This window comes from Antennarius striatus, chromosome 11, assembly GCF_040054535.1.
Source record: "Antennarius striatus isolate MH-2024 chromosome 11, ASM4005453v1, whole genome shotgun sequence".
In the NCBI taxonomy this organism is placed as follows: Eukaryota; Metazoa; Chordata; class Actinopteri; order Lophiiformes; family Antennariidae; genus Antennarius; species Antennarius striatus.
The window spans coordinates 6,721,989-6,794,077 of record NC_090786.1 but is presented as its reverse complement, the minus strand read 5'-3'; the positions used below and the strand labels follow the sequence as shown (position 1 = coordinate 6,794,077).

At 40.5% G+C, this 72,089-nt stretch overlaps 3 protein-coding genes across 4 annotated transcripts; 1 reads left to right on the top strand and 2 right to left on the bottom strand.

Moving 5' to 3' along the window:
• Nucleotides 1–23,024: 23,024 nt before the first annotated feature.
• Nucleotides 23,025–61,437, bottom strand: srbd1 (S1 RNA binding domain 1). Of its 2 annotated transcripts, XM_068327414.1 has the most exons (21): nt 61,246–61,437; nt 61,050–61,108; nt 60,583–60,964; nt 57,740–57,976; nt 57,200–57,366; nt 56,853–56,970; nt 56,328–56,466; nt 55,923–56,019; nt 55,570–55,744; nt 50,737–50,840; nt 50,089–50,196; nt 49,797–49,954; nt 49,609–49,699; nt 49,307–49,414; nt 40,521–40,612; nt 38,084–38,166; nt 30,901–31,007; nt 29,914–30,075; nt 29,303–29,452; nt 25,608–25,792; nt 23,025–23,954 (listed from the first exon to the last, which is right to left on the bottom strand). In XM_068327414.1, exons 2-21 carry the CDS (start codon nt 61,106–61,108, stop codon nt 23,662–23,664), a joined length of 3,015 nt encoding a protein of 1,004 aa, XP_068183515.1. In that variant the 5' UTR covers nt 61,246–61,437; the 3' UTR covers nt 23,025–23,661. The 2 variants fall into 2 exon arrangements, with proteins under 2 accessions (XP_068183515.1, XP_068183516.1); XM_068327415.1 differs by lacking the exon at nt 50,089–50,196 and having other exon boundaries at nt 61,050–61,437.
• Nucleotides 61,438–62,160: 723 nt separating this feature from the next.
• On the top strand, nt 62,161–64,994 carry cd74b (CD74 molecule, major histocompatibility complex, class II invariant chain b). The gene is made up of 7 exons (XM_068327023.1): nt 62,161–62,270; nt 62,522–62,596; nt 63,192–63,358; nt 63,601–63,671; nt 63,971–64,001; nt 64,119–64,322; nt 64,637–64,994. The coding sequence occupies exons 2-7, from the start codon at nt 62,523–62,525 to the stop codon at nt 64,639–64,641; spliced, it is 552 nt and encodes a 183-aa protein (XP_068183124.1). The 5' UTR covers nt 62,161–62,270; nt 62,522; the 3' UTR covers nt 64,642–64,994.
• Nucleotides 64,995–65,134: 140 nt separating this feature from the next.
• On the bottom strand, nt 65,135–67,774 carry LOC137603497 (SLC35A4 upstream open reading frame protein-like). Its single transcript, XM_068327025.1, has 3 exons — nt 67,732–67,774; nt 67,129–67,227; nt 65,135–67,035 (listed from the first exon to the last, which is right to left on the bottom strand). Exons 1-3 carry the CDS (start codon nt 67,744–67,746, stop codon nt 66,838–66,840), a joined length of 312 nt encoding a protein of 103 aa, XP_068183126.1. The 5' UTR covers nt 67,747–67,774; the 3' UTR covers nt 65,135–66,837.
• Nucleotides 67,775–72,089: the final 4,315 nt, after the last annotated feature.

The following is a 72,089-nucleotide window of genomic DNA, read 5'->3' as shown; positions in this document are numbered from 1 at the left end:
CATCACCTATCACTTTGTAGACTGCTTTTCTAGAGCTTCAAGTGTGGCGTCACAAGCCATCACAAACTCGTTTTTATTTAGCTTTATTTACTTGTCAGAAGTCATTGTAATTGAGAGGGTGACAATGGCGAAAAAACATTGATACACAACTAATGTGAAATTGTACTTCATTGGTAATTGGAATATTTTATGTTGCTGCTGTTCTTCACTATAACTATTGCCTCCTTGGCTGCCATTTTCATAAGCTTGAACAGTTTTTTAATATCCTCCGTCCTTCCTGTGCACAGACGTGCAAAGACAAGATGACATCGTTGAGGAGAGAAGTTGCTCAATACTCAACAATAGAGGTTCTCATAGTGTACTACAGTTTCACAAACACTGGTTTAAGAAATACTCTTTACTGTATTTCTTAAACCACTGGAGTCTCCCCCTGCTGGCAATCCCACAAAATGCAATTTTAAGCACTTAACGTTGGCTCCTTCCACAGTTCAAATCCTCTACAGGCTTCATAAAATATTTTTAAAATACATTTATTAATACTTGCTAAGACCTGCAGATACACTCTGATATGTAAAACCTCTTCAAACATATGCAGACTGTACATGTCACCTTTGGGGAGAATGCAAGAGCTGTGCTTGAGTAAAACAGTGATGGCATTCAGAAAGAAAAAACTGGGCAACATCGGTATCTGATATCATAATTAGGTGGTTCACATCTTGGCTTCTTCCAGTCCTGCTAATTGAGGAAAAACCTTAGCATACTGCCACTACTGTGTTAAGTGCATGGAAATGTGTTTTTGCAGGATATCTGTGTGCATATGCATTTGCCTGTGTGTGTGTGTGTGTGTGTGTGTGTGTGTGTGTGTGTGTGTGGTGATCAGATTGGTAATTTCTTTAAGGTGCTGCAGAGGCAACCCCCTCATTAGGTTCTCTCTCCTCACCACTAATGTTCAGATATTAGGATCCTCTCCCTCTCTCTTTCATAATTGTCAGACACTATCATGTTACTCCATTCATTGTTAATGTTAGGTGTGTTTGTGTGTTTAAACATATCCCTGCTCTGTTGACTTAGCCTAGTTCACATAAATGGCTACACACACACACACACACACACACACACACACACATACACACACGCAGACAGACAGCCTTCATTATGGTCTTCATGTCAGGAATTCAAGACATAATGGGTTTTTTTGTGCATTATGACTCACATTTATTGACAGAACTAATGGAATAATGTTAATGTCGACAAAGGTTTGCTTGTTTTAGTTTTTAATGTGTGTTTTACATGCCCCTCAAGCGTCTGCTGATCGCCATGAGCTTATTTGCATTAGTGTGTGTGACGACCGTCTTGGACTCCGATATATGATGTGCGTTCATGCGTGTCTATGTTTATCGATATAGCTAATGGATTTTCTGCTGGCCCAAAGTTTGTTTGTTCAGTAACCCAATACATCAGTCAGAATAGAAGCATGGCTCACGACTGACAAAATTTTCAGTGACCTGACACCAATGTCAGGTAGCAGGAGAGACAGGCAGATGGGGCTTCGGGGGGCTTGGAGGGGTGGGGTGGGATTAGAGGAACTGTGATAATCGATCAACCATCGAGATAGTACATTTTAACCTGAGAAAACTGGCAAAGAAAGGCGTAGTTGTTTGAATGATTGAAAGAAGGCAAAGGTTGAAACTGCATGAACAGATTGGTGAAAGAAACATCAGTGTCAGTTTATGTGCCGAGAGGATGAAGTCTTCCATGTCAACTGTTCTAAGTTTGACCAAATCATGGCTGCTGAAATGCATCACAGAGACAAACAGCTACGATGTGAGATCGCACAGAGCTTTATGGATGGGTATGTTGCATGTTGCATTGCAATATTATCCTGCCCTACAGCTGCAGAAAGACAAACCCCCTAAAGAGTTCTAAATAACTGCAAAATATTTCAGAGCCTGCACATCAGCATGGTCTCCTCTTGTTTAACCAAGACTGGGGCTGTCGCATGCAGTTTACATTGACACCAATGGCAGATGATGATCCACACGTGAGGAGGAGCACTGCCTACACACTCACACCGTGGCTGTTTGCATCTGACATCACACTGAGGCAGTGAAGCTCGGATGCTGGGGTGAGGTTGCAGGGGTCCAATACTGATGAACTGAATTACATATTTTCTGTGGAGTAGTCTGGCTCAGCTACACTGGAATTTCAGGTTGCCCCCACCTGCAGATCATGGATTTTATTAACTTTAATTGAAAATGTTTAACAAAAGGCTCTGTCTTGAAATGCTGAAGAATTCAAATTAATTCAGCTCCTCCATGGCCTAAATGTCTAAAGTTCCCAGGCCTGGTGGTGTTGTATGGTCTGACATGACTAGCTTCAACATTTCACACTTCTGTTCCCCCCACCCCCCCTCTTTCCTTCTATCTGTTTTTCCCTTTGTTTCAACCCTTCCTCCCTTCTCCAGCACTACTTCCAACTGTTCCCCAGCATTGTTTAGAGAAAAAAAAACACGAGGATGGATCGTCTTACCTTTTCAGGAAAGCGGAATAAAAAACAGTCAGAACCTAAAACTACCGGAAAACACAAGGGAGGGAAGGAAGAAGTGACACAAGGAGGGTGACGGGTGCATGAGAGGGCTGGAGGGTTTTGATTTAGGAGGTTGGGGAAGGAACGACACCAACACAGTCTCTCTGACATAGATCTCAATCCCCTGAAAATAAAAAAAAACCCTTCCAAAATGTACTTCAGAGGGCATGTAGACACTGGAAAATAAGAGTTCAATACAGTACAACTCAAACAAGAGACAATCTCTAGAGCTGTGGCAGAGATAGAGAGAGGTTTGAGAGAACAACAAAAACCCTTGCAGCAGCTGGAGTCATGGTTTTAATCGCAGTAGCTGCTACTGCATATCATGAAGGATTTCACAGATTCCATTCCTCCTATTAATTACCAACGCAGTGCATCATTGTCAGAGACTCCGGCTAAAAGATCTCAGTGAATTTTGACATGCTTTTGGAAGAGATGTCACTTGTCTTGCTCTGGCAGAAGATATTTTTGCGGAGTCTTCTAGTCAGAGGCACATACCAAGAGTCAATGTCATCAGTTTGATTGTGGCTGGGAACATTTTTTGAATGCCACCCCATCACATCCTCCCCACCTTCACTGTCAACTTTTAAACAAGAGTACTCTGAAGATGACCTATCTCGTGAGCACCCGCAAGAATGTAGTAAACAGAGGAAGACATGGTCTTCATTCCTCGAGTCTGGATTAGTGTCTGTTAATATGTGCCAGACTTACCTTAATAATCACTTTTCTGCAAGAATAACACATAACAAAATATCAAAAGACTCATCAACATATTATTATTGACATGTGTTTAAAGTGTGGTGAAGCTCGATTCATCACTAAGACATTTTATTACATCTATATTTTTTATTACATTATCATAATTTTTTTTTAAATGAAAGAGTTCAAAAGTTAAAATTTCATTTCTATAGCCAAAATACAATGGACACACTTCAAATAGTTCAGAAATTATCAATAGCATGACATTATAAATAGTAATACTGCATTATACCTCAGTGATTTCCACTGGTAGCTTTACACTATTCTCATTCTGCAGCCATTTCACCCTAAAGGCCGTGGATTCATGTAAGACACTGGATGATGTTTTTTGGTGACGAGAGAATGAGCGTTCAAGCTCCGTCTCACCCTGCCCGTGAGCCATGATCAGCTTTATCGAGGGACTTTACAGAAAATTGAGACGTCTCACACACACACACACACACACAGGGTCGATGTTATCACTGTGATCAGGTATGCACGAGAAACTCACTTGCCCTCTAGATAAGGAGGTACAAGTTTCCAGCTTTCTTCTGCAGTTATATCGTGTTACTAATATTCTGCCCTGGGCATGCACGCCTACACACAGACACACACACAAGCGCACACACTCACACAACACATTCATGCATGCACTCTCACTACAAGTACGCACAGGGGGCTACAGGAACATTAACTTCCACCTCTCCATCACCTTTCAAGTCACGCATTGTCCTTTTCACATGGGTTGTTCACATACAGCTGCCCAGTTTAAGCACATATAAGGGTGTCAGAGAGAGTAATGTCAGAAAGTGAATACAGTAATGCACAGAATAGTTTCAATTGTGATAAATGCAACAGATGACAGTATGCAGTGATGTTTGATTAACTTTACACATCATTGGTGTGTGTTAGATGTATACTGTATTAATATTATGTTACTACTATGAAACAACTACAGCAAACTGCTGTTCAAATGTATTTGATACACACAGACACACAGAATTGACAGGCTTCCTTTCCCACACATCTTCCTCAAGGCGTCATTTGCCCTTTTGACTCCAATAAATCAAAACTATAAATATATGACTGATTTATAGGCAACGCATAGGAGTGACAGGATGAGTAGCTTTGCAAACAGAAGCTAAATTGTTGGCAGATGTCTCTTATTATATATCAACTGCTGTCTTTGAACGTTTGAGTCTCCTTGTCTCAGAGTTATGTTGATTCATAGGACAATGAGAGAGCAGGTGAGCTTCATTTGGTTTGCAAATGTCAGACTGAAAGAGGCGTGTCTCATCCTTACAGCTGTGACTGGGGATTCAAAGGTCATGGCAGGGCCATGTGACAGTCTGTGAAACCTTATATTTCCTTGTTTCTCGTGACACATGTGGATGGTTGACTGTTACCTCCATTGTAGCCGACAACTATGTGTCTGTCCGCTTGGCTTTTGCCCAGGAAGTCAAATAAAGAAGAACATGAATGACCCCATTGTTCCATTATCTACTTCTTCAGTCATTCTCTAGCATTTCACAGTGTTTCCTGGTTCAACTTCAAGAGACTTATGTAATTATTATTCTATCAGACTAAGAGTAAAATTCTGTCAGAGCTGTCTGCAAATTCAGAAAGCATCCATTTTCAGGGATAACTGGGTTAAATTTGACTTTCTCAAAACCTGCAGATCCAGTGCTCTTAGTAAATCAGACATAAATGGAAATAAACTGGTGAGCAGTATGTTGACTGACAACTACAAAGACAAAAACTTAAATGGGGCCTATCCCAGCTTCACCTATAGTGGATGTTTTTGGCAGTGGGAGGGAACCAATGCAGGTATGAAAACACCCCGGGTCCTCATTAGGTCCCGGGGATTTGAACCTTGTTGATCTACCCTGTCTTGCTTGTATGATGCATATTTTTTAAAAATTCTACATAGCAGGTTTTCTTCCCTATCACCATTTTCCTTACAGACGACTGTCTCCTGCTGATAGTGTCAACTGAAAGCTTAGCAGGGGCGCCAAGATGACATGATGACCTGTCACACACACATTTATACACGACTGAGTCGAGTCTTGACATGTTCATTCAAAACCTTAAGAGTGAGATTAGATGAGAATATTGACAGTTAATACACACACCTAAAGAGGTCGGCTGGATGAACAGCTCCCATAGCACTAAATGGTAACCAACAGGTTTAAGGTGACGTGTCTGGAATGTAGAAAATCCTCTTTCATTAGGAGCTGCTCTAGCACTACAGGGCAGGTTAGGCCTTCCTGTATGTTGATGAGCTTCCCAGAGGGAACCTGTCACGACCAACTGCATGTGTGAGTATGTGTGTGTGTATGTATGTGTGTGTTAAAGTGGAGGGTTTAGCATGATCAAGTGGTTTAAGCCAGGAGAGATTACGTATGGGAACAGCTGACCACAACATGGCAAAATGGGAAGGCCAATACAAATCCGTCATACATAATTTAACAAAACTGAATTCACCATGATTAGCATAAATCAGGTTGTATTATGCAAAAAGATTGTCAAAAGTAATGTTTGCATCATCTTATGCAGTATCTTCCATCTTTACTCATGTTTTTAAATTCTAGGGCACCAAGCTACCAGCTCAACGCAACACTGCATCATTTTGCGTAAGTTTTTGGAGGGCGTTTTGATCTTTTGATCATCATTGTAGGGAAAAATTTAGTGTTTTATTTAGTTAATTACACAAACTTGAGTCACCCACGCTTGTAAATTTCAGTGGCATGCTGATACAAAAAAATCACACATTGTTCTTCACATTTCAATTACCTGCTCACCCGCAGGTGACACTGTGTGTGTGTGTGTGTGCATGTGAATGTGTTTGTCTGCTCGTCTGCTACTTGAGTAGTGACTCAGCAGAGTCACAGGGAGTTCACCCAACAACATTAAAACGTGCCAGGACTGTCATATTCAAGCTTATTTACAGGAAACCACACACACACACACACACACACACACACACACACACACACACACACACACACACACACACACACACACACACACACACAGGGAACAAAGTTTTCTGTATTTGACATGTCAAACTTAAATATATAGATAGATATTTTTAGTCTTCCATGCAGTAGGTGCTAGAGATTTACAGATGTAGGTAGCTGCTGTGGAATAAAATATACCTCTATAAATGTCCAAAAAAAAATTTCCTTATTCTATTTCCATCCCATTTTGCCAACATTTCCTTGATTGTTCCATAAATGTATATGAACCACACCAAGTACTAATCAAAACAGAGAGGGGTCAGGGTCACATTTTTGGACCAAACATTAATTTATTTCAGCATCTACCCCGTGTCCCTGGAGTTTTCTGGAAGTCCCGCTGTGAAAGCTGAGAGGGGTTGGGTCTCTTTACTCTGGTCAGGGCTTCGCTCCCCTGGCCCATCCCCATCAAAGGTCTTCTGTTTGGGTGTAAAAGAGTTTAGTTTCTGGGCCTCCCACCACCAGGCTGCATGGTGGCATGGAAAGAAGGTCCTGGAGTGAGCTGCTAAGTGAGCGGGGGCCAAGTGAGAGCCTTGGGAGTGACTATACAGAGTAGGCTGGCTAATGGTTCCCTCACTGGGGAGAAGAGGAATGCATGCTGGGGTAGAGGAGCGGAGACAGGGCCCTTAAGAGGGATATATGTGTGCTAATGTGTGTGTTAATTGCAGATGCTATTTGAGGGACATGTGTGTATGTGTGTGTCTGCAGACTGCATTTCCCTTCAGCACCCACATTTTGGGGGACTCTGGAGAGAAATGCATTCAACACTTCATTCATTATACTCAGTAGTCAGCTGTCATCTGCAGACACACGTCGACATGCACGAGCGCGAATAACAACAGCCGTATCTACAAGATCGTAACCATGTACAGTAAGCTCAGCATGCACATACATCAACACAGTGCTCGACACATTCATATGTAAAGCATGTCACTGATACCATCAGGGTTAGAGGTTTAATTCCTGCTGGAAATACCAGGAAAAAAATTGTATTTACACAAATAGTGGGGTTTAATTTGTTTTCTGCTTAGCCTTACAGCATGCAAACCTTATGAAGGAAAACACACAGAAAAGAGATGCAAGTCTAAAGATTTCTGAAAAACAACAATAACAACCTGTAGTTATTTAAATCAATTGAAAAACATCATTTTATTGATCAAAGATCCAAACAATAATTTAATGTCATTACTTAAATACTATTTAATATGGTTTTAAATCATATGAGTGACTGATTTTCATCGATGGTAAATTACTTTGTTACACTCTTTCACCTTGAATGAAATTCCACCATGTACAGAATTCGTAATAAAAACATTTGAAAATAAAAATAATAAATACAAATCTTGTTGCATAGTTATGTGTTCTTCTCTGTACGCTTTTCCTGCTGTGATCTGCTCAACTCCACTGTTTACCTGGAGACCTCTTGCTGGTACTTAACCTAGAACGGTGTTTGTTACAACGGAGCTCCTCAGCAGTCAGTCGAAGCAGACAGTGCGATGCATTGTCTGGCTGCTAAAGCGACCAGATGCCAGGTGTGTGTGGACACTGGTAAAAACAACCACCCACCAGGGTTGCAGAAGAAAAAACAACATCAATTTGGGGGGATTCGAGATCAAATGTAAGGTGTAAGAAAAATGTCACTCACACTTTTGGAGGCATTTCATTTTAAAATCTATGATAGATTCTAGCAAAGCATCTCATATAAATAAAATATACTATATTATATATACGTACATGCAACAGTGATCAAGAATTTTGTGTGACAAAATTGCAAAGCTCATTAAAATCAATATTTCTCTCCAAATGAGTACAGTATTGATATGTGACAAAATATATTAAAATATGACACGTATTTGTTCATGCGACAAAGTAACTGGATCTTCACATTCACACACTCATGCATATTTTATGTCATTATCCCCATCTCACCCCACTCATGTCTGCAGCTCGATGACACAGACAATAAAAGGAGGAAGGGGTGTAAGGATGGAGGGAAGGACTCGACTCTACTGTGAAAATAAACATGTGAAACAAAAACCCAGCTTTAGGATTGGGTTTCATTGTTGAACACTGTTGTTACTAAAAGAACCTGGGCAAAATAATGCACAGGATGTAAAGAGAGGGTGAGATATCAACATGATTCACTTGAGACAGTCTTTCCCAAGATTTGTGGTGTGGTGCAGAATTAAAAAAAAAAAAGATGAGTGAGCACATGTAATCAAATATGCACACACACACACACACACACACACACACACACACACACACACACACACACACACACACACGCACACGCACACACACACACAGTAATATGCATGCAAATATGCACAGAATCAACACAAGCTGGGGTAATTTGATCAGAACCAACCCTGGGATAACTGCACACATGGGGCGGGAAAACTGACACTGTCAACACAGTCCTGGGAATCCCCACAGCCAAAATCTACACACACATAAACGAAGCTTGAACATAAATGTATGGTTGTATGACCATGCAAACCTTTATCTACTCTGTTGACATGTTTACATAATGTTTACATGAGAGCCAATAGGTTATAAACTTCAAAGCAATCAGTATGCAGGATTTAAAAGCTTTCATTGATAGTCATACACCAACATCACAGGCATACAGGATCCACAGATGTATTCATTTTTCATTGTGGCTCACTGCAAGTAATTTTCTGTTTTTGACCGTGTATTCCAATCTCTGTCAAAAGCACATCGCGAGCTAGGGAGACTGTTGGAAGAGATGCCTAGCTGAAGTTTTAGCTGTTTTTATATCTATTTATATGTGTCTGCTTATCAGGCCAGAGATAATGCTTTCATTCCCATGAGATTCCTTGTAAAAAAAACAGAGCCTAGACTGTTAAAGCAAATCCTTATTGATCCTGTCATTCCCAAAAGCTTTCATTTCTGTATTTATGATCTTTTCATGAGCTTCAAGAGTATTTTACCCAAGTATTAAATCTCTAATCTGTTCTATTTAACATGAATCCTGAATCATATGCAGCCATGCTACTCTGCAGCCAAGCTACTCTCACCACTCGTACTACTAAAATGTTGAAAATGTTTGAAGTTTCCATGCGTGAGAAAACACGAAGTACTCTTGCTGTTTTCCTCTCACACTCGTCTTCTCTGCCTCACCTGTACAAAAGGTCCTGGGAACAACACACTAACTCTTGCTCTGAATGACAGCTCATGGCCCCAGGTAGCTAGCTCCGCCTCAAGGTGAGGTCTGACCATCTCAGGTTTCCATCTCAACGCCCCCATTCATCTCCTGCCTCCCTCTCTTAGATTTTCTCTTAATTCACCTTAAGTCTTGCTGCCCTGACGACGCTGCACGCATGCATACGAATGCAAAGCTCTGAAAAACCTTCACAACATGACAGATGGACACAATAATGCATGTGCACAAACTTGTACTGAATTGCGCAACAAATTCTAAAGACTCAAACATATTCCCATGAACATGCACACATTTAGTGTGTTAATATGAGTGATAAATCGGATTAAAATCATAGACACAAAACTACATCATTAAAAAAAAAACCCACCACATCCTCATCTGTGTGTGTGTGTGTGTGTGGTGCCTCAGGTAGCAGGGTTTCTATTACAGCGATGCTTCCTTTCCCAGGTGAAAAGGATGTAGTAAAATCCCACAGCCTCAGGGGGCTAAAGCACCAGTTGCTCCCTAATATGCCCCCGCCTGCAACAAGCCTGTTCACTAAGATCAAAATATGGCAGAACTGCAATGATCAGATTCTGATAACACCTGCACTTGATTTTCGTGTTTAAAAGCTTGCACAATTAATTCTGCTTGATTAGTTGCAAATCTAATGCTCATTAAAGGGCCTCATCTGATTCCTTTCCTAAGTTTGTATTCTGTTATGTCAAAGGTCACAGAGGAGCCAAGAAGAATCGTATATTTGGGAAGAAAAGCTAAAGGGCAAAACATTAAGATGAAAAGAAAATCAACATCAATCATATTAGTTTTTTTATTCTGTGGTGAGGAAAGCGCCCATACATATCAAACAATAAATTATAAAAACATGGAAATGTTGTTACTGGAAGCATGCTGGCAGCCCTTTATGAAGACTCAGTAAGCATATTATTGGTATAAATTTAAGTAACTAGGCTCCTGGATGGATTAAAGACTCACAGACTTTTTGCACTGCAGGCGGTTTTCATTTTCACAGTTTATTTGTGGACAGTGCTGTCATCCCCACAACTCATCTGGAAAAGCCGTCACATTTCTCCTGAACTAGCTTTTACAAAAATACACCAGTTTTGTACAATCATAATTCATTTTAACTCCGTAGTGCTTAAAATGCAATCCCTACAGTTTACTCATTGAGTAATCTGGATTCCAGCTGCTTGGCTGTTTAAACAAAAGCTTGCCAGAACTATCCTAGCCACCATGTGGACCCCTTAGTCACACAATTGTTTTAAGTGGCGAAGTCTTTACATTTGATTGAGCCACCTGCATCTGTACAGTATATCTGGAAAGGTACAGACAGCAAGGAAGGAAAGAGAAGACGATGAGGAGTACATGACGATGAGGAGATGGATGTTTTAATGAGGAAGGCTGGGAAGAGGGGTTACTACTGTGTGGATTAGTGTCTTGGGGTTCTGGTAGAAGTGCTGTACATGGAGGCCACAAAGAAGGACAGAATGAGCTGTGAGAAAATAAAACAAAAGAGGACAGGGATAATGTTCTCAGCCATTTAAATGAAAGTGCCAAAAAATGAGGTCCGAAATTTGTGTAAATTGAAACGGCCATACTTCAAGCTATTCATTTCCTGTGGTATCTGGGTAAATATTATGAACTGTACTCCAGAATACTAAGCATGCTATCCATCATGACTCACACAAGCCAAGTTTGAGCTCACTGTTTCTCCAACATAATTAGTTGGAGCATTATAGAAGCTATACAATATAACATGTTACCTAAAACAGGAATCCTGAATTTTACAAGAGGAAGGCATTGAGCCAGAGCTGCACACAGCTTAGGAAGTGTTGAATGAAATTCCATTACTCCATTTGATTTATTTTTTTTATTTCTGTATTTACGGTAAGTGTTTTGTGTGGAATTAATTATAGAAGAGGTTTTGTGTTACTTTCTTATTGCTTAAAGAATGACTTTACTTGGTTTGCCAGACACTGATATTTCAGCCTGGTCTCATTCCCATGGTGTCAAATACGTTTGACATCAAACATTTGTCATGTCAGGAAATGTAATGACCACGACCAAATGTCCCAGATCCTTTGTGAACGCTAACTGAGTAGTTTTTGAGCCCAAACATAAAATATTGCTTCACATTAATCAAGTATTAGCACGTCTTTGTGCATTGAAATGCTAAAGGATACCTCATGAGGCAAGGAGAAGCAATTCAATGCGGTGTTAGATTGGATTAGCTGGTAGAATGTGCTGCATGTATCTCCAACAATTTTTACTCCTGCATGAATGTAGATGGTTTAAGACAGGAGCTAAAAGGGCAAGAAAGATTGTTATTTCTGTTGTATTAAATCATTGATACAGTAATTCCTCAAATCCATCTATAAAACATATTTCATTTGTTTCTTAAGCTCTTCTTTTCTCTTCAAGTCAGTGGAACGTTACTGTACTAACAAATCAAAGCAGTGTTGACATCTGGTGGGACATTTTGCATATGCACGGAAGAGGGTTTTATAAACATGTAATAACATGACAATCATTTGCCCTCCTATTTGCATGGTGGCCGATCTCACCTTCTGCTTGGAGGGGGAGGAGCCCCAGACTTTGGACTGGTTCTGTACCCCCCCCCCCAACAAATATGATATTGTAGAATTCACACGGAACAGTGAGGCCCAGTAAAGCAGCAAAAGTAATGCCTCAAAAAAGTTGTGTAAAATGTGGAGCGAGAAAGAGAGAGAGAGAGAGGCAGAGGGTGGGAAAACTGGGAAGCCTCTCTCTGCAGGCCAGCTGAGATGAGGAGAGTGACTGGATGAATTTCTCCCCTCTTTCCAATGCCTGCAATGCTGGCTGCCAGCTGGCCAGACAGAAGCAGAGACTTCTGGGATAGATTTATGTGTAGCGGTGGGTCTAAACTGGCCACACATAAGGATGGCCTCTGAAGAATTAACAATGATTGTTCCAGTTGTTGGGGTATGTGTGCAGGATCCTGGCAGCCTGCATACGTCTGGTTTGCCTTGTCTAAGTCGCTATCTGTCAGAAATACTGCTGCAGACACACATGATGAGAAGCATTTGTAGAAACTCACACACATGCATGCATGAACACAGCCACCTCCTCATCCCCACTTGGCTCTGCATGAGCCGACCACAACACATGAAGAGGCTCTGTCGATGCAGTGTGATGACTAAAACTGCTTCTCATTTATCACTCACTTTTCAGCAGTGTCTCTTTTTCTGACCTCTTTACTATAGACACTCATCATAAATACCATTGGTGCAAGGAAATCCATTTCCCCCATGTCCTCACACATGTCCGCTAAAATGGAGTAATTTAAATGCTTGTCTAAGCAACAATTTTCATGTCTGAGGATAGCTGGATGAAATGTTCCCAATATGCCCTGTAATCTAACAGCGTCTGAACTCAAGAGCCTGTTTTGAGTTTGTACACAAAGAGGTGCTCCTCCACTCCAGAAAGAGATTTGTCAGGATTTTGAAACCACTGCTGACTCAGAACTGTCCTGCTGACCAGGATTTGTCTGCAGTCGCACATCACGGACTAAATGCCAGGTCATTAAAGTTCAATCATCTTCTGAGTTCAGTTCACAGTGTAAGTAATGACTTATTATGATGAAACTGGAATAACAAAAGAGTAATGCATGTGTTTTTTAAATGATGGTGACAAAAGATGGATGGACGATCTATTAAAAAATAGTGAAACAAATTGGAAATGACGTCTCATTACCCCATTCACTTTTTAATTCGGGTTTTACAGGAGAAACATGGTTGTAAGTTTTGTGTCTATAAAAATGTTTGTGATAAATGAGGCATGAATGCATATATTGACATAAATAAAATGATTTAATAAATTATCTAACTTATTATCTGGTTTCTTTATACCTTTAAAATAAACATTATTGTGATTTGGACTAAAACATTTTTTAAAGATCTCTACTTTTGTTAAAAAATACACAAACATTTTCCAGGCAAGAAGAAGGGGAAAAATGGATGGGAAATATGGGATGTCCCTGATCTATTTCCTGGAATTCACCAGGTGCACTAGAATTGAACAGTTGAACCCCTAAGTTCAGGCATGTATCTAGTAATTCATCCAAAAACATTTGAAAGCAGTCTTTATTTCCTCACCCAAACCACCTCTCTAGGGCCAGATGCTTTTCTGATGGTGCAGCAGAGAAGCAGCCACCCTTGATGATGTCACACTAATATGGCCAAAGAGTTTATAAACTACAATAAACAGTTGGATATGGCATTGGTAAACTATGTGTTCCCTGGCAACACCAAGAAAGAAAAGTCCTGATGATGAGGGCCATGGTTCAAACTCTGTATTCCTATTTTCTCCATTAGTTAGTGACTTTGATTTAACAACTCCTCTTGATCTTTCTCTGTAAGTCTCTCTTAACACCTTCAATCTTTCGCTATGAAGCACAGATACCATTTATGTAAAAAGATCAAGAACCAATAATGTGATAACATAATTTCAGTGCAATCCTGCAGAAATGGAAATGATCACATTGACTAATTATTGCAAATACCATCTGACGTGTGCTGTTTAACAAGTATGGGCAGCCCTGATTTATGGTGCATCTACAGCGTGCAGACAGGAGTACAGTGGGAAACAAATCACAAACTGTGATCTGTCAAAGAACATCTGAGGGATCCTGAACTAAACTGATCATTAAACACGAGCGAACACATACTCAGAAACTCTAGCGGTTTTCCAGTGGAGTAGAAATAACATTATGCTGCTAACTGTACATAACAAATTGACTGCCAATTGTCTCTGGAGTACCACATGGCCACCTACAGCTACTACGGTTGGCTACCTGGCGGTGTGACATGAGTATCGGGTTAGCAATTGATTGGGTGGCGTGTGGTGGAACAGATGGAGTAGAGAGGAAGTGTGTTCCCAGGAAAGCACACCAAACCACTGGGTTTTTCCACAAGCAGGTGAGGTGGACACACACAAACACACACACACACACACACACACACACACACACACACACACACACACACACACACACACACACACACACACACACACACACACACACACACCTCTCTAACAAGACAATTCTTGAACCTACGCCTCTCCCTCCCTCTGACTGGCTTAGCCTCTTCCTGGTTTTCTCTCCAACCCTCATAAGCTATTTGGTTCTGCATAGATCTTCATTATGTTTAATTACCATCTCAGGTTTCACTGGAATGAATGCACATGTGAATAACTGTGTGTGTGTGTGTGTGTGTGTGTGTGTGTGTGTGTGTGTGTGTGTGTGTGTGTATGGAGGTTTGTTCTTTTTCTTTCCTGACTCTAAAGTCATGTCTTATCTGCAAAGTAGGTTAAGATTAATCCATTCAAGACAAAAAAATCAGAATTGACACTTTCCACTGCGAGATTTATACTGAAATAACTGAAAGAATCAAACTGACTCTGCTGTGCTTCAGTAAGATTAATGACATCACTGACTGACCAAAGACAAAGCACGACTGCCATCGCTAAAAAAGGAGTTTAAATGATTAGGCTCCATGTTCAGGAGAAAGTAGGACTTTTAATTGCAAAGGTCATTATTGACCTTTAATCTCCCATTATGCTCCTTGTAGTCACTTCAGTGTCTCCACAAATCTGTTCTTTAAACTCAGACTTGCAGGTGTGATATTCTTCAGGCTAATTGACTGACTGATGTTTAGCTGGGGGTCTGTGAATCATTTGCTATGCAGTTTTACAGCCCAATACTAAATTTTACCTACAAACCAAAGCTCAGACACAATGCTTCCACTGGCTGCACTAGCAATATAACCTTCATGATTTTGTAAAATATTTATTTATTGACAATATTACCAAAAATTACCGAAAATATTGCTGAAAATTACCGGATAGAAGTTTCATCTGCCACAAACTATCCAAGCCAAGCTTCTAAAAAAGGCCTTATCTCTTTGGTGACCTTTAAATATGTGGATCTTTATATAAAAAAACAACAACAAAAAAGGACCACCATCTGCAAAGCTCTTTCTCCTCTGCAGGAAATGCATTACATGGGAACCATAAAGTGGGAAAAAACAAAGGCAACTGAAAACTGAAAATACCTCTGGGACAAGCAGATAAATTCTTTGTGAAATATTCCTTTCTACAGATTTATCTCGTTTTTGGGTCGGTAAGGGGGTAGCTTGTGTAACCTCCGGAAACAGGTAGCCAGTCATTGGGGCTGTGCTCATGAGTACATTAGTATTCTTCTCTATTCCTTTTTCTTTTCTTACTTTCTGCAAACAAATGAATGCCACACGTAGAAGAACATGATCTCTCACCATCCTTCCATCCACAAAACTGCAACTTAGACAAATGAATCACAAAAACAAACCTCTTGCACCGCAAGAACAGCCCAAATCCCTTTCTGTGCTGCGGTCTGCGGTGGTGGCTTTATTCCCTTCTCCACTGGTTGGTCAATTCAGTCTGCTGCCAGCTGTCTTTTATTAATTTGTTTGAGATATGGATATATTTTACCTTTTATAATACAAAATGTGCCTCTCCTGGACATCTCTTTTGAGTGTGCAGCCCACTGTGTTGAATTCTTCGTTGCAGCAGAGATCTGTGGGAGTTTACAAAATGAGCCATGAAATCCAGCTGCTGCGGGCACGCCAAATATCTCTCACCAGATAACAACATGTATCTGCACTGTTGGTGCACTTACAGCCTCAGAAGCAAGGGAATGTCTGGAGTTGTTCTACAATGTGAAAGGGAAAAATTCACAGGTGTCAAACTATAAAGTAGATGAAAACGGCTCATTACATGCTATCTGGGCAGGTAAAGCAGAGAAATGAACGATGGATTGGGAAAATAATCACAGACCAAAATCTGTCCCATTGCTACTCAAGGTGCACCAGTTTGGCTTACCCCAACCCCTCCCTGAAAAACACCCCCTTTCCCACAAATATAAAATGATTTGATTTTTTGTACCTGAAGTTGACTTCAACATACATGGTGACGGAGAGAGCAAGGTTTCCAACATCCTTTGGGTGACATTACTGCAATGTATATGATAGTAATAAATATTGATTAAATATACCATGTTATTATACTTTTACTATATTATGTTAGTATATTTGTTCTGTGTTTCCTCAAAGGTGACCCTTAGGCTCTGAACTCTAGGTTATGTTCGTGTTCAGGGGTCACTACCTTAGTAGCTTAAATCCATGAGTAATCTATGTCAAGGAAATTGTTTCCAGATGTGTTAAAGATACTCCATAACTACCGGGCCTCATATTAATGGTTTGCTGAAACACTCAACTAAACAAACAACAGCTAACTCACCTCATTCTTGGCTGGAGATGTCGCTTCATTCGGTAGCAGATGTGCTAACTGTCATTAGCTTATGTGATTATACCATAATCACTAATGGTTACGACATTACTGTGACAGCATTAGTGCTACAACACAAGTGCAGAACAGTGTCTGTAGAAATGAAATTGCCTCAGAGAATGTGTGTCGACATGAAAGTTCTTCTGAATCTGGATGCTTCCTGTACGACACCGGTGTACAACGATTTCACCAGACAATTCTATACTGGGATACAAAAACACACAACTCACAAAAGTATTTCTTTGTATTATTGGCACTATTAAGAGGACATAATTTCATTGCTGGAGTACAGACACAAAATAAATTTGGGTCAGATAATTGGAATGTGTATTCAGATTTACTCTTTAAAATGTCTTAGAGCCACAAGTCAAACCAATGACATACTACACTGTAACCTCACACATTGCCAGTCAAGGAAATGTAGACCAGTGGCTGTTGGTTTTATAGTGAAGAATGTTAGTTTGGTGCCAGTAGGGTCGATGTACAGTAATCTAAAAGTGGATGAGGATGAATGCTACATACTTTGCTAATATATCCTACAGATAAATAACAGATGAAATGAGAAACTATTTTTCTGCTGGTTACTCATGTTATTTTTAATGAAGACTCTCCACTTTCAATAAGGGTTTCTGCCTATTTTTGTTGTTGGTGTTGTTTACCTTGAATGCATCCAAACATTTTCTGTAAATTTAGCTATCACTCTTAAGTTAATTTGCTTCGGGAACATTTTAATAAAAGTCTTGGAAGAGTCTTCAATTAATGAAGCAAACATTAAATTGTTCTAAGGGCCAAATCAATCATTTTCATCCACTCTTAGCTATCCCTCTTAGCACATCATTGCTGTAATTAAAAATACTTGTTCCTCACCCAGCTCCTATTCAAGTGTGTAAATATATTAATGAAAAGAAAACATAGAAAAAGAAAAGACATTTTCTGGATTAATGACTTGGTCGTTTCCTAGCGTAGGTGAATTCCCCCTCAGCTCCCTCTTCCTTTTCTCCCCTTGACAAAATGGTGTTAGTCGGGGTCCCTGTGGGACGAACATGAGATTGTCACAAGATATGCTTGAACATACTTTGCGTGTGCATACATGAGTCAGCAAGGAGGATAGACAGGTCTGCATATTGCACGTTTCCATTTGTGTGAATGTGTGTGCCAACTACAGTACAGTATGTCTCTGAGTGAGAGATCTCATCAGTGTTCAACGCTGAATATGGATAAAGATTTTTTTGTCTACAGTATATTCCCAGATGTGGCAACCGCGCCCAAAAGTCCCGCTGTCAATCACAAAGACCAACTGGGGGTCATGACCCGGGAACAGGAAGAGGCCTTTCAGTCCCAGACCCGATCTCCTAGCACTACCCTGGAGGTAATCATAAGAGATGAATCTGGGTGTTTAACTTACTCACTCAACATAATTTTTTAAGTTTTAATTTGCACCTGGCTTCCATGATCGTCTTCAATCAATACAAGCTTATTATTTCAAACGGTACGTAAGAGCTGCAGCTGTTCGTGGTAAAATAACTTCTCTCTGTGCCCAAAACTACACGCCACTTTAAACATAATTAGTTATGGAATACTAGACATTTTGAAAAGGTGCCTGAATCAGCAATTCCTGTGTTTTTCTTTTACAAATCACAAGATTGCAGAGCACTTATAATACATTAAAGTACCTAACAGTACTCTGTGGAATGCATGACATAGACTAGAGGAAACCATAAAGGTGGACTGGTGCATGTAGAACCAGAAGTGCTGTTTACTACTGATGGATTTGGAGGGTAAATGTCTCAAAAGCTGCTTTTAGTGCCCTGCTTCTAACATTTACATTACCTCATTGATGATGTACCTACCAATCTCTCTGTATCTATCTACTCATCGATCTACGATAGTCGCTGTCTTAGGAATACTTGGCAAAAAGTTGGAAAATGAAAGTCATTTCAAGAAGGAAAAGAAAGACAACTGAAACAGAGATGTTTTGAAGGAGCTGCGCCCTCGCTCAAGAAAATCTGCTAGCTGCTGTTTGACTTCACCTGACTGGGGAGGCATTAGACCTGTTGCCTTGGTGCAACATAAAAAGTTACATTTTCTCTCCTGAGGGATTTGGAATACAGTGGTACCTCTACTTACGAACGTCTCTTCATACGAAGTTACGAAACGCCTCAACAGGAAAATATTGCCTCTTGTTACGAAGGGAATTTCAGGATACGAAAGGTAAAAAAAACAGTATGGGCTGCTACTCGCAGCTCCCAAAGTTTCCTGAACGCAACATTCTTACAGCGGCTCTGCCATTGGCTATTACCTAGCATCTTCCTGGCATCCCATTGGCTAAAAGGGACCTCTATCGTATGTGTCTCTAGATAGGTGTCTATGCAGTGTCCTCGTCATTCGGCCCTCGATCCATGCGGTGTTCTGATAGTTTTACGTAAATATATTCACTTTTAGAGTATCCACTATGGACCCCAAGAAAGTGATGGAGAAAGGAGGAAAAGAAGAAGAAAAGAGTTTTTTTTGTCCATACAAAGCAAGAGATAATAGAAAAGCATGAAAAAGGGATGCATTTGGGTTGATCTCGCCAAAGAATATGGCCCTAATTTATCTACAATCTCCACGTTATTAAAAAAAAAAGGAAGCCATAAAACACCGGGAGTTTAAGGGATCACGTGGGTGGTTGGAGAAGTTCAAAAGGAGGACTGGAATTCACTCTGTTGTTCGGCATGGTGAGGCAAGTAGTGCATGAACCAAAGAGGGCAAAAAACAATGAGGACAGCAGTTAAAAGGTAAATGACCCATCCTTTTTATTTTTTTCATTACGCACAATTCTCATTTATTGTGTAATAATCTAATTGTAACATGTATTTTTTACATGTTTTGATGCATTTTTATGCTTTATAAAACATTTATGTCTGAACCTTTGGGGGGCTTGGAACGGATTAGGGCATTTGCATGGAAAACACGTCTCTACTTACAAAATTTTCTACTTAAGAAATTTCTTCCAGAACCAATTAATTTCGTAAGTAGAGGTACCACTGTATATGACTGTGAACTTATTCTGAAGATGAAATGTAAATGTTACAGCTTTCATATAGGGACCTTTTCAGTGTGACTGAAAGCATTTGCTGCATTGCACATCCTCAGCTTTCTTGAAAAGGCTAATACAATCAGTAAAGACAGAGGAAAAAGCAGTAAGAACAGATTTTCTTCCCTCCGGTACTACAGTATTTGTGCATCAGTGGATCCAAGTTTTCCGGATTTTTTGAGCATCCAGATACGTAATGAAGTACGTGAACGCTTGACGGAGAGAGTGCGAGAAAAGGAACAGAGAGACAAAACACATGTAGTGTGTGTTTGTCTTAGAGCCAGTAAATGATATATACGTTTGTGTGTGTGTGTGTGTCCTGGCACGTGTGAGGTGGTGTGTGGGCGTCAAGAGGGAAAGCTCATAAAACCCATGATCACACTGATGAGGTCACGGGGAGTGAAACCGGAGAAAGCCTTTCATTTCCTGTCTCATTCCATTCCTCTGTCTCCTTCCTCCATTCATCTATGTCTTCTCTCTTTGCTCTTCATTTTTTTAAACAATGATGTCTAAAACCAAACTTTTTTCATCCCCTACCTTCAATTTTTTTTTCTTTTTTGCTGACACTGGAAAACAAGAATACAGGGACATTTTTGTGACTCTTGTTTGCACTCATCATAAACTCATTCTTGGCTCTGATGTTAGAAACCTTCATTTTTTTCTGTGGTTTTTACCACCAGTACTGTGTACTAAGAATTAAATTTCAGTATTTTCTGTTTTCAGGAACTTAAGATTATTTTTACTATGCCCGCCAAGAAAGTTATGGTTTCACTGTCATCTATTTGTTCATCTGTTAGCTGGATTATACAAAACAACTTCATTTCATCAATTTCATCATAGTTAATCCAAATTAAATAGCAGGTTATGGATTTTTTCCCAATAATTATATCTATTAAACATAAAATCACGACAGATTATCTTTAGGGTTAAGGTTACTAATTGGACTTTGGTGTATGTATTTATACATACACATATAATGTCACAGAAAGTTGAGGTGATATCCACAAATATAGTTATATTTTACCAATGATTCAATACCAATAATAATCTATATTATTTCATATTACTCTTACATAAAAGACAGACTTTTCTGCTGATCGAAGAATTGTTAGAGATCTAAAGAAAGAAATTGATTTCTCCACTCTGCTTCCTTGTAAAGTCATTTTAAGCCAAAACATGCAGTCAGTGGGTTAACGCAAGAAGAAATATTCATCTTCACATGCTCAAGGAAACAGATTTATGTAGAGAACATAAGGATAAAACTAAAAAAGTGAGAGAAATCAATGTTATACACATCTATCTTTGGGCAATCTTCATTCTGAATGTGCTACATGTCTAAATGGTTCTTTTTTGGAACCACTGTCACAAAGTTCCTGGCCCTGGCAGTAGCTGTTACTGCTATAATTTGACACACAGTCTTGACATTCATCCACTTTGAGTCGGCTCATCCTACATCTGACCAAAGTTGTTATGGATAAGGGGAAGTTTGCAATCCTTTAAACCTATACACAAGTTTGTTTCTTGCTGTTTGTTTTAACAGGGAGTCTGAGACATGAGGTATAAACAGAGACAACTTTTCTGTTCTCAATGTTCACCTGGCATGATGCATTTATTAGCTGGGAGAGCCATTCCCTCCTCCTATTACGTGGAATTAAGAGTTAAGACTATTTCATTTCCACCTGTCTTCACCGCTGGATCTTGACCAAAGATGACAGACAGCTCTGCTCGGCCACTTGGAATTTTTGTTATTTTAGCTTTTAGTAACCCAGGACAACAATTGCTGAGATGTTTTTATGAGCAAGAGTATGAAACACATTTGTTGGCTACCCATCAATTTTCTTCACATTTCACCAAATCCACCAGTCACACCTGAGCTCACTCCATAACACAACAGTAGAGCAGCATGGCACTGGAGGAAAACAACTAAGCAACCACTCCTGCTGTTACTCCTCTTATCATGGGCTCATCACTGGTCAACACTGGACACAAACTCTGAGGGCCAGCAGGGGCTGGCTGCCAGATTGCCTGTCCCATCTGTGTGCTCACGTTTAGTACAGGGAGGAAAATTAAGGGCGGGAAAAGCAAGAATGATGCTGAAGGAAGCTATGTCTACTTGTACGAATGTATCGGTTCCCTAAAACAAAAACACTGGATGCATTAAAATAGGACATGCTGCCAAAAGACAGTATAGTAGATCAAAACAAACACAAGACAAAATGATGACAAAGTGAGTTAATGTCAAATAAAATGAGCCACACTGATTAAAAAATTGAATCTCCTATGGAAAAATGAAAGACAATGAAATACAGTATTGGAGTCCAGCCTATGTGTGTGTGTGTGTACATTCTTCTCAGATCATCACTAAGCAGGCTGCCACTTGTGATTAATCTTGATTGAACATCTATTTGTGTGTGACTAGAACATATTCTATTTGTTCCCCCAAGGGGAGAAAGTGAAGCGGCAGCACTAACAGTGATTAGGTATTCTGCATTCAGCGTAACGTTTAGCACAGGGGACCTCAGGCTCTCTCTGAACTATATTTCATGTATTTTTTTATTTATTCCAGTTTCATAAAAACAAATTAGATAATGTGGATTGGGAGTCTGGGATTAATTTCAAAGCAGCTGATTAGTGTGTGTTTGCATGTGTATGTCCTGGGATAATTGTGTCTGGGACAATGCCTAAAAAGCCTTCAGGCTTTACTGCAGTCTGGGAGATAGAACCCCCCCCCCCCCACATACACACACACACACAGACACACTCCTCCTATCCTCATTTCTGACCACCCCCAACCTCCCCTCAGCCAACCCATACTGTTTTCACATTTTCCTATTATGTGATAGAAAAACTTGTTCTTTAACTGGTGTCCTCTTTCCTCTTTCCATGATTTAACACATCTGCTCCTCTATTTCTCCCACCTTCCTTTTCTCCATCCTCGCTTTTTCCATTCTCATCCACGTCCCTCTTCTCTAATGTGAATCAAATCACAACACCAACTGCTGAAATATGATTTTTTTTGTTTTGTTTTTGACACTATGTACCCAGAGATATAGTGGAAATATTTTTATTATCAAATTCCTCAGATGCTTCAATCAAGTATCCACGAACAAAGTCAACAGAATCTGCCTGGATCAGCAGAACATTTGTAGTTGAAGGTGTGTCAGTATTTGCATTAAATTTAAATAATATATTCACAAAAACAAACAAGAAGCTCAAGTATGATCCTATATGCACCACTGCTAAAAGTATTACCATGAACCGTGCTATTGGAGGTGCCTCTAATGCGCAGTAAACAGTAATAATGCACAAATAGAAAACCAGAACGTTTGCACAGGTCATAAACTCTGTAACAATGAGTAGCGTTCAATCCACTCCCACAAACAGGAAGTCAGCCAACTATCAGCAAGATTGTCATGTTTGTCTCCAGGCCAGAAATTGTTTGATGTTTGATTTTATTTCCCTGGACTTGCAGCAGCTGTTCTGGGATGGAATATTTCAAAACTGAAATTAAAAAAAAATCTTTTTTTTTTTCAAATGAAAATTTCAAATACAGGGCAATTTCTTAGTATTCAGTATTCAAACAAGAACCACATTTGCTGTCAAATAACTAGATCGATTTGTATCTCTGTAGCTTTGAGTAATTTTCTGTCATAAATTCTGTCCAATTATGGAGTCTTAAATAACAGAAATGAACTCTACTGCAGTACTCTGATCAGATCTAGACCGATCCGTCCCCTCTGAGGGTCCACGTTCAGAACCCGGACCTCCACACGTTCCCCGGGTCCCAAGGCCAGACTGCGGCGGCGCTGGCTGGCAGGCAGTTTGTCAAGGGTGATATTACTTTTGTGAATGAGGCCGGAGCGGCCAACGCCGATGTCTACGAAAGCCCCGAACAGAGTTGTGTTCTCCACTCGGCCCGTCAGCACTGCACCCACCTGCAGATCACTCATTGACACAATGCCTCGTTTAAAGTCCGCCTGCCCAAAATCTGGGGATTGTAAAAAAAAAAAGAGAGGCAATATCAAAAATATGAAATGACTTAATCTCTTTTTAATGGAAGGAAAATATAGGACTAAACTAGTGCAGAGAGAACACAAATAATTGGCATTGGAAAAAAGGATTGAGGAAAGCAAATGGATTCACAAAAGCATGGTGTAGGGCATAACTGACAAATAGATATTACACCTCAAGCACCAATCAAGTATCTGCATCTGCAAACATCCACGTTTCTCATCGTTCTATTTCAACTCTTTCCACATATTCATGAGGGATTGTTTTCTTTTCTCTAGCATTAACACAAACAAGGAAGGCTTGCACCCCAGGAAATAGTCTGGTCCAATTATCCTCCCCACAGCACTGATTTCATGCGGTAGCCTCAACCCATCTGTTTACTCAGCTGAGCACTGGGTAGGAATCCTAGTGCAGAGTGCTGCAACCCAATAAGGCCAACCTGAGAGTGAACCTTGAAGTGAAGAGTTAGCCAATACTGACTGGGGATCCAGACTCCTCTATTTTCTCCCTGCATACAGTACAGGTTGACAATCAAGTATCAAGGCACACAGTGCTAGTTTGCTATAAAGACTTTTCAGCACTTTTGTTTTGTCTTAGACCAACAGGCCAACATAATTTGTCCCGTTTCAGTGAATTTATTTTTTAATAATAATTCTAAAGATTTTCCAGATTGTTCCCTCTCTTGTTCGTCTCAGAAGGGAAGTTCTCAAAGACTATTTTCTCAAAACAAGCTTAGTTAAACGTTAAATTCCCAGGGCCAGAACAACCTCCTCCTGTATTCCATACACCATGTTCATTTCAAAATATAGACTTATATAAATTGAGGACAAAATTCTTCCTGAGGAAAACAAAATTGAGCTACAGAAAAGTGGTTTTTGACTGAGTATAATTATATGGGTGTGTTTACGCTTGACTGAACGTATGAGAATTGTATTAAAGAGAAAAGCAGGGGTCTTTCTGCATTTGTGTAAGTGTGGCTGTAAAGATATTATGTCCAAAAACACAGTCTGCTGGACCCATCACATCATAGCGTTAGTGTTTCTGGGCTGTAGGGAGGAAGGGTGAGCACTGTCAGATGCTATCAAGTTACACTGCCAGGACATGCCTATTATAATAAAGGCAATAGAAAAGCCTGTGTGTGTTTTAACTAGCAAACCAGTCAAATAGCTGGGCAAAATACAAGTTCAACTCTGTACCAGTCTGCGGGGGCCTATAAAGGACATTGTGAGGGAAAGATGAGAGACTAAGAAGTTACTACGACTGCTTGGTTGCAGATTCATGCCGTCTATGAAATTTATATGATTGTAAACACAGAGAGTTTTGTGTTCAGTGACAAGATTTCAACACAGAAACATATGTGTAGTGATACAGATGTTTGGCACAGATATGAAAGATCTAGCTATGGTTTGGTTCAATGTAGATTCTTTTAAATTGATTAAAAGGGGTTTCAAATGAACAATGCTTGAAAAAAATTGAAATTCATGCCTGTGCATTTTCCTTAGATTTTTTTTCTTCTTTTATTCATGTCTGTGTTCTTCCTAAATTTCATGACATAAAGTCTACTTAGACTACAGACAAAAAAAAATCAATGATCAATATTTCAGCTCAAGTTTAAGAAGCAGATTCTTACTTTGTCGCATGTCAAACCCTGGAGGCTGCGTCAGGCCATCTATCACGATCTTTAGTGTCTCCGGGGTGGTGTTGACTGTCCTGGACAGTTCATCCATGCTGCTGTTCCCCACTTTCCTCTCCACACGTTGTCGCAGGCTTGCACTTCCAATCTGTTCTGGATTTCCACCCACTGTGGACAGAAATCTGCAGGGGAGTGGAGATGGTTCAATAACATTAAAAGCTTTATCAAGGCTTGATAAGGAGAATAAAATAAAACTTCCAAATGGTACAATTTCTTATTGCATTTAATATATTAATAAAGTGCGGCACGGTGGTGCAGGGGGTAGCGCTGTCGCTGCGGAGCAAGGCGGTTCGTGTCCCGCTCTGTGTGGAGTTTGCATGTTCTTGCCATGTCTGCGTGGGTTCTCTCCGAGTTCTCCAGCTTCCTCTCACCTCCAAAAAAACCCATGAGCTTCAGGTTGTTTGGTCGTTCCAAATTGCCCATAGGAATGAGTGTGCGCGTGCATGCTTGTCTGTGTCTCTGTGTGGCTCCATGGTGAACTGGCCCGGAGTTTCCCCCGCCTCACGCCCTAAGCCAGCTGGCATAGGCTCCAGCTTCCCACGACCCCCCACAGCGGATGAAGTGGTAGACGAAGATATCTATAAAGTTTTGTCAATTCAGCTGTGAACAAACAACCTCATGTAGTAGCCAGCAAAGAGCTGGTGCCTATCATTGAGTTTTAATAGTGAGCCTTTCTAGCTGGGTTAAAGCACTGGCACTACAGCATTGACTGACAGACAGATCTGGACTTATTGGGGAAGAGAGATGAAGACAAACAAAGACAGGATGCAAGGAGAGAGGGAAATACAGACAGATCAAGAAGACTGATGTGGAAAAGAAAAAATAAAAGAGTAAGGATAGCAAAGAATCAGGAAGTAAGGAAGTAAAATGAATGCAAACCCTTGGCAAATGTAAATGAAGGAACAAGGAGCTGGGGCAAAGGAGAGAGAGTGGGAGAGGTGTGGGAGTAATTACACACAAAGTCATGAGCAGCCAAGTCGGGGCTTTGTGTACTAAAAGCACAAAAATACACATTTACTTTACCCCCTATTAGATCAGGTAAATCCACGGAGGGCTGTAAACACCCTCACACCTAGCCGCATGGAGCTGCCTCCACTTTGCTAAGGTTGGACTGTTTGTCCATCTGTCAACTGCCTGGAAAACTCTCCTTCTATTCCTTTACTGTAACAGGATGTCCCACCTCCAAAATGTCTAGACGGCTGGTCAAGCTGCACCATTTAAAATTCAACGAGTCTGAGATTTAACTCCAAACTAATTAGGTCGTCTACAGTATAAACAGACTGGCATGAGCACCAGTAGCAAATAGGAGTTATGGGAGACAGTTGACGTGTGAAATGGTGCATACAGCATGCACTATTTAGAGTTGGCGCTTTCCACGGCTAGTGATAAAATGCATTTGCCACTATGCATGTGTTCATGTGTGCACCAGCTGGGTCGCGTCCATGATGGATGTCGCTCACTGGCAGCCTGACGCCAAACCGGCTCCACAGCTGAACCCCCCCTTCCCCACCCCCTATGATGGACACAACAGGTGGAAGGCAACATATAAGAATACACACATACAGATACACCCACACACACAAAGTTAATTCATACAGCACTGGCAGAGGCAGGGACAGTGCGGATGTAACTGGACACAGTTTGTGTACAAATGAGACAGCTGTGAGCGGAAAGACCCCCGCCAGCAAAGTCACTATTTACCATCCAACAGAGGGAGACAAGCTGAATTATCCCTGAATTATCCCTTAACACCAGCGGGCCGGATCAGCACAGAGTAGAAGCCAGCCTAGTGTTCTGAGACACATGTCATATCGCACCCCCCCCCCCAGTTGGAATCCAGCCTGAGACCTTTGCTGCTGGTAAATCCCACTACTGTCTTACACATCCTGTCTTTCTCTACTATGTAGAAATTTGCTAAAGTGCCAAGAAGAAAGACAATCTCAAAAAAATATCTGAAAGTGAAAGCAGGTTGATCATATTGGGTTCTCATAAATTATGAGTGTAATCTAAGGGGAGGGGGCTGAAGGTGAAAACGATGTTGAGTCAAGATCAAGTTGAGTCCTGGCTCCAGATCTTACAACAGTTTCAGTGGGTTCCACTTTCAGGTTTGTGTGTGTGTGTGTGTGTGTGTGTGTGTGTGTGGTATTGGGTGGGCTATGAAATAGACTTTATCCAGGCCCACAGCAAGAATCCACTCTGTCTAACATCATAGCAACATTGAGCCCCGACTGTTATGCATCAGAGAAAGATCCTTCAGAATGGACCCCCTCCAACTCTGAGCTAGGATGTCATTCATAGAACGGACTGTTAGCTAGACACCAGTAAGTCAAATTTATTGATTTGACCAAAAAAGCTCCTAATGGTCAATCCTCCACAGCTGAAAAAATATGAGTGCCTTAGCTGTATTTGCATTTCCAGATTTCCGAAACAAAGGTGGACAAATTTTGTGATTTTTTTTTTTTCCTGTGTGTGTGTGTGTGTGTGTGTGTTGTATACGGTTACAAAAAGAGGGTAATGTGTGGGCTGTAAGCAGTAATAGAGGATCCAGTTTCACTAATGTGATGAACATGATATTCCCCACACATCATAAAATCACACAACACACACATGCACACACAGAAGCATCAGTTGTAGATGAGGATGTGAGAATAAAATGAGTCAGCTTGGTGATTCCCTGAGAGCTTATGCTGCACTCAGTCTGAGATTTCATTTGTTTAGAGAGGAGAGGGGTCAAAAGCATCCAAAATTAATTAACTGAATAAAGTACTTTCCAGAATAATAAACTTTAAACTATTTCAAATTAACCACCTCGAGGAGCAGCCACCACTCTATGTGGCTTTCCTGCCTCATCATCAGACCTCAACTCCACAAGCCATCTTGTTCAACCTCCTTAAGGGACGTGACATACTGGAAATACCACAAGACACACTTTAGGACATATTTAAAAAAATAAATAAATCTCATGTTCTGCTAGACTTTGTCAAAAATGAAGTCTTGAAATAGTAAAATAAAGAAACTGTGGATTTGGCAGAAAAAAGCAACCGACATGATAGAAGTACTGACAAACCCACAAACTTGGTTACTTAGATGAAGATACACAAAAAACTTGATGTCATCACACATCTATACAGAGGGACACACCCACACACGCAGTGAGCCCATTAAAGAGACATCAACATACTGGGAGTGATGGTTTGAGCCACTGGTGTCAGGACTTATGTAGACTAAACACAGCTGAGTGACGACAGCTGCAGCAGGGAGGGTTCTCCCTCTATTTCTCCGTCTGTGTGTTTCTCCCCGTGTGTCACAGGGCATGGAAGCCTCGGACACATGTTGGGCGTGCTTTCGATATCAGCATCAGCATATAATGATCACCTCTCACTCCATGAAGCACACACACTCACACACACCATATACGCACACACAGATGAACGCAGGCAGCAATGTATCTAGTATTTCATGCCTCTGCAAATCAAATCAGATTCTTGAGCCATCATGCAAACATCTCAACCCTTATATAAATGTCTCCCACACATACATTCAAACTTGTAGATTTATTTCACCCCATACAAATATTTTATACACACACACATACATATAATTGGTAGTGATGGTTGTTGAATGGGCTGTACCTCTCAGCTACATGGTAGGACTCAGGGTGTATACAGGTCTGGTCCAGGGGGTTAAACGAGGACGGTATGTTGACACAAGTCTTTCCTTTGCTGGCCTTCCCCGCTGGTTTCCCCAGCACCGCCGAGGCAGGACGAGACGAGGACAGGGCACTGTCATAAACCATAAACCAAAGGGGGTTTAAAATAGAGAGAAAGTCATTGGGAGCTTTCATGTAAAAACACATTTCCTCAAATTACAAATATAAATCTAATAAAATTTATCGAAAGCCTTTAAACATTTTGTTGCTATTTTGCACTTTGAGAAATTTCACTGCACTACAATGTTTTTTTAATTCTTTAATTCTTTTTTTATTTGTGTGTGTGTGTGTGTGTGTGTGTGTGTGTGTGTGTGTGTGTGTGTGTGTGTGTGTGTGTGTGTCTTGACCAATTTAAACTAAAACTCCCTAAATTGCCAGACAGCACTCCATGAGAGAAAAACAATATTTTCTGTGATTTAATTTGACATTTAAAAGATATTTAAGGAAGGAGGCAATGAAAAACAGAACTGGACATTTATTTGTGCTTGAATGAGTCAATGTCCATGTAGAAATAGCATGCATTTCAGAGATTACCTTGTTTGCAGGTTGATTCTAATAAAGCCAGCACACTGCTGGAAGGTCTTGGGCCCCATGCCTTTGACCCGTTTGAGCTGCTCCCTGTTACTGAAGGGACCGTTTTTCTCTCTCCACTCTGCAATACTCCTGGCCCTGCCTGCATTCAGACCTGCTATATGCCTGGGAGATCAAACAAATGTAAATGACAAATGATTCTAGTTCATACCAAATTCCTAAAACAGAGAATCTAGCATAGAGTATTGTACAGTTGGTACACTAACACTAAAATGAACAGGGGTAAATCAAAAGAAGCGGTTCGCTGGTATCTAGTAAGTATGTCACTATGTCTAGTTTTGGCTAAGCAATGAAAAGAGGCGACTTGAAACTCAATTAGGTCTGCTCTGTCAATGTTCATAGTGACTCACTCACACACGGCAGTGTCAACACTCAACATAATACCTCAGTCATCAACACGTCTGTGTGTGCTTAATGTGTCTATGTTGGTACCAGAACTACTGGCAGGAATGGAAAAAGCTCACTTGCAGAGCAGACGTATAAACAGATGACCTGATGCCTGCTTTTCAGCTAATGCCAGCTCGTTTCACTGTTTGCATCTACCATGTATGAGTCTGTGCGCGACTAAACTTTAAATTTTCTGTACTTCTGAAATAATTCTGCTTGTTACTGCTTGTATCATAACTATGTGTCAGCATGTATTCTGCAAAAGATAAATGCAAAATCATGTATACATGTTGAGTGAATGTGTGTGTGTGTGTGTGTGTGTGTGTGTGTGTGTGTGTGTGCGCGCACGCACGGACGCATGTTCTCATTGAGCATCTGCCTATGCAAGTGTGGGTGAAGCTCTGCCATGCTGTGACTGTTACGGGAAACTGTTTGTGGTAGAGCTTTACGCTCTACTTTGCCTCCAACTCACTATTTGCGTGTATGTGTGTGTGTGTGTGTACTAGCTTTATTTACGGTATATGTCTTTTACATGTTGTCTACCTCATCAGTGTCTCAGAACAGATGTTGATGTCCACTCCCACAAAGCTCACACATTCCTGCACCACGCCATCCAGGGCTGCCTTCAGAGCTTTAGCTGACACATCATGCTAGAAACAAACAAACAAACAAACAAACAAACAAACAAACACACACACACACACACGCAAAGTTAGTTTAGCAGACAAAACGACAATAACTTAAGTCATCAGTCAAACGGTTTCCACCAAACCTTTCTAAAACCCACACATAAAAGCCACACAAACGAGTGCTGACTCAGAAGGTTTTTTGTTTAAAGGTAGTCACAATCATTTAGGGATAACATCATATTAAACAGCTGTCGATTATCTGACAGTGGTTGTCTCAATAGTGTGATCTTCTGTCATTTTTATCCAAAATGTCTACAAAATTATGATTTAAAGGTAATGGAGATTTCTTTTTTACTAGACTAAACTGTTTTGTTTACATAGACCCCACACTGTATATTGGCTGACTATTATAACCTGTTTTTGATAAATGTGATATTGTCCTATATCTGCACAATTTTCCTGAGGAAATTATTAAAATTTCTAAGATCCAATAAAAAAATGCCAGCAATGAAATACTGAGAGATTTGATTGGCATGTAGTAAGCAGGTGAGACAGAAAGAGAAAAAGTGAGACAGAAAGAACAGCAGGACAAGGAGGGGGACAGAATATTTAATTTGGCATTCAACAACATCTGTCTACTTCAAACAAGGCTCTTGTTAAAGGTATTCCCCCTCCATAAGGAGCCACAAGATTAAACCTATACATTTAACAATAAAATATGACCTGGATATACTTTCGCATAATACATCCTGATAAATTGGGAGTGGGGAGGAAAGCTCACAATGTCCAAAAATTAAGTGAAAGGAAAGGTCTGTGTTGTGTAACATAAAGTAAAAGATCCAGAACTAACACATTTCATCAAAATAAGATATCAGAGAGAGATTTAAGATGTTATGAAGAGTGGCGACTACAGTTCATGTGTGTATGGGAACGGGAGAATAAAATGGGTTGTTCTGTAACACGATCAAGACCTGAACAAATGCAGACGACAACAACGGCAGCTTGTAAACACACCCACCCATCTAAACAATAGCAGGACAAGAACTATGAGGACAGTGTGAGTGTGAGACAGACCAGATGCTTCTTATATACAGTATATAGATAGATAGATAGATAGATAGATAGATAGATAGATAGATAGATAGATAGATAGATAGATAGATAGATAGATAGATAGATAGATAGATAGATAGATAGATGTGATATCCACATATCCATATGTGATTATAAAAGCTGAATACACCATTTAGTATGAATAATAATGATTACAGATTTGCTATTTTATTATGAGGTTTACAGGGGGTAATGTACTATATGACACCTGGTAGGGCATGTCTTTTATTTCTTTACTGCTGTGTCTTCACTCAGGCATTTATGCATCCATGACAGGTTTGTCACAACGCTGATTCACGTGTAAACCAAACAGTTCACCTGCTCATCCTCAGCTCCACCAATGTAGACAGGGGTGTGAGTCTTTCCCTTTCTATTAAAATAAACACTCTGATTCTTGCTTTGTTGATTTGAACAGTAGATTGTCTGTGTACCATGCTACACAACTGCCTCTTGACAAGAGAACTTGGTTGCAATATACTGTGTGACGATGGAAAGTCAGAAGTTCTCTCCGTGTCTGGAAGAAGTCACAAGTGTATATGCCAGTTGATGGGGAGACTGAATTGAAGAAAAAATAAGAACAATCTGATAGATTTTCTCTGCTTCCAGACTTGATCATTAGTCAGAAACAATCCAAAGTTCCCAACAAATCAGGTCAGAAGGTTTCTTGATTCCCAGTAAATGTTTGCAGGAAGGTGAGCGAGAGACAAAAATAGTCAGAGATGTGGAAATACAGTGTAATGCCACACCACTGGATGCTTTCACATGAGAAAAGTGAAGGTGTGCGTGAGTGAATTTTTAACCTGCAGTAAAACCTCAACGAATGTGTTCTTACATTCTTAGTGAAACCTAATAGAGGTGGGAGCAGCAGCAGAGGATCTAAGACATAATCACAAAGATGTGTGTGAACCTCAGTACATAACCATGTTCAATTAGGGATGAGAAAAACTGAACGGAAGCTGTAACCTGACCTTATCAGTATTCATTTCAACTAAGATAGAAAAGAAAAGTGATGTGCTTGTTTGACATAACAACGACAAAAGAATGAATAAATTGACCAAACTGTTCAATCACTTCCCTTACCATACAGAAGTCTCTTCAGCCCCGTGAAGTGGATTATCAAGCACAGTTATCTGTACTAAAAGAAAATATCATCAGGAGTGGTTTAATATGTAGAGAGTAACTGTTACAGAAAACAAGCAAGTTCTGCTTGATTAAAAGGAAAAACACAATTCAGTATGTACAGTAGGTGTCGATCCTGAGGCCCAAGTGGCCCTCTGCTCAGTTTACTGACCGAACCGATGGAGTGTGTCTTTGTATTTTTTAACCAACTCCTGATTCATATATCCCAGTTTTCCCTGCTTTAATTTTTTTTTTTTACGTGACTCTGTAGGATTCCTTTCTGCAGCTCTACTTCTAACTTCTCTACAGCTGTCTTCTTAAATAACAGCTTACTTTCTCACATTTCATTTCCTACATTACCTATCGTCTGAACCATATCCTTCCTATCTAAATTAAGACTTCAGGATGCTGTGAAAATACAAGGTGATTTAATACCATAAAACTTTTAATGCAAACTACATTGTTGAATATATCCCCTGTCACAACAAAAGCCTGACTCGGTTCACTTGAGGCATACCGTCACAAACTTGAATTTCATCCATTCCACAGATACACTACCATGCATTTTTAAAACCATCCCCACGTCTCGGTTTTAACGCCCGGACCCCCTAAACCTCAAAATCATCAAGAGTCAATGGACTGGATCCCTATGTGTGAAAGTCATATTTGGATTGGCGGGATACGCAGCTGAGCGCAGCCAACAAATATACAAGAACAAAGTGCAACTGTCTGCACCTTGAATAACGCTGCAATGTTAGCACATGTCAATCACAGAGAGAGAGAGAGAGAGAGAGAGAGAGAGACAGAGTGAGTGAGAGAGCAGTGAAATACAGGAGAGAAAGACAGCTAACTCAAATAAGCTAAGGTCCCTTCCTTTATACAAAAACACAACTACAGACTTCCTTTGAGTACATATTGCCTAAAATCACATATTATGAACTGAAAAGCAGAAATCAGTTGTGGCAGAGAGGAAAGAGCTACAGATTAAAGTTGTAAACTGACAATGATGGAGATGTTTTAGAGCTGACTAAACAAAATGCCATTTTACTGAATAATGTCACTATCAGCCCGCAAATGGAACCACAACGGACCCATAATGGCTGCTGGTATCAGTGCCACAATGCCATCAATAGTGGAAGGATAGATCTATGATTACCAGGTGTAGAATGATGTGGAATTACGACTCACATGTAGGCTGGGACATTACAAACTTATTCTCATGTCCTGTAAAGTAGGTTTATTTGACTATTTATGTCTTTTTCATGTGTGTGTTTCTATGTACGTGTTTCTTCCCCTGTATATGTGTGTCATGCTGCAACATTTGCACACCTTTACCATTCCCTCTCTGATGATCAAAGGATTATCATTCACAAACGCACAAAGGTGCCTGAGGTTAACTGAAGGTCATATACTCCTTGATTGACAGCTTCTATAAGGACTCTGAAACCTACTTGTTCAACGTGGTAAAATATTACAAGAACAGACGCTTAGTTCATAGTGAGGGTGTGTGTGTGTGTGTGAGAGAGAGAGAGAGAGAGAGAGAGAGAGAGAGAGAGAGAGAGAGAGAGAGAGAGAGAGAGAGAAAGAGAGAAAGAGAGAGAGAAAGAAAGAGAAAGAGCCATGAGGGACTACACAACAGAGAACAAGTTGAAAAGCAGGCACGGGAAGTTCAAATGACACAATTCAGTTTAATCATTTGGGTAAAATGTATTATGAAACATTCTATGATATAAAAAAGAAAGCGGTTTGGGTAATCTATCAATTTTAGAGACTTTGATAAAATATTTGTTTGTTTAGTCCCTGAACTTTTGGTTTTACTTAAAACCAAAGGCCAACTGCATATTTATCAATGAAAATACTTAACACTACAGAAACACATGCATCATCACTCAATGTAAAATGTACAGGGCTGCAGTACGTAGTCTGAAATGACAGCTGGTAAATGTTTTATAATTTGCTGAGTTAGTAGAGAATTGGCATAAGCCTGTCTAAATCAATTATACGGTGACAGACAAGTCAGCTTGACTCATGTCACAACTTCACTCTTAGGCACATAAGCACCTAAAAGCGTGATTTTTTCCCCCACAACTCAAAAGGTAGAGTCAGGAAGTATCAATCAATCTCAGTGCTTCATTTTCTTCTTGCGCCCTTTCCTTGTCTCAGCTCTGTCTGCTCCTGTCTCCCCCGAAGGCACTACCATTCAAGAGTAAATGATAGCACACAAACACATTTCATTGGCTGCAAACAGACACACACAGCACCCCAGGCATAGGGCACTGGTGTGAATAGCAACATCATTTGCAATAGGTGTTGGTGAAAACCTCAAACCTCATTTTTTAAGTCAATACCAACTCGCCTGAAGGTGCAGATTTCATATTTTACCTGGCCGGCTCTACAGAAACTCAACACCGTCTATGCTAAGCTAAACAAATACTTGTAAAAACACAAAAATAACAATCCTAAGAGATTAAATAACAAGCAACTGGAATTCTTTTTAAGTTTCAAAACATTTCACCTCTCATCCAAGAGCCTTCCTTGGGTCTGAACTCTTACGTTAGAGGTGAAATCTGATATCACATAATTTAATGGCCTTGACACGAGACCCAGCTACTTCCCAGCCGTATCCCGTACAAGATTGCTGCATAAAATGAGTCAGTGGTTGAAAAAGTGTCTATTTTACAACCATTTGGGCATCAACCACTATCTTCAGCAGAAGGTCAATGATCAGTGTGATAGTGAACTGGCCAGCTCTTCCAAGTCATGGCATTAGCTATGGAAACTCGATGTGAAACAAGGGAAAAGGAAAGGAAGTCATTGGGACAAAAGGAGAAAAATGGAGTGAGTGAAGGAGAGCAGTTGAAAGAGTCCTGGGTGGAGAGTGACAGATTTGTTAATAACCGTCTTGCAGGCAATGTTTTCTCGCACAGCAGTGTGTGTCTGTGTGTGTTTTAAAGTAGCACTCAGAGACTTGGGAATTACCCAGCTGTCAAAAAAACCATCCCAAACTGAAGAGGTGACTGACAGATAGAGGAGCTGTCCAAAGGCCACACCGACTAAGTCTTTGATTTGTAAGGAAACAAGATTCTTGAAATGTTTGTCCAATGTGAGTGTCTCAGATCAATGAGAGGATCAGGGGACTATTAAATATAGGTTACCACTAGTATTAAAAAAGAGAAATACCAATAATATCTATTTTTCCATTAAAACAGACGTATCTCTGGCAAAGTCAGTGTTCAGAAAAACCTATCGGCCAGGGGTGCTGTAGTGAAAACACTGTTCCCACACCAATAGTTATGTCCAATCTGATTTTAATGGGCCTCACTTTTTCAGCCCTCAGCTCATTTCCTCCTTTCTGTCAGAGCTGTCACTCACTGGGTCAGCAGAGGGAGAAAGAAAGAGAGAGCATGCTGTGCCAGCTGTCTAGAGTTACATCTGCCCTTATGCTTTTTGGGTCTAATGGCAATAAACTTTCACAAAACTCAAAATGCCATGAATCACACAAAAGAATTTGCCAGAAGACACACATGCATGAGTGCACTTTTCATACACCCATTCTGCCACATATACATTCTTACATACACAACCTTAACCCTTACTCAGAACAGGGATATGGTGCGCTATGCTGTGCGTTTGTGTGTGTGTGCGCGCTAACACACAAACCAAAGTTATGTCCCATCTCATATCTGTCAGCACCCAGAGTTTATTTACCTGGTTATCATTTGTTGACCTAGTCACATGATCTGAAAGCAGGAGGTGCACAGGCCTCAGGCACCCCAGGGGGACTGGTCAGGACGTGATGAGAGACACACTCTGCCACACATATATGTAAGCACGAGCACTTTGCACAATACAAAGCGCTTTCTCTGATTTTGTTCTCCCTCTTAACCTCGGATATCTGTCATCTCTGTTTCTTTTGTCACACATATTTAATCCTTTTTCTGCATCGACTGCTGAAGATAAAGGAAGGACAGTGTTATTCACTGTGATGGCCTAACATATGGATCCAAACTACCCAATATGTAGAATCCAACTGCCTTAATATTCCATCCAAATACCAGCCACATCGACAGAAAATCACACATACACTTGGAATGACCAAAGTCAACATTGAGTCGAATGTTGTTTCATCTGTACACACTTGAACGCGTACGGACAAGCAAGCATACAAGAAACAAATGTTCAAACATACGTCATCCCTGACCTCCATTAATTGAATTAGCTGTCATCCTTAACATCATCTGTTGACACAGACCTTAGCCAAGTTTATCTACGTCCTGATTAGTCCGTCTTCTATGATCCTGTTTAAGTTTTTATCATTCGGCCTGTCGCCGCTTCAGTTCCTCACTCACATTCCCTGTATGCCTCCAGTATCGGCTGCAAATGCTTTATTTGTTTAGCCTGAAATGTGAAATCCACAGCTGAACTCTGCAAAGATCCCGAATAAAATCACATCAAGCTTTTATTGAGTAATATTGGATTTCTTCACTCTCCTCCTGTGAACAGTGGTTGTGAGTTGGTGCGTATTATATAATTATGATGCCATTTTGGTCAGAATTCTCTTAAAAAGACCATTCTGGTTAAATAAACAAGAGAATAATGAGCAAAAATAAAAATACACATTCTGTGACTTTGTATAGCACATTAGCCATTTTACAGCAAAGAAGTAACGACTGCAGACAGTGCAATAACAAACGCATGTGTGCACAATTGTGGTTAAGTGCTAATGTGCTTTTACACCACACACACTTGTCTGTTCGTCTCTTAGCTGCATTCTAAGTGACAGCAGATGTTCCACCGCCCCGAGACAGACGGCTCTCACCCACAAGGTGCACCCGAACATGGGGAAGATGCGAAAGCAAACCTACCTGGTATGTTCCGATGCCGATGTGTTTGGGATCGATCTTCACGAGCTCAGCCAATGGATCTTGTACACGTCTTCCAATGGACACTGTTGACACGCACACACACACATACAAAAACATACATTAGGTTTCATGTCTCTTGAGAATCTGTGTTTTGTGCTTTTTGTTACACTGCTATCTGAATCACCGTTATTGAAAATGCAAATTTATTTTATTTATAATTACTGAATATGCAAATTGTCGACACCGCTGGCTCGAGGCAAACCAAACTTAATTGTCATTCCTCCAGCCCCAGTAATAATAATTAAAGCTTGGTTTTAAATGAAGTCTTTGCACCTGTCATTTTGCTTCCTGATGGATGTTCAAGCCGTGAACCTTTAAAACCCCAAGACCTGAACACACTGACACGCACAGTCAAATTTAGCACACAAATAAACACACACTAAAGTAGTGTTGCTCTTAGCAATGACGTCTGTAAGGCTGCAGCCTGCTGCTTCACATGAAGCCAAATGTCTTTTCCATGAATATGCTGTCAGGTCCTTGTGACAAGGTGAAAAATTACAAACAACCTTCCTCACATACACACCATAATACATGACATAACCCCCCCACCCTTCCAAAGAAATATACAGACACACTGAGGAGAGAATAACACAAGCACTGTTCACATTCAAAGACAAAGGATGTGGGAGGACTGGGACAGAACACCTTACATTTTTATGCCTGGGTTATTTTATTTTAATAAGTTGCTGTCCAATATTTGACAAAAGAAATTACCTTTCTTGATTTTTCTACTTAACTTTTTTTTATACTCTAAAGATTAACAAAATACAAACGCATGAATTTTACAAATATAACAACTGCAATTTGAGTAAAAAATTCCAGATATAATTTCCCTGCTCTCCCTGCTGGCCGATGTTTCTCAGGTGTCTATGGAGAGTGTTTCAGTTTTAAAGGTCATGATGGAGTGTGCTGCTTGAGTTTTGGACAACTGAAGCAGAACCAACAGATGAAGAGGAAGACAGGGATGTTATTGGACCTCAGAATTATATCACATTTGTCCGATTGTGATAATCTGAGATGATCACAACTGTAAGATCGCTGGAATTGCATCCACTCATCTGTACAATAATGGCCGAATTAAACAGGAATATACTGTAATTCCATCACATAGTTTTCCACTATTTAGTGTTTGACTGGGGCATACTGGGAATTAAATCCACCTAGAGTGTCATCCCGTTTATCTCTAAAGCTTGTTAACATTTTGATCAGCATCTTTCAATATGAGCATTACAGGTTATTAAGTGGCAAAGTCAGATCTATCTCCCCACCATAGGACAGACAACCCAGCCTCATGTTATGCTACGATGGTCAGATAAAAGATGGCAATTAAATTATTAACAGCAATTATTTGTATGACAATGACAGGTCAGCAAAAATGCCTCGATCATGACAGCCGTAGATGAGATGTAATAAGGGGAGTATGTCTGGAATCAATGGCTCTCCTCTCCTCCGCCCTGACTGCTGCCTGAGAAAATATTTAGACAGGGATGGAGTTTCAACCTTGGCCTTGCTCTGTGCACCAACGAAACTCCCCAAAACTCTTTAAAATCCATTCTATCTGACTCGCTCCCCATCTCGCTCACTAAGAAGAGCTGAATTGTTAATTAAGTCCATCATAACTCCAGCACGACAATGAGAAGAAACGGACACAAAATTAAACTACTGTATTCCGGTCCCTTGCCCCATAAATCCTTGAGGCAAGTTAACTCTTCTATTCTGTCACAAATCATACGGCAGATATAATCTGAACACAAAGAAATCAGCTTTATTGAGAGGGGGTTGAAATATCACCACTAGGTGTCCAAAGATTACACAGCAAAAGCCGGGGCAGATGGGACAATGCCTGTAACTCAGTTACCCACATACTATGCATCATGGCCATTTGTTTGGACACACAGAAACACACTTTCATCAAAGGGACATATAAAATCAAATGCAACAGATTTTTTATGTCTATCATTTAATGGTATAAATATGACTCTCATGCTGCCGGCCACAAGAAACCAAGATTAATCCAGCCACACATGATTTATAGCTTTTATAGAGGAAGTCTGTTGGAAGCATTTGTTCTCCAAAACTTTGAGTCGTTCATTTTCTTTTTTCTCTATTTCATGGACTTAAATGTGGAATGAGAGCAAAAGAGAAATATGCTAAATTAATTCACTGATGGTCTGATCAGCATGTTTTTAGGGTACTTACACACAAATAAAGTGTGTGAGTAAAATAACATGTAGTAAGTTGCAGTTTTGGGGGTTTACTTCCTGTAAAAGTATTTGACAATTAGAGATGAGATAATTGGTCGACAGAACACCAATTCAAGATAGTGAGTTCATTCTTTTGGATTTTTCACTGTAACAATCAATATGAGCTTGGATACCTGCACTCCTCAGGTTCGGGTCCAGGTCTGGCATCTCTTTGACTGCTTCCGCACTCACACTGTAAATGGATGCTCCAGCCTCGTTGGTTATACTGGGGAATTAAAGGGAAAGGTAAAAGGTCAACGAATGAGAGAAGGAGGAGAGAAAAAAAGAAAAAAACAAACATCAGTTTCTGCTGTACAACAGACATGGAAGGAAATCCAACACTGCCTTGAAACTTATTAATAGAAGCTTAATGGTAACAGCTGCTCACTCCTTTGTAGGTTGGGTTCATCCTCCAGGGCAGACAATAAAGACAAGAAGAGCACTATTGATGATCCAGCTTTAAAATTAATAGCAAACAGAAAATACTGGCCGGGTAATGTGGTGCACACATTGAGTAAAGTCAAGAATTGCAATGATCTGACAACCTTTTTATGAAATAACAGATAGTACGATGGTGTGTTTTTTAAAGCGCATGATACTGAGTCAGCAAACCTTCGCAGTCCATTGTCATTTTATGTGACACTACAGCCATCTAGAGGTCATTGAGATGTACTGCAACTCATAATCAATTTAGACGTCCCACTTCTACATGACAGTTTGAAAAACAAGCTTTGAATTAAAGAAGTTTTAATAGACTTTAGTCATTAGGGTTTATGACTCAAAACATTTTTTGTGTCGCTTTAAAAAAATTTCTTTGAACATTATTTGATTACATACATAAAACATTGGAAAACTTATTTTATCTAACATAAACTGCGTTTTTATAGAAAAAGTCTGAATGAGTGATGATTTAATCATATAAGAACACCCTTGTTAATTTTTCATATCGCTAGTCAATAAATCAGTTTCAAAGAGGAGTGTAAATGAGCTGATATTCATGCACCTCCCATCTTTATTACAGATGTAAAATCACATAAATACTATAATTCTTGCAAATGAAATGATTGGAGATGGCAGCATATGATATTGGTTCACGTGGTAATGTATTCAGTCTAAAGTAGATCGTTATCATCCATCAGCACACAAGCAAGAATGGTACAACAACACTACCGATACCAGTGTTAATGTTACTGACACACAACTGAAGCTGTCATGTTGTTTAGTGCTTCCATTCTCTCGGGTGAATGGAGGGAAGCAGGACTGGGAAAAGAAAAAGAGGTCTTTTCCCTTAGGGCTGGCCAGTATGAAGAAGGGGTCAACACCTCCCCAATGTCCATAGCTCTGAATGAGGCCCACACACACACAAACACACACACAGCCAATACCAGAGGCCTGGACTTTGCCACAACAACCTTGCCAATTTCTAGTATCTTGTTAATGAGTGGCAGAGACCTTCTGATGAGAATTACATTTAAATGAACTCGTCCTCCCTCTTTATCCCCCTCTTTCCCGTCATCTCTATTCATTACTTCCTCCGCTTCACTGTTCTTTTTGTCAGCTTCCTGTCCATCGTGCTGACAGCTGACATATCACCATGGTGACACTACTAATGAGCACAGACACATGACCTTCAAGGGGGTCAGAGGAGGGCTGGTCATTAATCTGACACGCACACACACAGACACAAAGAAGCACACAATTGTTTTTGCTGAGTAACATGCAGAAGATATTATTTAAAAAAAACCCACATTTTTTAAACTCACAAAGCCAAACTCTGTTCCAGCTTTAACTCTTCAGAGAACTGAGATATTCACAGCAACGCCTCATGGAGAAAAAACAAAATGTGCACTATCCTCCCTGTTCTCTTTTTGAAACATCACAGACAATGGAAGTCAAGTAAAAGTGTGAAAGTTCCTTATGTTGCCTTTTGTTGAAGAAAGACTGAGAGAACAATAAATCAAGTGACGAGTATAAAAGGGGAAAAAGATCTCAAGAACACAGAAAAAAAAGCAGAGCACGAGAGGATTTGGAGAGAACAGAAAGGGAGGCCACCAGCCCCTATCATGTCCAAACTAATTAACGTTGCTGCTGGGGCAGCTGGGTAATAGCACCGTCATGGGTGAAGCTGTGAGCCCACACTGAAGGCTGTCACCATGGTGAGGGCATCATCCTGGCAGCCAGCAGAAGGTTGTCTGCTCTCTGGCCTAAGTGGGAGGATGGTCAAAATGTGGACACACACATCTGCACACATACACAAACACACAAAGTCAATGGTTGCCTGGTCGTGTAAAGTGATGACTTGGTGACCCTGTAGGGTTATCACTAATTCACACTCTCAACTGTATACTACATACACATACTGTAGAAACCTACTTTAATCCCTGCTCTGTCCTGGGGCAAAGTCACAAACGGGCTCTCCAATCCAGTCGTCTTTGAGACACACCCGTGGGCGTGACACAGACACACAAACACGGCCGCCCTGAAGGAGGATTGCATCTGAAGAGATGGATACACACTTTGATACCTTATTACCGCCTTCTGGCTCAGGAATCCTGTGTCTAAATTAAAACCAGTTCATGAGATCAGTTATAAAAGACAAGAGGGTGATAATATCACCAACCAATCTGATATGCAGGAGATTAAGTTGGAAGGAGGAGGTGGGGTGAGGGCTGAACTCAAGGACTTTGACATTTTAAAATTAGTTATTTAGGATGGTTTCAAAAATTTGAGTAGAGAAACAAAAAGTCTTTAACTTGTGTGGACCTGAAATGTCTCCAATAAATATAATCCAGAATTTCCTTCCACTACTTTTTTAATTCTGGATTTGTAATTGTAATTTGTAATACACATAAAAGTATTTTGACAAAAGAACAGACCAGCTAGATAAAGAAGCAAATGTAACATAGCTTTCAAGCTCCACACACAATGTGTCATCAAGTTCTTGCCTGATGCGTTACCTTCTATGAACTCGGTTCAGGTTCCTTGTCCTCATTTTACTACCTTAGAAGGAGCGCTAATGTCATACTTTACTAAACCAAAAATGTCTCATCCAAAACACACAGACACAAGTTTATCTGTCCGGCTGCTCAAACAGCTTGGGCCCATTGTTCAGTCAGCTGCAAAGCTTGACCTCAGGGAGACAAATTGAGGGATGCACCATTTTCTGTCTCACACAGACACACATGTCGGGTCCAAAGACGATGACATTTTTCACAGAGAAAAGCGTTCAAATGGCAGGTGTCAAGGGCCGTCAGTCTCCAGCAAGGCGCTGGAAGGCAGACAAACACACACACACATACACACGCACAAACACACATGTACAAACTCCAACTGCCAGTGTGAGGCACATCTGAAAAGAGCAAAGCCTCACAGACACTCATGTCAATCTGGGAGCAGGCCCTGCACTTGTGTCACGCACAACTGCATACACATCCCAAATCAAAAGAACACATGGCGTGTCGCACAAACTCATGACACGTTTGTTACATTCAGGACCATCGCAAGGAACACTGGTACCCGGGGAGGGGGGGGTGGCATGTGGGAAGGGGGGGTGGAAGAAGGGACAGAGGCTGACCACCAGTCAGGCATGCTGGGAGGGGAGCGGGGGCTGCTGGTGATATGGATGAGACTGGAAGATGTTCTCCGTCCACCACCTGGAAACGCTGAAGCGACCGCTAACTCTACTGCTAACCACCCTCTGAGAGATGCTTGTGGTTGTGACTCAAACTGTAAGCATTCACATCCAGCGATCTCTCCACGTGTCTATGAAGACACCGTTAATTAAAATGTATAATTTGTCATTTAAAGAAAATAATATCACATCATTAAAATGTATAAAATACCCTTTTTTGAGTGTCTAATACTTGTTGAACACTTTACTTCCACCCTTCCTGTCGGTCAGAGACATTAATACGTTCATTGCACTCCTCTGAATACAGGGATGCTTCCACAACCAGGCTGAAGCCTTTCCATGCCTCTAAATCTATCTGTCCCCCCTGTTCCAACTTCTAATACACCTCCAGGCCATTGTGGGGGAGGAGGGTGGTCATCAGTGCCCAGATCTCACTCATCATCGCTGGTCCTGCCATTGTATGTTCATCACTCACCCACTCCAGCCCTGGGAGCATGCCTGGACACAGGGCATGACAAGGGATACACACATCCTCACACACACACAGTCACAAATACAGTTCACACTGTCGTCCTCCAAGTCAATCAGCTAGCCAGTAATAATGATCTCATCCCACCAGGAGTGAGCTGGAGGGAGAAGACGGTCAAGGACTCGGTGATTTGAGAATGTTCCCACTGCAATGATTGAAGCGCCCTCAGACAACTATGCGTATGAACCAGTCAAGGAGAGAACGATGGGAGGGATCTGGCCTATGACTGTCAGTGAGAACATGTTGGTAAAATGTATAAAACAAACTTCATTACATTAATGTTAGACAATACTTTGTGTGTGTGTGTATGTGTGTGTGTGTGTGTGTGTGTGTGTGTGTGTGTGTGTGTGTGTGTGTGTGTGTGTGTGTGTGTGACAAATATTCTTTAGCTAGTCTTGCCCTCTCAAACACAGGTATAAAAATATTTATATTTATATAAAATAGTATGAACATAAAATTGTGTTATTAATTTTGTGCTCTTTTGACATTCAAGTCAATGATAAAACATGACAGCATGACATAACTTGGATCTACCATGAGAACTAGCTTTCATTATTAACTCAAACATTATTTCAGAAAAACTTCATGCTGCTTCAAATAATCATGCTGCTCAGGAGGCAAGCTGTTAAAATGCTCCTATTCACTTTGTAAGAGGAAAAAAAAGTAGTTTCTTCTCCATGTAACGGGTAGATATGCCACACTTGAAAACAAAATCGATATTTGCTGCTGATGACAGGAACCTTTAACAATATGCAATACTGTTTATGTGACAATTCTTGTTGAATTGTGAGTTCTTCTGGAAAAGCAGGAAGCCATTCATGGATCAGCCAACAGATCAGGACTCCTACACATCCCATGCTTACATGTCTACGTGTGACATGTAAGCATGAAACCCAGAGACACTAGCTGATTAGGGTGACAATGGTGACACAGCCCACTACGCGCAACACTGCAGACCGTACACACACAAACACACACACACTCCCAGACATCTGTCTGGCCAGTGTTGAGCATTCCTTAAAGTCCTGAATGCTCCTCAATTCAGCGCTAAAGCACAGTAGCAGACAAGGTCATGCTGTTCCGGTCCATCCAGGAAAAACACAAACACACACACACGCACGCACGCACGCACGCGCGCACACACACACACACACACACACACACACACACACACACGAGATGTTTATTTTCTAACCTGTCACATGCTGATGTTTAGCAGGAGGTCTTTAAATTACTCGGGACACAGATGTGTGACAAACATTTCTGCAGTGGGAGCCATCACAGGCAGACATACCTCGTCAGTTCCATCAGACCACATGCTGCATAACATCCTGCAGAACCTCGGTCATTCATAGCGGCATTGTTCAACCTTAATCATGTGAGGTTACTCTGTTGTAAATCTAATGAGGGAAGAAAAGTTGAATCTGGTGACGACAGTGAGGGACTTTTACATCTGATCCTGTTAAAAGGCTGTTGTCCTCGGTGACAGCTTTCTTACAGCTCCATACAGCTGTCACACTGGTATCATGTAAAAATATGTTCTTTTTGTTCTACATGCATGTGTGTGTGTGTGTGTGTGTGTGTGTGTGTGTGTGCGTGTGCGTACGTGTATGAACACTGCATTAAAACACAGATGTATTGTAGATACGTTCACAGCTGATTATTTATTCCAAATAAGTAAAAAGAGCTGTGAGATAATACTTACGGTGGACTGACTCCTAACATGTACAGACAACAGAATACATGAAATAATCCTGAATGACTAATCCTATCATTATTTTAATTATGCTGATATATTCTAGATTCATACTGCAAGCTTTGAAGAAAAATGCTTTGTGACACATGGAGGAAAATGCACTGTTATTGCATTTAATCAACTTATGGAAAAATATTTAAGATGCCTTCTACAAGACATCACTCTGGAAATTAATATTTGAGAACCAAGTATCAAAAATATTGATGTTTATCAGACAGAACTGATGATGACTATGATACACTGGAGAAAAACCTGTAAAGAACTTTCTCCTGAATAGCAGTTGGATCTTGTTTTAGAATGACTCTATTGTCATTATATTAGCAACACCTTCTCTGCAGCTTGTAAATAAGCACTGACACAGTCAACATCAATAATTTAATCCCAAATATCTTTTTCTCAAGTATTTTCAATGCTGAAATTTGCTATTTTAATTAAATAATGGGGAAAGACGATGCTTCACCTACATAACTTATACATAAAAATCAAAAGGTGTGTCAGAATTATGGAAAAAGTGCCTCAGTTATTATAATCTACTTAAACAGAGCCACACACACCCACACAAACACATACAGTTAACAGAGGTAAGGATGTCCTGCAGGCTGCCATTTCTGGCTGTCATTCCAGCTGAGCACTGAAGCAGAAGGACAGAGCGAGAGAAAGACAGGCGGGTGGAGAAGAAAGGGTGTAGACGTGTGGGGGTGGTGGCACAATGAAGGCTCGCAGTGAGACAGGAAGCAGATGGTGAAAATGAAGCTGAGGTTGTTAATGAACTTCTCCATTGTCAATGCTAAGAGGAGAGGAGAGGAGAGGACACTGCACTTACAAAAACAAATCATCTATGTCAGTATTAAAATGATCTATCATTGATTAACAAGTATGCTAAACTTTAGTTTACAAATGATTTTGTAAGATCAATCCCACAATCATACACACCACAAGGACGATCTTCCACGTAACAGGAAACCAGACGTTAACATCATAGGATGCTCATTTGTGAGACTTGAATTTAAAAACCCTAAAGATTTTTCCAGAAAAGTTGAAAACTAATTGAACACTGTCTGGGCTTGCGCTAGCCAATCACCACTACGTCACAGACAAAGTAAATTCCAGAGTGGCTACAAGGTTTTTAAGCCTGTATAGCCACAGTGGCATTTTTATTTTTAGGAAAAAAGGATAAAACTTACAACTTTTTTGGACTTGTGAAAATCCCCGAGCGATAACATAAGAAAATAAACTTTTTCCTCGCTCTTTTTTCTCTTGCTCTTTCCAACGCTCGCCGCGCCGTTTTTTGTGGCTTACTCAATTCTTTTACACTGAGGCGCAGTGGCTTAGTCATACTACCTCCTAGTGCAAGCCCAGAACACTAAGTAACAAAAAGTTGTTAAATAAGTAGCATCAGGTTGTGAAACACTGATGTGACCATCAGAAGGTTTTTCGTTATTCTGACAAGGTGGGCAATATTCTTTTTCTCCCTGCAACATCTAATAAACATCAAAATGAAAAGGTTTTATTTGGGCAAATCAACGTACTAAATGATTTATGTGTGACTATTGTTGTTTGGATTCATTAAAAAAGGATAAATGATGGGAGCAAAGATAATGGCAGCTGGTGAGATGGAGAGAGACAACACAGGAGATAAAGCTGTACGTACAGAGGACTGAAAAGAAGCATGCAGAAAGATAACTTTATGTTCTAATAAAGACCGTGATTCCACTTTATCGTCTATATTTCCGAGCCTACATCAGTCAGCATCCTAAGAAACCAAAGAAATGCAGAAGACCAGACAACTCAAGGCAAATGTCATCTGGATAACAACAACCGCTATAAGCCTTCAAAGCCTTCATGCACTAGCAAAAGCTTTTATTCCACAAATCATATTAAGGCAAACGCAGACCAGTTGCACATGTGTTAACATTCTGCACTAATATAGTTCATCATATCATGTAGAGGAGGACATTCAGTCGGCACCACATCAAACAGAAGTCCAACATTCTTATGTGATGGGAAAAGGACGACTCGTGTCTTTAGCTCCACTGGAAGACCAAAAAGAGACATTATATCAAGATGTGTGACGTGAAGTTTGCTTCTCTCTGTCATGAAAATGATCAAGTGGAAGTTAACTTAATAAACTCACTGCTTTGAGCATTTCTGTTCTTGCAAATAGACAGAAAATGGAATTTTAAAAGAAATAATGTGAACTATTACCCCAAAGATGTGACCTCTGAGGTGTGCATGAACACAAAGAAAATGAGAAAGCTCCCAGATGAAGGCAGCTCAGGATCATTCTAGGCTATGGTCTCAATGCTAACCTCAATTCAACAAACACACATGGAACTCAGCAGAGTGCAAAAGGGGGAGAGCAAGGAGAGGCCAGTGGTTATTATGCTTGGACCCAGGTTCTGCGGTGTTGTATTCTGAAGTGTGGACTGGGCTTGGTTATAGACACAACGTGAACCACGAAATGTCTCTTTAATTGGGCCGAGGTCATAACAATGTCCAGATGTCTTTAATAGACAATATTCCTTGATGGACACATTCCAATCCATCATTGTCTAAACCCGTGTCCCGCTCCATCGCTCCCACATTTCTACTTCATCTGCACTTTATTCTTTCATATCTGCCTTTTACTTTCCACATACTTAACTTTCGTTGTTTATTTATTTATATAAAGACCATTTCTGATTCATCAGTATCATACCTGACAGCACCGGCATCACCAGCGTCAGCTCCTCACCGTCCTGACATACCTTTAATTACAGCAGACTGAGCCTTGACATTGACTTTTTAGAAATAATATGAGAATATTTCCCCGAACATTTATTCAGTTTTGTTTGAGATGTTTCTTCAAACAGGTTGTTTCATTGAGAAAAAAAAAAAAAGCATTGTGGAATATTTTCAGCAAAACACCATCTAAAATATAAAAAAATGTATGAGCAAAATAAATATGTTCTGGGGCTCAGGGAACTTTGGACCGTTTCTAGTAAGCAAGGATGATAGACCTTACCAGTAGGACACATCCAGGGGGTGAAAATAGCGCCTTGAGATGAGGTCAGCAAAAAAGGACTCAGTTTCACGACACGCTGTCCCATTGCCAATGACAATCCTGGTACAGCTGGCATAGGAGGAAGAGGGGGGGGGGTGATGATGATTAAAAGTCCACTCATAAAGGATTACTGTAAACAGTAAACGGTTTGCAATTTCACTTTCCTGTTTGCACCTGATGCATGAACAGTGACATTTGATCACTTTTACAAAAACCTTTTTTGCACACTTAAACAGCGACATGTTGGACACAAACTGCAGTACCTGTATTTTTGCATAAGAAGGCGCAGTTTGTCAGCTTCTCTTTGCTGACCTGAATTGTGCAGGTACACAACATCGGTATGAAGAATCTGACCTGAGAGCAAAGATAAATCGTATTTTATTATAACTGACTTACATATTATTATTATTTAGTGGAAGTACCAAATCCAGTGTACTACATAGTTACTTACTAGTGGGGGACAGGATTGCCAGCTTACATCCATGTCTAAACCCAGGGTCCACCCCCATGATGACACAGCCCCTGACTGGACACACCAACAGGCGCTGACGGAGGTTTCGCAGAAACATTGTGATTGACTCCTTTTCTGCTGCACTTGTCAGCTTAGTCCTAAAGAGATGGAACAGGACAGAGAGGAAGTGAAGATAGAGGAACAAAGATGAGGTAGTAGGGACAGAGCATAATTTTAATATCACCAAAAGATCATCTCTGAGAGCAAAACACGTGCATTTACACTTAAATACCTAAAACTCCTTGTAAGGAAAGGCACAATAAGCCTTTTATAAGAGTCCTCTACTGCATTCCTGATGATCACACGAAGGTCCTCTCTGGCAAATGTCTTTGTTTTCCACCTACATCCAAATATTGGAGAAAAAAGTGACTTCCTTTAGGGTTCATTTTCACTGCTATAAAAACATGTGAGAATGATAACTACCTTTATTTTAACTCCCTAAACTCTAAAAACGTGCCCATGAAAATCAAGATGTTATATTTTCATCCACTTTGTATTTTTGGAATTTCTAGTAGTACACTGAATTAATTTACAAGCAAACCTTGTCTTTATCTCTACAATGAAAATTGATTCAAGACAATATCTGTCTTTGTACCTCCCTAAAAATGCAAAAATTATGCTATTGAAAATTTTTCTCATGTAAAGGACCTTCAAACACAGCAACGCAGCTGAACATTTTAATGTATCTCAGAAATTTTGTTAATATGTTCTGTATCCTTCACCATTATTTGGGTTTCTGCTCAAATCATCTGCGTCTCAAGGCAAAAATGAACAGATAGTTTAAAAGACAGGAAACGGACATATTTTGCTTGAGTGAAATGTAATGTTTAATGTTTTACGTGCATGCTTGCATGTGTGTGTGTGAGATGGTGTTTTTGACCTGTTATTGATGCACCACCTGGTGAAGTCAATCTTCACCTTTTCAGGAATGTTCACCTTCACCGTCAAAAACTTCAGGTTCTCCCCTCGGTTAATGGCCAGGGTCTGCATGAATACACATGTATGCCGTTAAAAAATTACTTATTATTTAATAACTGGCCAATAATGAAATAAAAGTCCTGAATTGATGATGTAATCGATTTTTACATTATTGATTTAGGACTTTTATTACATTGTTGGCCAGTTATTACATTATTGTCTTATTGCATTTTAAAGGGGGCAAATTTATTACATCATTAGCTCTTATTATATTATCATCTGTTATTACATGATTGGCTTTAAAAATGCTTACACTGATTGATTGATTGATATGTTGCTGGAAGGTTTGCTCATGCATCATAAAAAAGTTTCATTTCATGTTAGAACAGCAAAATGTTGCAGCTGTGCAGCTGAACTTCAAACAAGATTTATTATTTATGAAACACAGAACCATAAATCTACATTTTTAGAATGCAAGAAAGGGGATCCTTAACATAGTTTGACAAAGTTATCGTTTATGGAACACACATGTAAGAAAAAGGCACCAAAAGCTTCCAATAAGAACTAAATATTTTCTCTCTACACGCGTCTGAGTCAAAGTGACGAGCCTAGCGGTGTGTCCTATGGCCCGCCTTGTTTTGTTGTGCTCTGGTCTCCCCTCAGAGGAACTGTTACATGCTGTTAAGCAAACAGTAGTAAGTGTCTGACCTTTTCAGTGGGGAACCTTTAGCCCACCACAGAACGGGACCAAGAAACAAGACGTCAATCTGGAAACCAAGCGGAAGAAGCGAGCTGACAAATGCCACCACTACACCACCATCAGCGCTGAGACCGCAAGGCCTACCCCCACCCACACCCACACATGTGGTGCCACATCCATTACCACTCAGCAGCAGTCGTAGATTTGCTCCACCCTACACACACACAAACACACACAAACTAAATAATAATAAACACAGCTAATGGCAACACATAATTAACAATTAATGCACTAAGCTTGCTTGAATCATGTTTTGTAGTCAGATTTATCTTCTTTTGGCGTGTTTCTGCTCGGGGGCTGCTGCACAGACCACGACGAGACTTCTAAATTGATCTTCATCAAACCTGTTCTGTTTAAAATGATGTCAAACAGAAGATGTAAAAATAAAAACACTTCTTTATTGGGAAAGCACATAAGAGAAATTAAAACAGTGTATCGAGAGTTCCTCACTAAACCTGTGTTCTCAGGATTTATAGGTCCATCTTTCAGATAATTTTGTTAAATTCAAATTCATTATATGTCTTACAGAGTAAGATGATCAATAAAAACAATGTTTAATCTATGAAATAGAACCCAGACATCAAACAATCATCATTTTAAGTCAATACAAATAGGCACTGCAGCAACCCTGAAATGCTGCACCAGCTAAAATCCCTCATTATCCTCATGCCTGGTTCCCCATGCAGAATGCACTCATCTAGCACTAAAATTTTAAAAGCTTCTAAAGGTCTACAGAAGTTGTGTGCCCTTGCTTTGTCCTTTCTGGTGATGAATAACCTTGTGTCTGTCTGTACCTCTCTCAGCTTCTGTCTATTTTGGGTGAGGAGTGGGACACAGAGGGTGGTCTGAGAGGCTGGGTGATGAGAGACAGTGTCAGAAACCTTTGCTTGTGTGTTAGACAGGCCACAAGTGACAAGGAGTCGAGCACCGGCCAAACCATGACAAGACCAGACAGAATGTCTTTCCCAAGGGAGGACAGTCAGCCAAAACCTCTCTCTATCCATCTCCATCTCTCTCTCACCCTTCCTTTACAGTAATACATTCATCAACACATCTCTCCATCCAACATATCAACAATAAATAAACACATACAGTACATTCAGACACCCATTTTGGACTGACATAAAATGTGAAGGATTAGCAACACTAATTCAAGAGGATTAAAATCTAATAAACTATGACATCATAACAGGCAATGCATGAAGAATTTAAGGATTTAGTGAATATTATTCTTTGGACAATATGACTCCACATCAATATTGACTCTCTAAACATCATTCATCAGAAGGGGATCAGAGAACACCATACTCCCTCAGCTCCTTTTACAGGATCCTATTCTGTCCAAAAATCAGCACACATGACAGACTAATAGAGAGGGAGAGAACGTTAAATAGCAGCTATTGATCCTTTCAACCATTTCATTATCTGTCATGTCGATTACAATAGAAAACAGCACAAATCAGAACACTTTTTTATCCAGTAATTATTATGGATACTCTTGTGTGCAAATCTTCTGAAACAATGTGTTAAAAATATAATTATTATAAGTTGTAATAACAATTAAATTTTCTGACTACTTAAGCATAGAAACAATGTATGTGTGTGTGTGTGTGGGGGGGGGGGTGTTGGAGCCTGTAAATAAACTTGTTTTTCTCTGGTCCATCAAAAAGGACTGTTTAATTGATGAAACAGCTCCATTTACCGAAGCGCATCTGCAGGGGAGCCCCAGAGAGGGGCAAAACGCTTGATCAAAACACAAATCGGATTAAAAACAATCTAATATTTAATAAACCCGCCCTGGTATAACTCAAGAGTGTACTGGCAACTTATAGCTAAAAGGTAAATGCCGGCACTTCTTAGAAGGCTTCAAATTAAATATGACAGAATTAAATATGAGCAAAACATCTTCATTTGATGCTTTACAACAACTGAATACCAGATACTATTCATGAAGTTCAGAGCACTTACAAAATGGATTGAAGGCATGAAGGCATCAGTGATGGAATATGGATATTAATAAAAATGAAAAATAGGAGAACACACTATGTTTTTATCTTTTGGAAATTGCAAATATTAAACACGTAATGTATTTCCTACTAAACATGTTTTCACCGACAAGATGTAATTTCTTATTCAGAATTTAACAACTCCTTAAAAATGTCAACAGTGCAGTGTTAATGATGAAGGTTGTCACATAATAAATACGGTAATAATAAATAAATAAATATCAACATTTTACGTCATTAATTTTTCAGTTACTTTGGTCAGCCTCACCATTTTTCTCTCTTCTCCAACACTGCACAGTACAATTCCTTTAACACACTACCAGAGCTAAAGCTTAATAAGATGCGATAAAGAAAACTGGGGAGCGTGTGCTCACACACACATGCCCCCTGTCAAAACACATCTCCCACCTGCTTCCCCTTTCCGACAACTTGACGGCTACAAAAGGTTTGTTTTAGCCGGAATCTGACAGCTAGCAGGGTCACAGCAGCCTGTGGATTAACGCTCCATGACAAAAGCGAGTCATCAAATTAAAAGCCTCTCATGCACCGGAGAGGAGTGGGAAATGGGGAGGTGTGGGGAGGATTCTAGGGCTAAAGTTTAGTCAGAAGAAGCGATCGGGGCAAAGCAAGAGATAAGTGACGAATGCACCTCAGCATCACTCGTCTGTTCATTCTCTTGCTCCCAGTACCAAACCCTGCTCTCTCTCCCCATCCATCCGTCTGCCCATGGGCTCAGCAGCAGCAGCTGTCACTACAGGAGAGCGCCTGTCAATCAAAGCTTCCTAATCCAATGGCATGTAGGCAGGGGACATGTCACATATGTTAAGAGGAGAGAATGAGGGGACTTGCTGGATGTTTGTGTGTGAGCAAGTGTGTGCACATGTATGTATGTGTGTGTGATTCTATGACTGTAGGGCACAGCATGGTTGCCAAAGAGTGTGGTGTGGCAGAAAGGCAGCGAGTGATGGAAGCTGTGCTGACACATGAGGCCGGGGACCAACTCTGAGTAACCCATCAGTCACTAGAGGGACAGAAGCGGAGGCAGAGCAGGCCACAGGAGGGGTAAACATGGAGGCACATGCAAGGCTAACTGCGACTGACGTGGGTAGCATTCAGAAATGGCAGGCATAAAGTTGATAGATGTGACACAAACAAAAAGAAAAGACTTGTATGGATGAATGTTGGAGAGAATTGAGGCAGCTAGCATGCCATTGCATTTGTGTGTTTATTCATTTTATGTGGATCCTTTGTCCTTTTATTTTGAAGTTTATAATATTTATTAGAGTACAGTAGAACTTAATGATATTTTGTAACAGATTTTGTAATAGTTATTAAGAGCATTTGCATGCTAAAAACAATGACGTGGTCTCAACCCAGTGCAGCTCTTTCTTATGCTTACCAGGTAGCGAGCATTCCTAGCAATGAAGAAATACTCCATTCAAACATAATGAATAGTTCTCTAAATTATCAATATGATTAAAGAGACAAAGAAAAATCAATGACCTGAAGAAAAATGTGTGAAAAATGCTACACTCAGTGACACTGAATTTTATAACTAAATAATTTATAAATAAATAAAAGGCAGGAAAAGATGCCTTCAGTGTCACATTTAATGTGAATCTTTTACCACTATTGGTTAATAGATTTGTGAGTTCTTCATATACATCCTTCATTAAGCTTTGGCCCATAGCATGAAGCACATTACTACATCTCTTCCATCACTCCTTGCTATGGTGGATAGATTTAATTCACATTTGGCCTCTCAATTTGAGTACAGTACATGTACCTAGGACCTTGATATCATTCAAGTCAGGAGTAAAACTCTTATATTTGGTACAAATTATATCTCCATGTAAAATGAAACCCAAGAAGCTAAGTCCATGCTTCTCTAGTCCTACCAACACAAGTCTACCATGAAAAAGAAACTCCAAATGACCCTGCCCACTTATTTTAAATGTTGCTTTGGACTAGAAAAAAGAAGTGCTAGATGGATTTACTGAAAGACTCATAAATTAGTCTGTCTTGCTACCTGATGGGATTGGATGCGCTGAATGTTGCAGGTGAAGTCAAAATAGAGTTGGAACTTGTCAATGTCCTTCTTTTTGCTTTGCTGGGTTCCTGTTTTTTTGGATCCTTTCTGCTGTTCTTCCTTTAGTGTTGTCTTCGACAAAGAGGACTGAATGGTCACATAGCTGTTTTCACACCTTTGTAACAAGAAAAATAGAAGAAAAAGTAGTAAGACATTGTATTACTATCATAATTATTGCCACTGCAGAAATACCCAAATAAATAAATGGAGATAAAGGCAGAGATAGAGAAAGAGAGCGAGAGAGAAAGAGAGAGATCTCAAAACAAAATAGAAACCTTTGCACACATTCTCACAGTGTTTTCACGTAGGTGAGTGTCTCAGGGTCTTTGGCAATCATATCAGCCAAAATATGTTCGACACCAGTGGCCACTTCCTCTACCGAAGACAGACCTGAAACAAATGCATGCATACCAGTTAAGAAACATGTGAATGTCATAAAATATTTACCATCTGATTCAAAGCTGAGATCACTGACCATTATGCTAATTCTAGTACTACTCAGTAGTTTACTATAGTAAATTAATGTAAATTAAAATTAAATTAAATTATTTAAAAAAAGGTCTCAGATCTCTCCATTAAATTATACATTTCAGGAGTTACATAACAAAACCCCAGCAGGACCAGGACATTCTTGTCAAAGTATGCTTACTGCTTTGCTAAATAAGTTTAAAAACTGAAAAAATCTGTTTTTATCTTACCTTCAGTTTGAGGTTTTACCCATGCACTTAAATCCAGAATGTGAGGCGTGGCAATCAGAGCAGTGGCAGCCGTCTCAAGTCCAAGCGCTTTGGCCCTACGAGCCTTCGTCAGCTTACTACCTTTCTTATAGGGAGAATACTACAAACAAAGACAGATAAGAGATAACATCCTATTAATTTCATATAAGGTCAAATTGTGATCAAATTTTCATCCCCTTGACTCCCTCAGTATAACGCCTTTTGTTTTGTCTTTCTATCTTATCCGGTTCCTGATATGTGAAAAAAAATGTACAAAAGTTGACATTTGACCTAGTTTTTTCAAGGTCAAGGTCATCATCTCATTTTCATCCCCTTTGCCGCCCTAATAATTTGCTTTATCTTTCATCTTTCTATATGCAACGGTTGTGAAGATATTTGGTGGACAGACAGACGGACGGACGAACACACAAACACTGACAATTAAAATACATCACCGCTTCGCAGGATGTAATAATAGATTACGTTAAGTCGAAAGACAATTCTAACCACATGATCAAGTTCATCAGCGGATCTGCAGCTCCTCAGGTTTTGTTCCAGCTCAGATGTCAAAACCCCGTCCTTTTTTAGAGTCTGAATGACAGACTGTGTCTTCTTGGCTAGAGTGCTGGAGAAATATACAGCATACAAACAATACAAAACAATTATGTACATAATAAAATTAGATATAGAGACACTAACTACATGTAAGCATTTAGACATACACGGTGATCAGAGTCAAAACTTAACCACTAGCACCACCGAGTGGCCATTGTTAAATAGATTCAATGGCTCCTATATGGTCATAATGAGGACTGGGGTTGACATGAGTGGGTGTTCTGGTTTTATCAGCCTACCATAACTCTTCATGGATGAGTTGAACATCTCTGACAGCATCTGCATCCATGTGGTTGATCATCTCTTTACGATATCGTACCATGAAAGGAACTGTGTTCTCTTCTCGAAGCAGTCCAATGATATTTACACACACCCATCGTTCCACACAAGTCAGGGTGGACAGCAGCTGAGGGACAGGACACACAATGTATATTCTGTATGTATATACAAGTGGGCTCGTGCACAACAAGACTGCCCCATACAGAAAACAATTATTAACTTAAAATTTACAAAAAAACTGTCCATTGTTAATATCTTAAAACCACTGTGTGCATTTGAAGCATAGTTAGCTATAATACATAATAATGCTTACAAAACATTTGCTTATTTTACCTTAAAATCCTCACCACAGATATCTGGTATACTTCCCAATGTCAGCGAAAGGTTAAAAAAAAAAGTCCTATTCAGCACCTTCACTGCTAGTAATAACACATTTTTACAACCATTTCACAAAAACAGGGACAAAAGTTTTCCCGTATATAAAGCACAGAAAAAAATACCTCTATCATGTCCCAGTTCATGTTAAGTTCATTCCTCAGAGCTTCAGCCTCTGATGGTGGTAGAGCAGTTGGTCGACCCAGGCAGGAACCACTAGTCTTCTGTTTCTTTAGACAGGGCTCATCAAACGTAAAATCCTCTTGCACTTCCTCTTTTTTTGCAGTAAGCCCTGCCAGTGAAGACCCTTCACATGGTGATCCATCTGCCTGGTGGGACTCTGAGACAATAAATGACACCCTCTACAGGAAACACAAGCAAACAAAAGGTACCAAACGACAACAAAGCAGAAATAGCTGAATCTGTTAAAGTAACCACAACAGTCCGCAGTTCAGTATTATAAGAAATATATCAAATAAATTTAAATTACGATGAATTTAGATGAATAAAAACAATGGACCACATTTTCCCTTGCCCGGACGCAGGCCACCGAGGCCCCCCACTGGAGCCAGGCCTGGAGGTGGGGCTCGAAGGCGAACGCCTGGTGGCCGGGCCTGCACCCATGGGGCTCGGTTGGGCGCAGCCCAAAAGGACAACGTGGGTCCCCCTTCCCATGGGCTCACCACCTGTGGGAGGGGCCATAGGGGTCGGGTGCATTGTGAACTGGGCGGTGGCCGAAGGCGGGGACCTTGGCGATCCGATCCCCGGCTACAGAAGCTGGCTCTTGGGACGTGGAATTTCACCTCTCTGGCAGGGAAGGAGCCCGAGCTGATGTGTGAGGTCGAGAAGTTCCGACTAGATATAGTCGGGCTCGACTCCACACATAGCTTGGGCTCTGGTACCAGTCCTCTCGAGAGGGGTTGGACTCTCTTCCACTCTTGAGTTGCCCATGGTGAGAGACGCCGAGCAGGTGTGGGTATACTTGTAGCTTGGCGCCTGCACATTGAGGTTCACCCCGGTGGACGAGAGGATAGCCTCCCTCCGCCCTTGGGTGGGGGGACGGGTCCTGACTGTTGTTTGTGCTTATGCACCAAACAGCAGTTCAGAGTACACACCCTTTTTGGAGTCCTTGGAGGGGGTGCTGGAGAGCGCTCCCACTGGGGACTCCATCGTTCTGCTGGGGGACTTCAATGCTCACGTGGGCAATGACAGTGAGACCTGGTAGGGCGTGATTGGGAGGAAAGGCCCCCCCGATCAGAACCCGAGTGGTGTTCAGTTATTGGACTTCTGTGCTTGTCACGGATTGTCCATAACAAACACCATGTTCAGACATAAGGGTGTCCATATGTGCACTTGGCACCAGGACGACCTAGGCCGCAGTTCAATGATCGACTTTGAGGTCGTGTCATCGGACTTGCGGCCGCATGTCTTTGACACTCAGGTGAAGAGAGGGGCGGAGCTGTCAACCAATCACCACCTGGTGGTGTGTTGGCTCCAAAGGTGGGGGAAGATGCCGGTCCGACCTGGCAGACCCAAATGTATTGTGATTGTCTGCTGGGAACGGCTGGCGGAAACCCCTGTCAGAAGGACTTTCAACTCCGGCAGAACTGCACCCACGTCCAGGGGGAGGCAGGGGACATTGAGTCTGAGTGGACCATGTTCCGCACCTCCATTGTTGAGGCGGCCGACTGCAGCTGTGGCCGTAAGGTGGTCGGTGCCTGTCGTGGAGGCAACCCCAGAACCTGCTAGTGGACATCGGTGGTAAGGGATGCCGTCAAGCTTAAGAAGGAGTCCTATCGGGCCTTTTTGGCCTGTGGGACTCCTGGGGCAGATGACGTGGTGCTGTTGGCTTCATCAAGCCTTGATCTCCAACTCTCACTGGAGCGGTTCGCAGCCGAGTGTGAAGCGGTTGGGATGAGAATCAGCACCTCCAAATCTGAGACCATGGTCCTCAGTCGGAAAAGGGTGGAGTGCCCTCTCCGGGTTGGGGATGAGATCCTGCCCCAAGTGGAGGAGTTCAAGTATCTCGGGGTCTCGTTCACGAGTGAGGGTACGATGGAACGGGAGATCAACAGGCGGATCGGTGCAGCGTCTGCTGTGATGCGGACTCTGTATTGGTCCGTCGTGGTGAAGAAGGAGCTGAGCCGAAAGGCAAAGCTCTGGATTTACCGGTCGATCTACGTTCCTGCCCTCACCTATGGTCAAGAGCCGTGGGTCATGACCGAAAGAACGAGATCCCGGATACAAGCGGCCAAAATGAGTTTCCTCCGCAGGGTGTCCGGGCTCTCCCTTAGAGATAGGGTGAGAAGTTCGGTCAACCGGGAGGAGCCAGATGAGGTGGCTCGGGCATCTGGTTAGGATGCCTCCTGGACGCCTCCCTGGTGAGGTGTTCCGGGCATATCCTACCGGGAGGAGACCCCGGGGACGACCCAGGACATGCTGGAGAGACTATGTCTCCCGACTGGCCTGGGAACGCCTTGGGATTCTCCCAGAGGAGCTGGACAAAGTGGCTAGGGAGAGGGAAGTCTGGGCTTCCCTGCTTAAGCTGCTGCCCCCGCGATCCGACCCCGAATAAGTGGAAGTGGATGGATGGATGGAAATTTCAATTATGCTGACAAAACTGTAGTTACAATTTTTTTTTGAGTGCGTGTGCACACAGTTCTCTTATGAAGAGGAAAAACAGCATGTGTATATGCATTACGCACATATAGGCCAGAGCACCCACACAAAGGGCTTATAAATGTGCTACAATAGAGAGAGATGGTGAAGTGTTTGCCAGTCACACAGCAACACCAGAGCAGTTTTGTGGAGTTCAGTGCCTTGCTCAAGGACACCTCAGAAGATGAACTGACACCTTTCCAGCCACTTTCACGGCCACTTGAACCAGTTACCCTAAAGTTCCCAACCAAAGTCGCTGTGGACTGAGCAACTACCACCCCCAGATGATCCTAACAGACCTCAACCTTACCTCTTCCTTCATTTTGACACTTGGCCCACTTCCTTCCATATTGTCTTCTTCTTGACTATTGGCACGATTTTCTCTTTTGTCTTCTTCAGGATTGTGATCCTTAGTTCTGCGTAACCCAGGTGCAGTAGAATCCTTCAAAACTTTAGATGCCTGTGTTTTCCTCCCTGCTGCAGGTTTGCGTGATACCTCTGGCTCAGGATCTCCAGGCTCTTTAGAAGCCCTGGCTTGTTTGGCTACTTTTGAGTCCTTTGCTTTCAACATTCTCTTAGCAGGTCCTTTATTCTCTGCCGCCACAGGTTGTCTGGTAGCCTTTCTCGAAGCTTTTGGCTTTGGCGGCTCCCATTCCTCATTATCATCATCACTACTGATTGTCAGATCAAGGCTAATAGGTGGACAAGGAACAAAATGAAGAATTGTAAAGAGATTGTAATAGCATTAAATTAGTGCTTCACATAAATATCACTCACAGATCAGAGTCTCTGTATTTTGCAGCCTTGACAGTTGTTGCTCGAGGTCTTCTTGCCATCTGTTAGATCAAGTGTTTAGTCAGATAGATAGCTCGTCTCTTCTAAAACAAGTGGCAATTGTTTTACCAGCAGCCTTGAAGAAATACGTAGTTAAAATTTGCGAACATTACTTATTCTGAACAGATCAATAACTTACTGTTGCTATCAGTTAGCTGTGTTTAAATTTGGCGCTTCGCGGTGACGCGTTGGAGGATAACGAGCTACAGGGTGGGATGACTTATGGCGCTATGTCGCTGTTTGACGTTAAACACAGACACGTATTTTGTAATGTTATAACCTTTGATAATTGTCAAAATGTAGGTGTATTCCTGTGAGCTCCGACGCACACCATAGCGCGAAGATGAGACGCTTCCTTCTTACGTCACTGTGGGTTCATGCGCCATCTCACAGATGCCCGGATGGTAGGGGGCTGTGTCTAGCGCCCCCACTGGGCTGGAGCGTATTGCAGTACAAAGAAAAAAAAAACAAGGCCCTACTCAAGCCCCATGAAGATTCATACAACTTTATTCTTTATTCTTGTTATGTCTATCTGACTGTTTTGTTAGTTTGATATACTGTAGATTGTGGTACGTTATTCCTGTAAGAAAAAAGAGACTGCAATTGAAAAATAAACCCTGCAAGACTTTAAATATATTTCTACAGTAAACAGAGACAACAAAATAAAATTTACAAAGTTTATTGTGAGAGTAGTCTCTCAAAATCCTTCAACTTAGATACTGTATAACAATAATTCAAATAAAAATGTAATGGTATTGATATCAAATACTACACATAAACTTATTCATACAGTAATCATTTATAAGGTATAGTTCATTTTTCGTTTTCCTGTAAAATTCTTACAAATTCAATGTTTCTTAAATATTAGTACAGTTATCATGCTGTCATGTGTAAACAAATATTTTAGGAAATTAAACCCCAAAGGCATTTAAAGGGATTCTATACCCCTCCACAAACTGTTTCACAAGTGCTGTATATCTTTATACTCTGCCACTGGTAACAGATGATGCATCAACAAGAGGAACCAATCGGAAAATAGTATGTGAAAAAATGTTGTTGCACCGGTCATACAAATGATTGCCCTGCCTCATCTTCCCACTTTCTTTAGTCTCTGATCAACTTTAAAATCTCACTCATTCACAGTGAAACATCTCCTGAAATAAGGTAACGTTATCATTTCTATGTGCAACTATAGCTATCTATGTGTCTCTGTGTGTGTCTGTGTGTTTTGTGTAGTACATTTTTGGTTTGTCACTTAATTTCAACGCTTATGTGGTGTACTGTAAATATGTGTGTGTGTGTGTGTGTGTGTGTGTGTGTGTGTGTGTGTGTGTGTGTGTGTGTGTGTGTGTGTGTGTGTGTGTGTGTGTGTGTGTGTGCGTGTGTGTGTGTGTGTGTGTGTGTGTGTGTCTCAGGATGTCTAACAATGAGACACAGAATGAGGCCCTCATCCAGGAGCAGACAACCTTCAGGGTACCACCAGCACAGCGGTAAGCACTGTGACTGTAGTTATTACTTCTTCTATATACAGTAAATCTAATCGCAACCTTAAAATCTTTAATACACATGTAGTGCATTCTACAAGTCTAAAATGTTTTTTGTTTGTTTTTTATTGTCTTCAAATTGTTTCTTTATTTTTCAACAATTCTTTTTTGATGAAGAATACATCTGAACAAAAACAGATTAATTTTTATAGAATGGACACATCAGAGTTGAAAGTCACTGTGAAAACACCATATGAAAAGGAAATGTGACATTTCACCAGTAAAATAGGGTAGTGTGAAAACATGAAAACTTCCAAAAGTGTCACTTTAGAGTCTGTGTGTCAGATTAAAAAAACTACAAAACTAATAAGTTACCATGACTGCACCAAAGAATGTAAAACATATATTTTTCTATGAGCATAGTTGTTATTTTCCCCCAAAACTGACATTGTGTCAGTACAGGGACCAGAGGTCTGCCCAGAAAAGACGTCACAGGAGTTCGACCCATCTCATCCATGAACAGCTATGATGGCTTGCATAAAAAATTACTTTTTGTCCACATCTCCATTTCATCTCCTCCTTTCCTCATATCTCGATCCAGGGGCCGCTCCTCAAGCAATGCTATGGTGGTGGGGTTCACCCTGGTGGCCTGTGTCTTGATCGCGGGCCAGGCGGTCATCGGCTACTTCCTCATCACACACAGGAACGACATCAGAGGTCTTGAAGCGCAGAACTACATGATGATTAAGCTGGCAAAGGGGAGATCTGGTGAGCATTACGTCAAATGGTTCAGACTGGGAGGAGAAAAGAAACTGCTTGATATATAGCAGAATATTTCATGTAATTTCTCTGCTGAAAAACAGCCAAGATTTTTTCTTAATTTCTTAAGTTTTAATTTAAACAAGAAGGGTTCCATGTTTCCATTCCCCCTGTAGTGTTTAAAATTAATTTTACAATTTGTTTGAATTAATCCATTTGTTCCTCTTTGCTGTTCTTCTTCCGGTATCTAGCTGATACTTTGGCACGGAAGCAAATACGCCCTGCCATTGCTCCAGAACGGATGACTAACATTATGGACTTGGTAACACATGCTCATACCATATGATTTATTTATTCATTGATTTCTGTATTGTAATAAATCTGAGGCCAGCAGAGACTCTTGCTTTCTCTCAGAGATCATTAGCCAACAAACGTGCTGATGGTAAAAGGAACTCATATTCACCCAGCAGCAAAGAAACTTTATCAGTTATGTTTTAGTTACATTTGGGCTCAGGTAAATTTGTGAATAATATATTGTGACACCTCTATTCAGGGGTTGTGCATTTTGTCTTCTGATGTGCAATCAAATTTTCAGTTTTATCTTTGTTGCTTCTGTTACAGGAGGGTTTTCTCAAAGAACAGCAAAAAAAATGTATGTGCTGGATTAATTTATCGTATTCATATGCTGCTGATTTCTGATACATATCAATCATTTCCATATTTACAAAAAGCATTTGATTTCTGATTGGAATCCTATGCCCTCTCCCAGCCTATCCTCAGGCCACTGAATGCCAGCGGGAGGCATCTGGGGAGAAACCTGTCATGGTACCGTTTTTCCGCCCAGTCTGTGATGAGCAGGGCTTGTACCAGGCCCGGCAGTGCGCCATGGATTACTGCTGGTGTGTGGACCCACACACCGGGAATGAAATCAGCAGACCCATGTCCGATGGACCAGTCAATTGCAACATATCTGGTGAGACAAGAAGGCCATGAATCTAAACTGAAAACTGATATTTGGTGGACAACACAATGAAATTTTATTCATGTTGTAGTTTTGGTGTGTTTTTCAGTGACTGTCTTTCGATTATTCCATCATGTCTGGCCAATTCAAATGACAAATTGGGACAATTCACATTTTTTAAATGTAATTTTTAATTTCAAAATTAACTGTCAGTGTTCCGGAGCCGATTCAGATCTTTGCCATTTCTGAATACATTTCAACACTTTAATACTGTTGTACAATTTTGCTAACAGTCTTAATGAACTGTCTTTGTTTTCCTTTTCTAGTGTAACTGCAGCTGATCCAGCCTCCTCCAAAGAACAGCTATAGTTTTAGTCCAAATGCTGCCTCTGCTACAATGCCATCTGCAAAGGGTGGATAGCTCAAGGATATTCTATCAACTGCTGATATATAACCACTAAAAGAAAACCATTACTCTGCTAATTTCACTCTCTTCAAATTTCAGGGTTTTTTTAATGGATGGTGGATGTTAATGCTTCCATTTTCAGTTCCAGAGCTCTTAATTTTCAGATATTACTGTCAATAAAACAAATAAATAACCAAGAATACCAAAACAATGAAGCAATTGTAAACTGTATTTTTTCCCATTTATTGGAATAACAAATACATTTCAATTTAAAACTTTTTGGTTGTTTTCCTTAATATCACACTGGAAGTTCAGACTGTTGAATACTTCTGCTGTGAAAACCCATGACAACAAAACAATATAAATGACATGAGGTACCATCAGTTTAACCAGAAGCATTCAATATTACACAACTTCAATTCTTGAAAGGAAAGTATTACTTTTTAAAACCAGAGACATGCAAAACATGCACGAAAACAAAAGGAGGAAATGAAGAAACCAACAGCATGCAATACAAAAATAGGAACGCATTGGATACACACAATTTGATTCTGCAGTCCAGTCAATGAAAATACAGCTCATGTGGTTTTTTCAAGTATCCAGTTCCAGTTAACACATAAACTGAACAATAACCTCAGGTAAGTCTCTTATTCAGGGCAGTCACATTTCCCACTTTAGTTTACTTCAGATAAAAACTAGTAAAATTTGTGAATGGGATTCAGTGACTGATTTCAGCGTAAATTTTTGTTTTCATGTGCATTCAATGTTTAGATTAATGCATTGTTGGAATATACAACATCAATATTATATGTTAAGATTCCATAACAGTTTGATATTTCTGCGGCAATGAACAAAATAATTACAAGACAAAATACAACATCTTTAAATCCTTACAAAGTGCAAAGATCAACTAGTTTCCAGCATAAGAAGTAGGCACCAAAATCCCATCAGGTCTATTGCACATATGGCATTAGATGACAATATCAAGTCCACACCAGAGCAGGCACTCAGAATATATTTTACTGTACATCTCACAATAGCATGTTTTCTTAAAGCTCCTAAGTGTAACAGAAACTAAATCAATTGTAACTTAAATAGTATGTTGAAATTTGCATTTGTTAGTTTTCCAGCTCAACCCACACTGAAGTCAACCGACTGTGTGAAGTGGACCAAATAAAGATAAAATATTTCACGTTTTTACAAGAGTACGTACAGATTCCAGTTACTTTTCATGGAGCTCTACAGCAATGAGAACTACTTACCAACTGAAGATTTGACCTATAATGTCATGAGAGGTTAATTTGATGGGTGGAAACACATCTCCCTACATCAAACTGTGCTCAGACACATGTAAGTACCATATGTGAAATCCAGCAAAAACCAGAGTTTTGACAGCTTTTACACTGAAGGCGTGAAATTAGACATTTTTAAAAATGCTCCTTTAACCACAGAGTGAGGAAGTGTAAGTGAGTTAAGGCCGTCATCATGACTATTAACTATTAGAAGGCGTAAGACAACGTAAACAGTTAGGTTTTGAATACGTACATGGAACCAATGAAATTAAACTTTAAAAACAAAGAACTGTGTACAAACAGTTCCTCTTTGCTAAACATCATATTCACTGCATGTCTGAAACAACAGAACAGTATTTTTCTGTGGAGAACATCCTTTAGAAATGGAGGTAGAACATCGACACATTTCACAGATGGTTGCCAGCATGGGTATTTTCGTTGCCCCTTTTGTATCAATAAAAACTTGGATGTATATATTGCTGTTTAATTGAGAGTAGGACTGGAGTCAAAATTAATTATCATTCAATTTTTGCAGCACTGTGTTTAAATTTTCAAGACTGGTCAGACTGGAAATAAAAAAGATTTAGATTTTACTAAAATGTCTTTCCACGTGCAGCAACCTCCAATAATAATTCAGAGTAAGAGTTCAAATTAATTCAAATTCAACTGAATCAATCCTCCTCCTTAAGCAAAATTGTACATGATGTGTGAATGGTGAAAATAATTGGATTTCTTAACGGCTGCCTCCATTTGCAGCTGTACCCAAACCTTCATCCTGGAGACATTTCTCTTTGTCACCCCTTTCTTTTCTTAACATTCTCCCCTCTTCTCATTTACTCCTTCCTTTCAAGTTGCGCATGTATTCCTTGACTGTGTCCTCAATGTCAGGAACAGCGTAATTTTGTGCTGCATAGATTCCTGTACATGTTCCGACCAGAACACCCATCAATGCTGAAGATCGTAGTCTGGCAACAATGTACCCCGCAAGAAACCCCTTCAGGAACGGAGAGGCCAGCAAACTGCCTCCCTAAGAGGGAAATAAGGGGAGAGATTGAACGCAGTGCTTCATATTTTAAGCCTTACGTGAACAGGTACATATTGATGCCAGTGCGAGCCTTACTGGAGGAACCCCAACTTGGATCTCCTCCGTCACACGTCTTTGAATATCCTCCAACTGGTCCTTCAGCTCAACAAGGTCCTTCAGCTGGTCCAGGGGATTCTGTGCATGAATAGATTTATACAAAGACAAATAAAACCTCACTGATTCTGCTGCAGACTAGTGGTGTTGGAAAACGGGGAACAAGAGTGCTTAAAACACAAGATGTTTGCATCTCAGCTGCATATGGAACGATGTTACTTTATATTACGTATGACGTTTTTTTTTTACTACATCCTTAAGATTAATCGCTACCAGTGCTTTCATTTTGCAGAAACAAGTCAAACTTCTCACGAAGTTAGGTCATGTAAGCTGTGAAAAAAAAGTTATGCTATTTAGCGAGCGAACATAACCAGACGGCTACTTGACACTATTAGCTTGTTTACTTAGCGTCAACTTAGTGACTAAGTTGACGCTAAGTAAACAAGCTAAACAACACGAAAGCTTGCTGACTGTATATATCAGCTAAACTTAGCTACTAGCTCGAGTTGAGAACGCTTTAAGGCAAGCCGGTTGTTTTAATGAATTATGAATGTTAATTTACTGTATGAAGCTGATGGGACTGACCTTGTCATTAGCCATTGTTGTAGTGACGTGACGCCTCTTGTTCGTTTTGCTTTTATTTGCTTGTCTTTGTTGAGAATGAACTGTATCGCCCCCGCTGGTGGCTAAAGGTAGTGCATGAGCTGCAGTTGAAGGCAAAGTAGGTCAAGTCACGGAGGTCCGGTTAGAAAAATGTCCTCTTAGTAAAAGGTCTGAACCCAAGTCCACTTCATGTTATAGCCGGCCACTATATTCAAATTATCATTTATTATTAATTTTCAATGCAGGATATGTTTCAGTGAGTGCACAGCTAGCTCATTTACCTCAGGCAAATACATTTAAGGCTTCATGTTAGATTGAAGAACACACAAACCTCAGAATTAACAAATAAAGTGCAAAAAGAGCAGGATAATCCTTTTTCACGTAAATTAAAGACATTCCAGCCTAAAGAACTGAATGCATACACTTCAAGTAAAAAAACATTAACATGTTCAGAAAGCATTAATAAAAACGGGCTCTTTCAGAGAACAGAACTTTCTTCGTGAGAGAAAGGGGCATGTGGCCTGCCAGTAATTTACTTTTACACAAGGCATGCCTGTGCACACCTTGTGGTGGTCACCTTGTGGTGGTCTCTGAAATGTTGGTGAAAGAGACCACTGGACTTGATCAGCATCTTTTATCGCTACATGTATGTCCTCTCCTCTTGTGTGTGTGAGTGTGTGTGTTTCATAGTTGTGTTACACTCAGCAAAGAGCTCTTTATCTTTCTGAAGGAACCTGACACACACACAAACAGTAACTCATCAATGGTCATAGATATGCATGGTGCTCTCTGAATAGCTGCATCAAGATGTTAATATTTCTGAATTTTTGGTTGCTGTTGAAGCTGACATTGGGAATTTCTCCACACATCTCATCTTTCTGTTTTCCCCCCAAACAAAATGTCAACAACAGCTTTTAAGCACTTATTCACAACTGTCCCATCACTAAAAGATTTTTTATGTCGCCCCAAAATCCACCATGCCTTTAGTGAACATTCATTTGCACTTTTCTCGGTAATTTTGCCCTCAGCTCGGACTTCAGGGGATAATTCTGCGCAAAAGATCTGCGCTTTGTTTCATAGTGGCGCTTCATGTTACCACTTTTAATTCATGCTACATGTTCAGACCATATGAGGTAAATGGTTTTGAACTGCCTTATGGAGGAATAAACATAAATTTCATCCACTCATTGTTAACCAGCGGTTTTCCTTGTTAACCTCCCTTCGTTTGGAGCTATGCTGTCTCCCTTCTTCTGTGCTCCGCTGTAGCTGTCTCACTTCCAGGTGCGCTGACAGAGCAGGTAGACAAACGATCTGATTGGCTGAACTGAGTGGCGCTATTATCGTATTAACTGGAGGAGCAGCGCCCGCCGTCTGTAGCCGGTCTTAGAAGGCCAACTCATGATCTGATTGGCTATCACTTCTGTCTATTAACTATATGTGCCCATTTTCTCACAGTGCAGCGACACCTGCATTCTAGATTCTGAAGGCCTTGGGCAGATTTCATTCGACCTGGCAACACATGCTAGCTGAATTCTGTTTGAATAAAAACTCAAAGTCACATCTTAGCGACCCCCTTTGACACCCCAACCAACAATTTTTGAGGAGCCAGACAGGTTTCAACGACGGTCGTTGGAATGTGAATAGCACTGACCACACCCCACAGGTAACTTTTATCATAACTATTATGATTTCTGGTTATGTTTGGTCAGCAGAGAAGGCTTTGCTGGCCCTGACGGCCCACCACTGTTCAGACTAATTAAAAACATTAATCTTGCCAAACTATAAATGGAACTGGTGGTTTTGTTAAGCAAACTGTCCTGGACAGCAGGCAGTTAAGCCATTGAAGGAGCAATGGAGGTAATGCGCCACCTAAACCATCCAAGCTATTCATGGTTTAGGGGGTTATTGATTAGGGCTGGGATATGTTTGCCTGATTAATCCATGGTTGTCGCCTTAAAGAAAAGGTCACTGACTCATGTTACAGTGTATTCATGTGCCTTGAACACACGAGGAAGACAATGGATTCATGTTTTGACCATCAGCCAGACTAAATAACCAAAACAGTCTGTTGGTACTTTGAAGAAGATATGCACTGAAAAAGAAACATTACTTCTTTTTTTTTGCAGCGAATAGCAAAATATTAATGGGTTAATGTCACCATTTGAAGGTGATTTCTTATGTAGGTAGCAAAAGTACGATTCACAAGTTATTCATGTTCATCTGAGAGTTTGCTGAAAATTAGAGAAGGGAGAGGATTTGGATGAGGATTTGGATATTGTTTCACAATACACTTGTTTTAAAAAACGATCATCTGATTTGTATCAAACTTTGCACGTCAATTGCTGGGGGCCCAGGGAAGCAGTTTCTCAATGTTGGTGCTATTTGCTTGTGCAATAGGCTCAATATTACCATTTTAAAATAAACAGGTAAGCATGAAACACAGTGAAACCATTGGAAAGGGTGGAGCCTGATATAATTAAAACAAAGTCACCTGGATCATTCATCTGGACTTGATATACACAATTTCGTGTCAGTCAACCTCCTACAAAATAATTGTTGCGTTTGAAGCTCATGTGTCTTAATAGAAATGAAAGACGCAAAACAACTTCATATTATTATTTATCATTTTTATCGCATCAAAAAGAGATAAAAGCCTCTTTGTCCTCTGTTTCTTTGTGTTATTCACTCACTGTTCTTGCTACATTGCGTCTGGTGTCATGTTGTGTTGTGATAGTAAAGGTTATTCCTGTCTTAAAATGTTCAGATGACTATTTATTTGGAACTTTTTTGCTGTCTCAGGCCTGATTTAACCTTCCAAACATAATCTGTGAGGACTCAGTTTGGAGATCAATCAATATATTGTAATGAAAGTGATATATTTGAAGTGTGGCAGAAAACTGGACGTGTTTCACCATAGATTTAAACCTGAGAGTCTTTTTATGCAGGTCGGTAGTGGCCTGTGTCCATTTCCATCATTAATCCCCGTACTCAGTATTCAGTCAACGTGTCCATTGCTGGCTGTTGATACAGTACCATCACCAGTAGAGAAATGTGACTGGAATACAGCAGGACTGAGCGCAATGTTGCAGGAGCACCTAAAATATATTGGATTTGTATGACTCAGCACAGAGACAATATACGTCATCGTCAAAGAAAGAAATCATCAGACTATGACTCTACCCAAAACGTGGCTGAATCATGTAATCAAACCAAAGACGTCACAGTAGATTCCCATTTTGTACATTCCTTTACAAATAACTAAGCTGCTAACCTGTTAAATACAATGTTTTATGGATCTAATTAATCTTTAAAATATTATCTGACCATGCATTTAATGTTAAATATTAAATGAACATAAAATCTTAATCTTATCATAGGATTTGCTACCCGAAATTCGAGAAATCAGAAACTCTCAGAACCTCTCAGAACCTGAACTGAGCCCTGGCTCCACTTGATATTACAGTCATTGCAGTTTAACATTTCATATGATTTATTTACGGCTGCTAACGAGTTCTTATTTAAACTGAATCTGTAGAATTAAACACCAGCGTCAGTTACATTTTTCACATGCAGTAAACCTCTTGGTTTTCTAGACTGAAAGCATTTTAACAGCAGCAGCGAAGCTGAAAGGCAAATGGATTGTTTCCATTTCATAAGTGCACTTGCATTTTTCCACTAATGATTAGATGTGTATGTGTGTGTGTGTGTGTGTGTGTGTGTGTGTGTGTGTGTGTGTGTGTGTGTGTGTGTGTGTGTGTGTGTGTGTGTGTGTGTGTGTGTGTGTGTGTGAAAAGTACACATTGGTTTGCCTACAGTATGTGCCAGTTATAAGCCAATTAAAGTTTTCAAGCTCTGTTGCCTCTCTGGCAAGTCAAAGTATGGAAGGAGGTACTGCAGCCCCACTGCACCACTCTGCCGTGATGTGCCAAGGTGTCTGATTGTGACTGTGTGTGTGTGTGTGTGTGTGTGTGTGTGTGTGTGTGTGTGTGTGTGTGTGTGTGTGTGTGTGTGTGTGTGTGTGTGTGTGTGTGTGTGTGTGTGTGTGTGTGTGACAGAGTATATGTGGTGTATTTGTGCAGCTGGGTATCACACTCTTCAAAGGGTCAAAGGCCTTTTTCCTTTGACAGCTCAACTGTGTAAGGAGAAAAAAAGTCATCGATTGTGGTTTCACATGGTGGCAGCACATAATTGGTAGATATGAGAGTAATAATGAGGTTGTGTTGACAAGAATGAAAAGAACTTCTGTTGAAAGGCTGTAGGGAGAAATGGGGAAAAAAGAGTAACAATGAAAAGAAGGGGTTTGGGAGAGGTGCAAGTATGGGAATGTCCATTTACCTTCC

Excerpts from the sequence above, each read along its gene's own strand:
- cd74b (XM_068327023.1), top strand. The coding sequence starts at position 62,523 with ATGTCTAACAATGAGACACAGAATGAGGCCCTCATCCAGGAGCAGACA. Across the intron at positions 63,672-63,970 it reads TGACTAACATTATGGACTTG|GAGGGTTTTCTCAAAGAACA; the intron begins GTAACACATGCT and ends CTTCTGTTACAG. Across the intron at positions 64,002-64,118 it reads CAAAGAACAGCAAAAAAAAT|CCTATCCTCAGGCCACTGAA; the intron begins GTATGTGCTGGA and ends GCCCTCTCCCAG.
- LOC137603497 (XM_068327025.1), bottom strand. Across the intron at positions 67,036-67,128 it reads TCCAAGTTGGGGTTCCTCCA|GGAGGCAGTTTGCTGGCCTC; the intron begins GTAAGGCTCGCA and ends TTTCCCTCTTAG.
- srbd1 (XM_068327414.1), bottom strand. The coding sequence starts at position 61,108 with ATGGCAAGAAGACCTCGAGCAACAACTGTCAAGGCTGCAAAATACAGA. Across the intron at positions 57,977-60,582 it reads GTGTCAAAATGAAGGAAGAG|AGGGTGTCATTTATTGTCTC; the intron begins GTAAGGTTGAGG and ends TGTTTCCTGTAG. Across the intron at positions 49,700-49,796 it reads GGCAATCCTGTCCCCCACTA|GTCAGATTCTTCATACCGAT; the intron begins GTAAGTAACTAT and ends CTTTGCTCTCAG.